The following is a 63,229-nucleotide window of genomic DNA, read 5'->3' as shown; positions in this document are numbered from 1 at the left end:
GTTGTAGTACCTTTACAGTTTCCATTACTGAATTACGGTACTTTTTTAAAATTTATTTAATTGGTTTATTTTGGGGGAAAAAAATGTCTGAGCTTTAGGAATACTGTTAATTTTGGTTACAATATGGTATGTTTCCCTTACAATCCCTGTTTTTATTCTACCTCCTTCTAAATGTATTGTGTAGTATTACTCTTCCTAAACTCAGGGAACAATGTGTATTACATTTGAATTGCCATGGAATTATTATTATTTTTTGTATGTGGCAAACTGACAGGGTATCTTTTTGTAGAACTTATTATTGTAGGATATAGTTACCGGCAATCTAAAGGGATGCAACTGTTTCACTAGAATTATGTGCCAGTAATTGTTCACAACTTTGTGACATGAACCTTAAACCAATTACCTTTCCCTGTCACTTTGACGTAAGACTCCGGCTTTATTATTATTATTATTATTATTATTATTATTATTATTGTGTGTTTTTTTTTTTTTTTTTTTTTTTTTTTTTAGGTCTAAATTAATTATTTTCGATAGGGTAGCTACTAACAATGTATATTTGTGTACTGATGAATTCGGTAAACAATGTTTTTAAAGCTTTAAAACTACCTGTAATGTTAAGAGACTTTAGAATAATTAAATACCAAAAATGTACTTGAATCAAAACAGTAGTTCCTAACCAAACTGAGTTATAGAAATGAACTCTTAACAAAAAGGTAGTGAAATATAAATGAATAAGAATTGCTGAGAACTCCAAAACGAGAGAACGGAACTCGCGTTTTGTCTCCAAAGATCTATTTTTGTCAGCTTCATAGTTCTACTGAGTACTCCCTTGTAGTTTTTGATTCTAAAAGTAATTGTATCCTTCTAGAATAGGATTATCCCATCAGTTTAGCACTTGTCTTTCAGATGAGTGTCATATTTTCTAGAAGAAATCGTTCAATATGTAATGGTGGCAGACGCTATTATCCAAAGAGGAGTTTGCTTTATCGGTTGATTTCATTTTTTGGCTCTTCCATGGAATAATATGATGAGTAATCATCTTGCTAGACCAAAGATCAAATAAACCTGAGGTTCGGCTAAGACACTGCTTTCAGTACAACGTGACCCTGTGGACATAGATATGACCTCATTATTTACCAAATATGTTGGGACTGTAGATGCTTTTATAAATTGAGCAATAATACCTAACCAAATAGTCCTTTTGAAAATGAATTTCCTTTGAGATGTCTGTGGTGATAACAGGATTTATTGTAAGTGACAAATTATATACAGAATTCTATAAATATATATATTTCTCATTCTGCTGTTTGACAGATTTCTAAGGTCTTCTAATACCTAAAGGATATACTTTTGTATAGAAAGTTTCACAATCCAGTTACTTTTCTTTCTTTTAAAAAAGCAAACGATACAAACCAAAGATTCCCTAATGTTACCTTTGCATATTGGATTCAGATTTCTATAGTTTGTGGAATTTTGCATGTATTGTGTCTTTGTTTTTTAAATGATTTATTTTAGTGCTATAATGTGACCTGAATATGGGGGAAATTCCTAGACTGAGAATCGAGATGAAAGTTGGTATCTTTTATATGAAATAATAATAATTTCTAAAAGTTAAGTTTTGACATTCATTTTAGAAACTACTGGTTTTTCAAGGGCTGAGTAAATTAGAAATTGACAGTGAACCGTTGCCATTTCAAGGGTGCCAAATATAGACAGCAAATGCTTACCACTGCTGTCCAGTCACTTACCCACCCAGGAAAGTACCAACTATATCTTTTGATTTTTACACAGACGGGAGGCCCCAGAAAGCAGTGCAAATTGTATATCTGCGAAGAATGTGTCTTTATATGAGCAGTAATCTGGAATTCTGTGTTAAACTGTCTGAATTGCTATTGTATTTGGAAATGTTTTGTGAATTATTATATTATTAGTTGGCTAGTGTGATGTTATGCATATACACAACCAGCGTTTATTGTAAACCGCCTTGTGGTGAGATGGTAGTTGTGATACTTTGTCCTGCCAGTTTCAGTTTGTACACCATTTCACACTGCTGGAATGAGGAAACTTCATTCAAGATGTTCTTCGGGTCTTTTCTTGTAAGTTTAATTGTGCTTACATCCAAGGCTCCCCTGTTTTGTTATATAGCTGGTTCATTTCCCAGTATTTGTTAATCGTTTACAACTGCCTGCAACAGTGTCTTCCATTTTAAAACTGAAAGTGGTAGTAAAAGTTTGTGTCTCAAGAGTCCTCAAGCGTTTAAAACACTGTTTAGGTTTAATTACACTGTTGTGAAATGACACTTTTGATTACATAGCGATGTATAGTCATGTCTGTAAACTGAGCAGTGTTTGTCATGTTCTTCTGAAGCCCACCGGCACATGAATAAGATTTGGTTGGGCATTCCCATCATCGCATGAACGGTGTCACCTGGATGCGATGTGGCCTATAAAAATTGTATTTTCTGTTTTAATGAATAGATTGAACTATCCTCATTCCAGCTGAAGTTTGTAAAAAGAAAATTGGCAGGTGATGTATCATTGAATGCAGACATTACATACAGCCAGTGTTAAGCGGGGGAGAGAGAGAATTTAATCCCGCTCCTTTTGGGTTTGTTTTCAACATTAAAATGTGTTACTGTTACTTAAGATGTGAATTTAAAAAAAAGGGGTGGGGGGGGGGGATGAAGTGGAGGGGCCAGTTTGGCATTAAGATAATCTCAGGTGTTCTGGCTTCTCTTGACTTCAGCTGCCATGTTCTTGGTACAGGCCGTGTTGACTTCCTCAACAGTGGAAGGTGGAGCTGCATTATTTTATTATTCAATTTCACTCAGGGGATCAGCTCTGTCCTTCCCATTGCTGAGTAAAAATGCATGGCACATGTTGGATTTCATGTACCTTTTTTTTTTGTAAAGTATTGATGTTTTTTTAAGCTTTTTATATATATATATATATATATATATATATATAATATATATATATATATATATATATATATATATATATATATATATATATATATATCTCTACAAAAATGTTTACAGTCTAGTTGTCTTCAGGTGAATGTTGACTGTAATACTCCGAAGCTCATGCCAAAAAAATGTAATATTAAAAAGCCAAAATGTTCTAAAACTGTTATTAAATGTCCAAATACGAATTAATTGCACAGTTTAAAATAAAAAAAAAATGTTTATTACAAACTGCACAAGTGTCTTTGTTATTAAGGCATAGTGTTGTAAATCTTGGGTGCATGTGTTAATGTAATGGATTCTGCCATTTTGTGTGTTTTGGGGGTGGGGGGGGGGGGTGGGGGGGGGGGGTCGGTGTTCACCGAGTTAAATCAATAAGATGACAGACTGAATAGATAGGCCGCATCCATATAAAATAATTATGTAGAAAATACACAATTTATTTTATGGCTCTATATACTGTATGTGTGTGTATATGCATTTACACACAGCAGCTTCCTCCAAATTACAGAACATCACAAGTTTGTCTAGAATTGTATATATTTAGGGCTTCTGTTCAGTGTTTAGAAACACTGCATATTTGTTCATGTTTTATTACTTTAAGATTTATAGCAGATCTGTGTGTAGTCATACGTTCCTTTACACCGTGCCATGCACCTTTTGAAACCCAATGAGTGCACAGGGTAATTGGTATTGATGGAAGCATAAAGAGGGGCTCTAGTTAAGAAAGCAGACCACCAACTGCATCGTGTCCAGTTGCTGATTTAAAAAGCTTTGATTTATGTTAGTTTCATGCATGTAATGAGTTTTTGAAAAAGTAAACATTTTCCCTTGCTTTTTTAATGAAGTCTTTGCACCATACAAAACTTGTGAGTCAAATTATGGCGCTTGTCTGCCTCTGCTTGCTTGGGTTCCTGGTGTGCTAGTACAGTATACATCGGAGCCAACATTGTGATGAAATCAGAAAGATATATTCTGTAGTAGCAGGTGCTTTGGCATTCTATTCCACTGAGCTAGAACATCATGAAATTACATCAGAAGATTTTAAATCTTGTGTTTGTATACAGTACATGTGACACCACAATAACAAAAATGACATTCATTAACATGATACAGGGCAATGTCTATTCACTGTAGAATGCAAGTGCGCTTCCTTTTTATAGCAATACTCGTCTAGATTGTGACCACTTTGGAGGATCACAGAAGACAATTAACATCAGTCTGATTCCATTTAACAGATGCTTCCTGCATGCTGGTCAATAGCATTGATCCCACAGTGGGACTTGATCACTGTATTCTGTCCAGAGAAAATGAAGTTGTGTGGCGACCTAAATAATTTAAAATGTGAATATGATCCTCCTCTCCATGGAGTTCACTGCTAGGGGCTCCGAGGACTGGAATTTTACTCCATGGTTTTTATTTCTCTATTTCTATGTTGCATTCTGCCATTCTGAACATTACACTTAGACGACCACGTTGTGGGTGGTTAACAGAAAAACCATTATCCAATGTTCTTAAAATAGTGGATATGGGAGGTCATCTCCTTATGTGATGAAGCTGCCTCTTCAGGACACACAAATGGAATAGTAGATGAGCCGATACAATGGACCTCTTTTTAAGGTGCTGCAGTTACAATATTAACCCACCATTAGCACTGTGTGTTTGTAATAAGTTGTTTTAATGCCTCGTGTACACAATTGTGTTTTTTTTTTTTTATTCTTGTTTTTTCAGCACTGAAGATAGCAACTCTTCCTACTGAAACGTTTACATTGCACTTGTACTTTTTTGACTTCATCTTGTCATGTGAGTTCTGATTAAATAAACTGATGTCTGCTATCTATTTGTGAGCACATTCCCAGTACCACGACTTACTCACCTGTAGCACACTGCAAGGAGACTGGCTTGTTAAGCTCATCCGTGCTGCTTTCTTAAACTATCGGCAACGAATCCTACAAAATACCTTTTGTACACTGAGGTATCAAATGAACTTCCCCTGACTCTCTCTGGTAGACTCAAGGTGAGTTTTTATGTGTTATTACATGTTAAATCTGCTAACTTGTTTATTTTAAGGATCAGAGACTTTATTCAACTCTACGTCTTGTCATTAGAGTTTGAGAGGCAAAAACAGTTTTCAAATATGATCACGTTAGCAAGTTAAACACACATTCCCATGCAGCGCTACGTAGGTTGCATTAATGTGTTGCCATGGTAATCTATGCCCAGCAACACCATTTATTTTTACAGGGCCTGTCTTTGTGTAAAATCAATTGCTGTTGATAATTGTTTCTTTTAAAACAGAGTCAATAAATATCTTCATGTCAAGGCTAATGGCACTGATTCCATTGCTCCAATCTCATTCAAATGAAACTCTTCACATGAAAATGGCTTGGGAAGTAAGGTACCTTACAGTAATTTAATTTTCTAAATGTGCTTTCATTCAACACCTCAGATTAACGCTGGGGCTTCATTACAATGCTGTAAAGGAAGTTGGACAGAAGACTGTTTAAGAGGAATCTATTGTCAGCCTTTTCGCTGTAGTAATGATACTGGTTAATTATTACAATACTTACTATGCTGGGACTTGAATGTTTCTTCTGTACTAGTTAAATAATGAGGCTATTTGTAAATTAACATTTTAAATATTAAAATTCACTTGAACCCTAATGTAAATGACGTTGGTGAACAGTACAGATGAATAATTAAATGAATAATAATAAAAAAAAAATGATTATACAGCTATGGCCAAAAGTTTAGCATCTCCTAGAATTTTAGGACTGAGACGAAATTAAAAAAAAAAAAAAAACTACATTAACATAATTTAGCTATTTCATTTAACGTCATGTAATCAAAGAAACTACAAAATGATATTGCAAAAGTCTGCCGGAAGCCATAATGTGTCACATTTTTTAATTTGTCAGTTTTTCTTTAAGTATATGGAAAACTACAGAGCGGTATGTATTTCAATGTGTTAACGTAACATTATTCAGCAAGTTTCATTCAACTTGATGAAGGAAAATGAGTTCATTCTATAGGGTGATGCCAAACTTGTGGCCATAGCTGCTTATAAAGAGAACAGCATCATCTGGTGGCATTGTTTATAAATGCACTTGTCTCAAAAGTAGTGTTATGGACTGGTTAAATAATCATGAACTATTTAACACGCCTTCTAATAGTGACATAGATTGTACATTCCAGAAAGTATTAGGACAGTCTAAAGACTGAGTGTGTCACAATGCTTGGCATAATCCCTGAATGAAAATAGTTTAAATCTTTCTGTGAGCATTGAAGAGACAACTCAGTAGTTTGTTCACAAGAAGAAATCTCCTGATGTTATCACTGTAGTCGTTTTGTGGAGCTAACCAAACGAATTTCAAAAGACATATCACACTAAAACAAACAACATGGGGCACTGGATCTTTAAAAGGGTGAACTAGAAGATTAAAAAGGGGGTTCTTCTGATTAGCCTCAAGCTCTGCTGTCCAGTTCAAGCCAATGGCAAGCAAGCTCAAGATCATCATCATCATCAGGTTAATGGCTTGCTGAGAAGACCACCTGTGATCAATAACTAGGAACCCCAGGCATCTGCAAGATTTCAAACCCGACCTTCTCATGCCCACCTTACAATTTTTTAACACCACAGGTTTTGATACAAATAACACAAATTAAACTGCCCCTAATTTCACACACACTGATTCGATTTTGGAGTGCCATGTTTATGTTCATGTTTTAAGGGTTTTAATTTTTTAGTGGAAAATAGGTCGATGAATAAATGAACAAGGAAAACATGCTTTTCTGACCAATGACAGAAAACGTCAGTTTTAAAACACTATGCAAATATCACATATAATCCAATATAGTGCATCTAACGTCCAGAGCTGCAAGACAGACTCATCTGAAAAGCACAATCATTTTAATTAACCTGCAAATGCCTCAGAGGAATAACATGCTCAGTGTCAGCAAGGCTGTGTGTTACAAGGTTGTAGTGTTTATTACTGTATAAATCACATTTCTGACCCTGGTTTGGAAATTTCAGCTACTAGTTAGAACCTTTTGGGTCTGTAAATAAAAACTGTAAGGACTATCACACAAATAGCAATGCGAACAATACATTAATCTCTATTGGTAATTCTGCATCATTTGTAATAAAGTAACTTCCCAGTCCTAACGCTACTGCAAATAAAATAGCAAATGACAGGTATGCAATACTAGTTGACCAAAAATACTGCACTTTTGTGCTGCATATTTTTGTAAATAAAAAATGTTTCCATCTGCTTTGGTGCACTGGGTGAAGTTTTAACCACAGAAATAATTGACCCCTGCTAATAACATAAGTATGATTTCTTATTTGCAAAGTACAGATTAATATAACCTTTCACATATCTTAAACATGAGAAAAATACAATAAAATAAGTTTTAAAATAATAACAATTGGGAAGAATAACACAACGTGTATTGTGAATCTGCAGGCCAATGTCTGAGTGCGCCAGTGTAATGAATGCTTCTTGCAATGTTTCATCCGCGGTTTGGTCTGCCTGACAGCAACACCACATCAAACAGCATAGCGCAGACATCCTCACATGGTAATGTGGAGGGGGTTTCTTTATCGTGTCATTCACATTCAAATATAATAAACCAACAGATACACGGACATTACTCGCTTCGACTTTACACCCGGGAGATACGATGTTTACAATCACTCCAGCTTTTCTCTATTTTCAGCGCGTACAACTAAATCACGAAGTTGAACGAGTCCGCGCCTCCCGAACTTCGCAAACCCTTGCGGTTTTCTTGCACAGACTGATAGCTCAGCTGTGAGTATTGCAAAGAGAGAAGACGAGTGCATGTACCTTTAGCTTTTGAAATTATTATATTATTTTGTTGCAGAGTCATGTATTTTTTCCTGTAATGTCAGCAGACCAGGATAAAGACACCCTGTCTCTTAAAAGAAACAGAGGTAATGTGTTCTTTTTTGTTGTTGCTATTTTTGACGCTTGTCAATTGTATGTTAGCGTCTGTAGGGGCATGATATGCTGCGTACAAGTCTCTCCGCTAATTATGACTGTGAAGGAGCTGGTCGGCCTACCTCAATTAAGGCCTTTTAAGAATTGAATGGAACTCTCAGAATAGCCTGCGCTTACTGCATTGGCATTTGAAAGAACGAACTAAACGCGTCAGCAGCCACATTTACTTAAAAATACCTTCAAAAGGAGCACGCATTCTGACTCAACACTATGGCTTGTACGTACTTTAAATTTAAACTAGTAGAAACTATTCAGCAACCAGCTGATGTTTTATATAGAAAAGGAAGTACATGCGTGCAGGACAAACAAGAAAGTTATGCTTTTCTTCAAGTAATTCTTATTGACTGACGGTTTTCCACTTGGAAGCAGAATAAAATGTATTATTATTATTATTATTATTATTATTATTATTATTACTGTTTACAGATAACATGTGTTTATTTGCAAAATTACCTTTTGAAAATGCTTAAACTTACCAAAGCTGTTACGGGTATTTCTACTATTGTGAAACTTTAAATATCGGCCAAAGTCAACAAACCAAGAAAGCTGTACAATCTTTGCAAACAAGTACCACATATGACTGATTACTATGTAGAAGACGTGCTGTCTGTTCTGGAGCTCGCCAAACGCAACATAGAATGTGGACACACACATTGCTACACACATATATACACAAACAGCAAATAGTTCACATTTTTAGTATCAATAGAAGTAACAATAAAATTAGACAAGTGGCGAGTTTGAGAACTGTCTATTGCATTGCAGACAAATGAATTAAGCTACAGATATTTGTGTCCTGATTAAGATTTCCCCCAGGGTTAGGGATCCCCTAATTTGTGTACTGTTCCAGTTTATATACTACCCAATCATGCCTGATTAATGAAGATTGAAACCTAACTAAATTATGATTTTAACAGCTTTATTTTCAGTTCTACTACAGTTAAACTGTGCATCTCCTGTGCACCATTCCTGAAAGACTAAATTATGTCTTAAATGTTGTTTCCTAATACCCATCAATCAGATGTTGATATAAAGTAATACATTGAAATTTTGAAGTGTAGTAGCACACAGTAATAGCCCAGTCGGAAATATGTAAACACAAATCTGTCACCCAGTCAACCACATCAACTTTTACTGGTCAAGATGGGACACTATTTCTAATTTCTGTCATATACTGACATTTTAATACTTATTTTTCACACAAAGCCACGACATTTATTTTTATTGGATTTTTCCAAAACTATTGAAGTTAACTATTTAATTAGGGAAGATATTAATTCAAATTTTCAGGTGGAGATGGTGGGTTGGATGGCTTAGGAGGGCCAGGCGTACTGGGAAGCCCTGATAAGAAAAAGCGCAAGTCAAGTACACAGGTAGCTGTCTTTCTGTTTTGCTGCTGTATAGGTTGTTTGATGGTTGTAAACCAATGAGATTGTAATCCAATGAAGTACTGTTTTGAAAGGCACTCCTAACTGCCACTATGCACCCCCCACCCCCATTTTATTTTGCAGACATTTTTCCACTGACCTCCATGGTTGTGACAATGCCTCTTTGATTTTTTATGTGCCACATCCAGGCACACTTTGGTTAAACTATAAAATAAAAAGATAATATAAAACCTGAAATATAAATTGTGTGAATACCAGCAGTTCCGTTCTGAAAGTGTTATGCTTTTGTAGGCATGTATGTATTTATTTATGCACGTATGTATTTATTTATTCATGTATGTATTTATTTATTCATGTATGTATTTATTGATTCATGTATGTATTTATTGATTCGTGTATGTATTTATTTATTTATTCATGTATGTATTTATTTATTTCTAGGTCTCTTCTTTTCCTCCTCTTTCTGAGTATGCTCCACCACCAAACCCCGGCTCTGATCACCTTGTAGCTGCCAACCCTTTTGATGACAGCTATAACCCTGTATCCTACAAACCTCTGCCTTCTGGAAATCCTTATTTTGGCAATCCTAACTATTCCGGTTTTGGTTGGTACAACTCTCACAGAATGCCACTGCACATGCAACCCAGAATGCCTTCTCCTTATGGAGGTCCTTACCCCATGCAAAACCGACCCCATCCATTTCCACAGATTCAAATGGGCAGAGGTTTTAATCGCACTCAAGGCTTTAACTTTGGTCCCCATGATAATCCAAATTTCAGAAACCAACCAATGTTTACTTATCATATGAACTCAAATGTGAGCTTACCACCTCATCCACCGTTTAGACCAGGCCCAGGAGAAAACTTCATCCAAATAATGCCACTACAGACTATGAACCAAAACACAAACTCAGACACGGGCCCCAACTTTGGGCCAGAGAGCAACACAAACATGAATCCGCCAATGGGCCCTAACATGGATGGCAACCATGGTTTTATGCAGCCACAGAGTAATAACCACCACCAGGTAAATGCTGCCACGCCAAAACAATACAACAGTCAAGGCCCAAATAAAAACCTCAGTCAAAGCCCATATCAAAACTCTGCTTCTCGTCGGCCTTCCCAGAGTCCAGAAGAAAGTGTAAACCAGGACCTTTCAAACCCGAAAGTTATCAATAAACGCGGTTCCCCCAATCAAGAAAGCAGTCATTCCAACACTCCTGAAAACATTAATGGCAGCCATGGTAACAATGGCGTTCAGAACAAGTCTCACACAGCCATTGAAGGTGTTGCAGCTGAGAGGAGCAGTAGTAAAACAGCCGCACACCCGATTCGGCCAAGCCAGTCTTCTGCAAATCCTGTTTATCCTTGCGGAATTTGCATGAATGAAGTCAATGATGACCAGGAGGCCATTTTGTGCGAGGCTTCTTGTCAGAAATGGTTTCACAGGGTTTGCACTGGCATGACAGAGACGGCCTACAACCTTCTAACAGCTGAAGCAGCAGCGGTGTGGGGCTGCGATACCTGCATGGAGAACAAGGATGTCCAGCTCACAAAACCTAGTCAAACAAGCTAGAAACAATGATGGATAACAATAATGGCTTTAAAAAAAAAAAAATCTTTCACAGTTTGTATTTTTTTTTACTTTGTTTACTTCAGAAGCTAATGAATGTCTTCAGATAATATCCATCAGTGTGCTTGTTTATTAGATTAGATTGTTTAATTTTATAAGACCTCAAAAGTCTCATATGATTAACAATGATATAATCCTCCACCCATCCACACCTTAAAGTAGTTATTTATTGTGTCCCCCTAATCATGGAGTGGAATGACCCTCCAACAATGTGACTGGACACGGGACAGAATGTTGCAAAAGTGTACAGTCTGTTATTTTTCCTGTTGGAGTGTATTCTCCTTTTTTATTTAAAGCAAAAAATAATTGATTTTAATTGCGGTGATATGGCAGAATGGAAATGGAGTGTACATGGCATTGTGTGTCATAAAGTAACAATGTCTTCTTTCATACTGTTTTCCAGCACATGCCAAATTATTCCAGAGAGAATGATAGCTTTGGCAATGGCTTTTGATTGTAAATGCAGGAAGAAGTAATAAGAATAAGGCAGTTTCATTTGGATGGTGTTCTTTTGACCATCTGTGTTTGTTAATAGTACTGGGTAAAAAGAGTACAGCTTTTTTGGCACCATGCTATTCTAGAATGTAAAGCTTGTGATGTTCCAAAATCTTTTAATTTCTTTTATTATTTGGTAATGAGATATGTTTACTTAATTATGGCTCTAAGCCATGCTTTTTACAATAATTTTATCTAATTGTAATACATTTTACATTTGTGAACAAAATAATACATATACTTTTAACTATATATTGTAACTTGTATGTACATTTATGCATATTTCTACATATTTACTACCTCAAAGCGCCCAACACAATTCAGATGTAATTTGCAAGGTGTCCTCTGTGACTAAAGTCAATTATATCTCCCTAATGTTGTTTTCTAAAATACTAAAAGTTCACAAATGCCCTTTTAGACTTTATCCAGAAGAAAATAGTATATGAAACTAGCTGACAACTGAATGCATAAAATGTCCTTGTCAATGGCCTGGTGCTGTGGAACACCTTAAACAAATGTATTTATGATGTTAAATTAAAGTTGCCATATGTAATTTATAAATAAATATTTCAACTATACAAATTGTAAAGGGATTTATTAACTGCCAGCATACTACCAATATATTTGAAATGGTTTAGGGTAAAGATTTTTAGTTTGGCTTCCATTTCTTGGCAATCAATGTAATTGCACCAGTATTGTATTGGATTGTATTGTATTGCTGCAGCACTGCAGAATGCTTCATGTTTATTAATGTATTTAGTTTTAACTAATTTAATGCAACCAGGTTCTTATTAAAACAAACAAACAAACAAACAAACAAACAAACAAACAAAATACTTGTTGTTGGGTAGTGTATATAAATTAGTTCCATATTGGTGACATTTGTATCTTTTAATAAAAAAAAAATAATAATAATAATAAAATGCTACCTCATGTATGAGTAGAAAGCAGACCTGTAGTTGTATAATGGTAACTGTTATAAGATACTTACCTGAGATCATTTTACACAGTGCACCTAGCCAGCCCCAATGTATAGCTGCAATATGGGGTACAGATTCCAAGTGGAATTGCATTTTTAAGTGGTTATTAAATAGCATTATATAAATCAACAGATAATAGGGCAGGTATATGACAAGTATCATGATAATAAAATTATACAGAATTAAGATACTCAATTATTCTAGTAAATGTGATTAGTTTAATCAAATATGAATGGTGTAACTAGATCATTCAATGTGTTAGGGTTTGTAGCTGTAGCTATATATGGGGTTAGGAATTGACAGAAGTATCCTGTTGGGAAAATCCCTTGTTAATAACTTAATTTGCAACTACATGTCTGCCAGTATCGCATACCTTGGCCTGTTTCATTGAGAAATTGTGTTTTGTAAGTAAAGAGCTACATTTAAGAGTGGAGCTGCTATGTGTTATGCTATGCCAAGGATATCATGTTTAATGTCCATTGATCATATTAGCAGAACTTACATTATCAAGTATTTCTGATTGATGTTTTTTTTTTTTTTGGATCAGTAGTGGGATGAGTTAACAATAAAGCTAATGCTAATAATGACTAAAGTTGTTTAAAGACTATTTTGTTTCTGTGTATTTTAAATAAAAACTTTTTTCCCCTAAATATGTTATTTTCAAATCTAATTATTTTATTAATTTCTATTATTTACAAATATAATAATAATAATAATAATAATAATAATAATAATAATAATAATAATAATAATAATAATAATAATAAAACACACACAAAAAACAAACAAAAAACAATCAGAGGGTTTCACTATGTACATCATATTCCGTTTCTGACAACGTTTGATGCAATGATAGCTACTTATAATAATGACTTCTGAAATCTAAAATGTACCTGTCTGAATAGTTCTGGTATTTATGGCTGATTGCTTGAGAAACATTATGTGCAGAATATGAAATACGTGGGTTCAAAAATGGGTTTCTAATGGTAAGCAAGACCTCAGACAACAGCAGACCACAAACCAGCAGGGGTGTAGCGAACAAATTGTTTTTAACCCACTGACTAGTCTGGCACAATAAGAAAATGCAATTTCACGGCCACCAATGTATAGCATTTATCAAAATAGTAATAGCAGTACTTCTGGCTTTTAAAACTATTTATTATATTTTAGTACAGCTGTTTCTCAGAAAGCTTATGAATGGTATTACAGAAATTAAATTGAACATTTTTATATTTATTAAACCAGTAGGGGTACCAGCAAACTAATCTGTGTTATTTCCAGTTCCCAACAGTCAATTTCCAGTGCTGTGTTCAGGAAAATAATATTCTGATAACGGTACAAGAAGCTTGAACTATTGAAAAGTTTAATTTGACAACTAGTTTGCGGGGCCTTTAACCTGTCAAAACCCCAGCCCCTCACAGACAATTTCCGCCTGGGGGGCTGTGCCCTTAAATAAATCACAATATCTTCCAAAGTATAGACAGCACAGGCATGGTTCAGGGCTTGAATTCAAGGTAACCCTTTGGGCATCAAGACTAAAACCTCAGGTGTGATAAAAGTCTTACTCAGTACCACACTGGAAGGAGATATCCAGAAAAAATACATAAAAAAACAACAAACGCTTTTCATTTTTTTATGTTCTCTAGTCATTTTTACAACTTGTAGCATAGTTTCCAGTGCTTCACCAACATGTCTAATATACTGTGTAAAAATTTGGAACTGTTTGAACAAAGGGATCAAATTCTACAGGAGTTTTTACAAAGCTAAGCCCAAGGGTCCCCAAACCTCTCCAAAAATAAACATTGTGTAAATCTTTATGTCAATTGATATACTAAGTTCTAAAAGGGATGTTATTTTGTGGCACCTCACAGGCTGGCCATTGCCACATGCATTTGCCTTTGAAAGGCTCCCCCCCCCCCCCCCCCCCCCTTATCTCATTCAAGAGGTGGGCGTGGAGCAGTGGAAGGAGAAGCACAACAGAGGCGAGAAATACAAAAGCTTGAACACGAGAAGAAAAAGAAAAAAGATGAGATGAAGACATACTCAAAATCTGTGTCAGAATGTCCTAGAAAGAGAACCACGGCTAAAACAGGTAGTTTATTGAGATGTAAAGCTCATTTTGTTACCATTTGTCTATACATAATTCATACAGGAAATATTTTGATGCTAATATCTTGGTTATATATATATATATATATATATATATATATATATATATATATATATATATATATATATATATATATATAAAAAATAAAACCAGTTTAATACTGTACTGTAAACAGAATTTTAATAAAATCAAATGTTTTTTGTTGATATTAATCAGGAAAGTCAGAAGAGATATCTTTGCCCACTCCACGATCTGCTGGTAGCATCAAAATCCAGTTTACGCCTGTAGCTCTGTGAGAGTCCCGTGTTGCTGAGGAAGAAGCGGTATGCATCTTGTAATGTTTTCCTACAGTTAATTGGTCCAGTAAGAAGAAAATGGCAGCCTTGTGGAAAATATTTTGAACATTTTAAAGTAAGTATGAAAGCAAAGGCACATGCTCTCTGGGGAATTCATATTAGCTATATAAAACTATCAAGTAACAACTTAATTGCAGGAAAGAGCAGTCAAATTATTATTCTTTGTGGTTTCTTGGTAGTTTTCAGCATTCAAATTATTTTATTGCTCTCACAAATTTGCTTTTGACCTTGCATTTTCTTTGTCTGATTTTTTTTTTCTTTGTCATGCCAAAAAACGTAATATTACAATAAAATATGGTCTTGTGGTCTTCTAGTTCTATAGCTAACACATAGTAACTGAAATACATATATTTATTTCTATAGTGGCCGAAAAAGCAGGCAGATGCAAGGTGAGCAGTGAACGCTGATGTGTCTGAGCTAAAGGATCTTAAGGAAGAAGAGAGAAATCCAGACTGGTTAAAGGAGAAGGGAAAGTAAGTGATCCCCAGAATTTCTCATCACATGCTGTATGCAGTGTCTGTTATAGATTTAAGAAAAATATACAGTGTATATATATATATATATATATATATATATATATATATATATATATATTATTGTTTTTTAGAAAATTGTTTGCCACACAGAATTACCTCGCTGCTGTCAATGCCTACAACCTAGCAATTCAGTTGAATCACAAACTCCCAATCTTGTACCTCAACCGTGCTGCCTGTCACCTCAAATTGAGAAATCTACACAAAGCCATTGAAGACTCTTCCAAGGTCAGTTTTACCTTTTAGTTGTAAAAATGAAAGAACAGCAGACTTAAAGAAACACAAACATAATAACACAATGTTACAGAAGTAGTTACAGAATTCTAATGGATTTATTTTTCATTGGGACTTTTTCTGTAGGCACTTGACTTATTAACACCACCTGTTGCTGACAATGCTGATGCCAGAGCAAAAGCTCACATTAGACGAGGCACTGCATTTTGTGAATTGGAATTATATGTTGAAGGTATGTATGTATTTAAACATGGTACTTTTTGCCAGTTTTATTCACCACTGGCCTTTTGTTTCAAGCAGCTTTGTTTCAAAACCTCTCCTGGATCAGTAGTATGTGTTAGTGTAACCAGAGCAAGTTCCAGTTTTCTATCCCCAATGCACCAAGTAAGGCTGTGTGTAAGCCAGTTTTTGGTCTGTGAAATATACTAAATCAGCAGTGATTAACAGTACATATTATTTTAAATTGTGTTTTATAAACCCAGTATTATTAACCAAATCAATTTAGTTTTAATAGTTTAACTAATTGTTTTACTATTATTAAAGTAAGTGTCTTAACGTGACAATGCAATCCTTATTTAGCAGTACTGTGTTACAAATTAGCATAAACTAATTACCATTCAGAAATAAAATATGGTTATTTCTGAAATATAACAATTTCATTGATTTAATTATTTAAATTTAAATCTACTATGACGCGTCAATACATATATTGGCTTAAAGTACAAATGTCTATTTTGCTTTGTATTATGCAAATTATAGATCAATAAATGTTAAAAAAAAAAAAAAAAAACTAACAGCAGTATCATCTGCTTTACTACAGTTGATGTACTTGGCTTGGATAAACAGCAGAATGATAATTCCTTGTATACTGAATGTATACATAATCAACTAGAAGGGTGTTTGCCTAACAGAGCAATGTGCACAATCACTGTGCTCAGTTACTATAGTATTAATATCCATGTTTTTGGGGGTTTGGGGGATTGGTTTGTTTTGCATATGCATTTAGGTTGCACAAGGTTTAAACTGAAACAAAGAAACACCCAATTAAGAGACCATATACAAACTGTATGTGCTTATAGATATACATGTTTTGAATGTTGTAAAATTTGACAGGTCTTCAAGATTACCAGGCAGCCCTGAAGATTGATCCCTGTAATGAAACAGTAAATGCAGATGCAGAAAATATCAGTAAGATCATTCAAGGAACAGTGCCTGATTCTTTATAATAAATACATATTGTTTTCAGACTGAAGGCTGCCCATAACATTGTTAAAAGAAATTGTAATATTTTTTTTCATTTTTATGATTGACAAATCTGCTAGTCAGATCAATAGTTAATGACATTTCTGTGCTAAATAAATATTTTGAAGGTCATTTTACTAGCAATGGAAACATTTCACAGAAAACAGACCAGTTAATTGTTCCCAGTCCTGGGTATGCCCCTATCTCATTTTTATATGAGCTATTTCTGTATAGGACACTGAAACTATTTAATCAGTTATACTAGAGCAGACCTTTTATTAAGTTACCCAAGGATTAAATCATTATAGTGACTACCAAATAATAAAAATGATTATAACTGTTATTTAATGGTAATGCTGCATAAAATGACAAACCGTCAGTTTTCTTCATCACAGCATTGTTTGTTTTATTATTTGGTAAGTTTTAAAAGTGCCATAATTAAAAAGTGAAAAGACTGAAAGACTTATCATTTTAAACCCATAGGTGCCCTTTCTGATTATTATTTGAAACTTAAAGGGTTTAAATAATTCAAGCCTCCTTACATAAATTAAAGGTTTAACAATTGTGATTCATAATAAAGAACACTGCATAAATGTGAAATAGATGAATGTTATGTTCCCATTAGGAATCATTCTTAAACACATGTGATGAACCAATAAAGGCAATAAACATGTGTGTGAGCAATTGTTATTTTTTTTAAATATAATACTTGTTTTTTGTTAGTTGATTTTAAAACATGTAAGGTTACATATTACAAAACCATTATTGTAACAATAATAACTATTTTTAATGCATCTTAAAACAATAGTCTTTGTGGGACAGCTCTGAAACATATGATGTGCATGCTTTGGAATGTATTATTAAAACTGTAAATATTTAAAATCACTAAGCCCATAACTTTAACTCCTACTATGTCATAGATAACATTCATGAGATCTCATCACCACATTAATATAAAAAAGTGTATACAGCAAAAATAAACTCTAAAAAATGACCACACTTTGTCATAAAGAACCCACTTGAAATTGTTAAGAGAAAACACATACAATATATATATATATATATATATATATATATATATATATAGATATATATATATATCTATATCTATATATATATATATATATATATATATTTTTTTTTTTAATTGTTTCCAAAGCAAAGTATTTGCATATAAATTGTACATGAAAAGTGGCATATTAACAGTTACATATCAATTAAACAATTTTTACAATCCACATATGAATCGTACATATATTAATATAAGTTATTCACTTGTGTTACTTCAGCAAAAAAACATGTCTGTTACCATGCTGTAAAATATAGCAGCAGAAATCATTTGAATCCCAATATTAGTGTTTCAGAACATGAAACATTTTTTTTTTTATTATTATTAATGTACTCCTTTAAAGTAAAACACTGAATTAGAAAGACAAATAAAAGAAGCACAAGAGAAACGATGTTATTACAGTTTGGAACAAATCAAAGAGTGTTCTGCAGGTATGGGCAGTCATAAACTCTGCTTTTGTCTACGACTGTATTCAAAGATTGATTGCGATACATCCCACAATTTCTAAGATGCTCAGAAAATGTCTGTGACATTGGATGGTAAGCACAAGGCGCTGTTTCAAATGCTGGAGCCATGTATCCATAATTACTTGATGTAGTTTTATAAAGTGGATTTTGTGGTCTAGGACAGCACCCAGAATTGTTTGGAAGCGTAGCAGGTTTTATCATACATGAAAACACAGGGTTACCAGGATTTGTACAGGTACTTAAGTCTTTAGGTCCAGCGCTAGCTGCTGATCTCACAGTGTTGGACATTTTGTTGTCTGAATCAGAAAATGCTCCTGGGTTCAAATTCCTTTCTTCCTTGCTTCAAATGTCGCTGTTAATAAGCACTTCTTCCAGCTGAAAAAATAAATAAATAAATAAATAAAAATTCATATTGACAACACAGAATAACATGGGACAGTACAGTTTCTCAGTTTGATTCGTCAAAATGAAGTGGTTTACGTTGTGTATGATATGAAATGTCCAACTAACCTGTAGATGCCGTATTTGTGCACAATTTGTTCCACCCTTTATTTAGCTCCTGTGTGTCAGGCCGCCATGTTATGCACGCTTAATTTCCTTGTATCATTGTAACGTTATTGTGTCACAGTTTGTCATACTGAAATTAGCTTGCCTCACAGTACCTTAATATCGCTAAAGCTTGTGGCAGCTGAACAGGACATTTCCAAGACATTATTTGCCACAGTTCAAGCTTTGAGCAGATATAGGTTCAATCAACTACTTAAAATGCGTACATGAAATGCTGTGGTTTCTGCGGATTGCTTCGTTTTTCTCGCAGAGACAGCCAGAATCCAAATATTTCAGTTCTCAGCAAAACTATACGTTATCGTTAAAATGATTAAAAATTACTTCTAAAATGTAATATACACATCACTGTACCTGATTTATCTTCTTGTATTGTTGCTCCAATTTTATTAATAAGATTAATGTGTACGATCACGAATCTCACTAACTTTAAATCGACATTGAAATTGTTTTGTTGTGGTGTCTTCGCCATAGCAACGATCACGTGGACAGTATGCTTTTACGTGCCGTTCAGTACAGCGCTCTATATATTCCACAACCCTTTGCGCGCAGCGTGAGACAGGGGGGCGTTGTGTTGATGATGATGTAAGGCGTATTGCGACCAAAACAACACGAAGCTGCAAAGCTGGCTGAGGCGGGGAGCTAACTCTGTGTTTACATATTTATCAGCTATTTAATTTTTCATTTGTATTTTCAAGAACGTCACAGGTAAAAACACCAACAGTATATTACATATTGCAATGTACTTTTATTTTATGCTGTTATGGTTCTTTGTTTTGTTATGATGATGATGCAATATATATTCTGCCTTTTTTTAAAAAAGGTTTGCACAACAGTCTAGTTTCGTTTTTGGAATTTTTTTCAGATTTTTTTTAGATTGGTGAAGCGCTAATACGAGTTTGTCAGTTCAGTCAGTATTATGTTTTAATTTAGCTGTTTGAATTACAGGCCAAAAGGATAGTGACGTTCAGACTATTGGAACCGATTATCTCACTGCATCTACAGTAGCAGTGCAAGAATTGAGTCTATTTCTGTTTTTGTTTTTTTAAATGTTCGTTTGTTTGCAAATTAATGCAAATGGCCTCAGCGGCACATGACTACTTGGACGCTGACTAACTCAAGTCCTGACGGTGGTAATAATGGCCGTTTGCAATATGTGAAATTTTCACGTTCAAAATCATTATCCGATTCTATGTTGAGCGTTTCTGGGCTCTGCCAGTTTCGAAATGAAAACGAGAGTGCAGGAAGTCGGAAAATTCTGGTGTTATGTAGTCACAAACGACATAGTGGAAACTAGAAATAGACTAGCTAGTACTGTATTTTTAAAATAACCACTTTTTTTAAATCCCTTTTTGGCCACATATATTCGTATATTGAGTTTTGCAGTTTGTATGTAAATATCTTAATTATAATTTGTTTCTCTGCTCACTGAGCAAGCATACAGTGTAATGTGGGAAATGTAAAACAGCAGTAGAGAAACATGTGTCTTGTCCATGTCAGTAAGTTACACGGTTTATATAGGTCACCAGAAGTACATGATTTGATAAGTGGGCACTGTATTTTAGGCCTATATCCACCTATAGCCAGTAGTGTGGTCTACATATCGTATCATGCCACTGCTGTGCTAAATATATAGTCGTAGTTTAATTTGCTCAATTTAACTGAAGTGACCTTGAGATTTTACACTCCCACGTTATCTTAAAATGCGCATTACTCAAATGATAACTCCCTAGGGGGACCGCAGACTAGTCATTGTGCGGAATTAATAATTACGTGCAACTATAACCTGTTGGGAATATTCTTCCATTCAGTATAGTCAGCCATTTGCCATCACTGTTACAAAAACCCAAAGAAAAAATCTGCAGGGTTTATGAAATAAAACCACACGACTCGTGTGCTTGGAGTATTTCAGTTGAATCTTATGCACTGAAAGTCCAGATGACTATATACAATTAAACGAATCATGCTAGTTTAACAATTGAATAAAGAACATACTGTATGCAGGATTAGGGTAACATCAATGATGTAGTTATGGAAAGTAAAAAACAACAACAAAAAAACAGTTTCATTATGCTGTTAAGGTCCACTTAATTCATTGACCCCCTGTTTACCACAACTTGGTTACAGTATTTACTATAGCTACAGAAACAACAGCTTAGATAAAGAGTCCATTGTTCATATTGGTCTTGAGTGTCATGAGTGGCCTTAGGCTGGTACCTAGGCTGTTTCCTCAGCTTGCATCATGTTGGTGCATATCTATCTATACTTTTTTTTTTTTTATATGGATGATGTGCAAGTATGCTATTGGTCTATCGATGGGCTTTCCTTTTGTTTCATCAGGCATTCTTAGCTTGACTTGGAATATGTCATTCAATGAGAATGAGTCATTCCACCAGTAAATCCGTGTTCAGAAAGGTCTGGTTATGGTTTTGAAGTTTACACAAGTCAAGTTAATAATATTTTGATTAAGTGCATCTTTATTTTATTTATAGCTGTATGAAATATGTCTGCAAATTCAAGCGACACCGAGTCATCTTGTGGATGGACCATCATAAGCAATGAGGTATTTCTATAGAAATCTATTGCAAGCAGCTATGTCAATGTTTGAATTATTAGCCAGAAGTTGTTTAAGGATTCTGATTTCTGAGTTCTAGGCTTTATTACCTGAATGTAAAAGTAGATGGTGAAAGCTGTTTTTATAAAGTTTTTATTAGTCAAATGATCCACGATTCTTTTTCTGCTAATGTGCAACAGGCACTTTAATAGCATTCACTTCTCTCTTTCCTGTTTCCACAGTTCACTTCTAAAACAAAAGTTACATTCTGCAGAATGTGATATGCTGGTAGTTTTACTTATTGTATCTATTTAAGGTGCAGTAGGATATATGTACAGTACACCCTCGCTATAATGCCCTTCGTTATAACGAACCTGGCACCTGGACCCCAAATAAAAAAATAAATAAAAAATAAAAAATCCTGTAAACACACACTGTCAATATCATGGTCTGTACGCAGGGGATGTCAATTCTTTTGTTTAATAAAAAGCGCGTGCTGTATAACTGTGCCTATCATTTTATGTTGCAACAAAGCTGGAAACTATTGATTGTTTGAAAAAAGGAGTAACACAGGCATATCTCTGTCATGAATATAGGTTGTTCAAAAGCACATTTGGCTTGTTAAACAACTGTGTGGCAAAGCAAAATTGATTAAAGAGAAAACATCAACAAAAAACTTGAGAATCAGATCATTTTCATGTCAAACCTTTCATGTCGGGTTGATTTGGAATAAAAGATCAGTTTGGGATTCTTGCATGTTGGATTAAGATTCGGTGCACTTTGAAACGATTCATATCAGATTGATTTTGAATTTGGGATTTTTGCTATTTGTACAGCGTTTTAATTCTTTAACGAATAGGATAAAGCAAAGGCAGAATACTGCGTACATGAAACGAACAGGTACATGTAATTCTACTTTTATTCACAATCTCATTAACTTACTCCAACAGTTTGTTCATTTTGATTGTCCTTTCGATGTAACAACCCCCTCAATATAATGAACAAAAGGCTTGGACCCCAACAGGTTTGTCATAGCGAGGATGTACTGTATTTATTTTACAGTTTAAAATAAATACATACAATAAGTAAAACCTTGTGCTTAAGTGGCCATGATGATGCATTTGACTTAACACCTGACGTAGCAAACATAACTGCCTTGCTGATTGATTAACTGGCCTGCCAGCCGAGTTTGTTTGCTCTTATTATCTAAATGCAGCGAGACATCTATTTTTACCTTTAGTTTTAATAATGCTGCATTCTATCATTGCTGGATGAGAAGGTGTGTGATCTTGTCAAACAGCTATTGAACACTCTATTTCTATTGGAGGGGATTGCTGAGGTGGTTTGAACACACTGGAAAACGAGTTTTATGGCTTAAGGTCAGATTAGTAAAGATATATATGAAGTAGCTTTCAACATTTGCATCAGTAGCTTGATTCAAATATCCTGGCTGCCATTTATTTACATGCTATTTCTGGATCAGTTCCTTATTCATTCATTGCAGGGTACAAATCAGTTTTGTTTCAACTTTTATAAAGTAATACATTTTTAAAAGTTTAGCAACAGATTTTAGTAGGTTACAATGTTATTTAAGTGTTAAACAAATATGTAAAAAAAAAAATCTGTGTGTGCTAATTATCCAGATCTGTATTCATTAGTTATTTTTGATTAAACTGTACTGTGTGTTTTTATGAGATGAGCAGGCAGTAACATCATATTCCTATCCATAGTTTACATTGTGTATTCTATGCTTGCAGGAGAAATGTTTTAGACCTAAAAATTGACCATCCAGCGCATTTGTTTTTTTCAGATTAATTTTAGACTGAATAAAAATTTGAATTCAATTTGACATCTGTTCTTTTTTATTCTTGAGGGCTCTGATATTGAAACTCTTGGTCCTGAAAATGGTGGAGCTGACAGTATTCCTGATCCCACAGAGGTGCCCATGATTCTGGAAGATGACCAGCTTGCATTGGAACAAGGAGGTAGGTACGGTACTATGATCTATCAGTTGTAACTTTTCTAGTTGTCGTCCTTAAATATGCAATAACAACACTGAATATTGCACCCGCTTACATTCAATGGACTGTGTTTAATGCAATTCTTCCAGATGTAATTACCATTGTAGATCATTCAGGAAATGATTGCAGCTTTAATAAAGTAAATGTATATGGGTCACTGCGCAACACATTCTTGCTCTCGTGCTGTACCAGTCAACGGTGAAACCACAAACTATACCTCGGATATATTTTGTAAGTTTAAATTGGTGCATCACTTATCAGTGGATAGCAGTACTTTATAAGCTCAGTTCCCTTTAACATGTTTACCATGGTATTTTTGCAGTTTTACCGTGCTTTTCCCATGGTTATACTATGGATTTACCATAATGAGGGGGAACATTCTTTACTATACACCTCTTCCTTACAATGCTTAACTATGCTTTACCATGCTTTCACTGTGCTTTATTACACTTACGCTGGGCTTTTACTGTGGGAAACTTTTAGAAGGGTTCTTCCCAAGAATAGTGTCTTTTGGGTACAGTTTTGAGCCGGTCCACTTAATACTTCAAATATGTTAGGATAAAGCTTCATATTAAACTTAATTGTTTTGTAGCAGAGTGCAGTGGAGAGTCCACTCTTGAAGCCACCCAAACAGAAGAGACTTTAGAAGAGCAGCCTGATGTAAGCAGTTTTATTAAAGCCTTAATGTAGGTTTCATTCTGTTCAGCTGTCCAAATATTTAAATGAAACAAATGATTTGTGTTTATCTAGTTACTTAAATTACATCTCTGTTTCTCAGTGGAGATTAACTGTATGGGTTGTTTATATATGTTCAACCCTTTTCTCCCTGCCTTCCCAGATAGCAGAAGAGAAGGTACTGGATGAGCAGGTTGTGTTCGGGTCTTCAAGTGACCATTCTGACATTGTGACTCTCGAGCCTCCGCAGGTAGAGGAGCTTGGTGTCTGGGAGGAAAGGGAGAGTGCTGTGCAGGAGCCTGAGAGCAACGAAGACCTCGGCTCCTCTTCCAGCAGTCAATACACGTTCAGTGCTCCTGAACCTCGTAAGTATCAAGCATGCATCATACATCCGTTTTATATCCCAGCTTATAACTTTTAAAAAATCTTTTGGATTTTAAGTTTTTTTTATTATTTAGATAAAATCAAGACTTTATTTACAGTTTAATTTTTGAATCATGAACGCAGTGTGTGTGTTAAGTTAGTGAGCCGTTCAGTGAAAGAACCCACTTAACGGCATGCTTAGTCCCGCGCCCCCTGAGCAGCTCAGAGCACTCAGGGCAGGTTTTGTCGGAGATCTCGGTGAGGGGGAAAATTCTCACTCTGAGCCTCTCAGTTACTTAACTCACCTGATATGTCTATTACCCTGTTTTATATTGCAGCAGACTAAAATGTTACAGCTAGAAGGCATATGACCCACAAACACTTTTCTGAGGTAGTTGCGGTTTCCTACTTAAATCTCTTGAACACAAAACAGAAACAATTGAAACCAAAAGTAGCATTGCTTTACATTTTGTGTGTGTATAGTCTGTTAAACTATGGACTAACATAAATTGAAAGAATGTCATGAGGAGCAGGAAGTTACATGGGTTACTACTTTGGTTCAATTCATGAGATCTAACATGTTTTTTGGCTTATAGTATTTTGTAATGTATGTGTTAGCTATTTGTGTATTCATTTTAAGTAAATTGTTCGTATAGTATTAATATATACTCAGTTATTTTAAATTTAATATAAACAACCTAATATTTTGCAAGCCTCAAAATACAAAAGAATCCAGTTTTATGTTATGGCTGTACTTGTTATCTTTTTATTCAGCCGAGGCCGCCTTAATGGTTTTCTAAATTGGGTGAAGGGTAAAGTACTTTGGATTGAGATATGCATTGCCCCTGATCTATTTGTTCTCTTGGGAAAACAATGAGTGATTAATTAATTAACGGTGTGTATGTAAATATAATGCCATTTATTTATTAATGTATCCCCCTCCCTCTCCTCCTTCCTAGTCCTTCCTTCCGAGTCTAAGGCATTTGATTCTAGCAGTGATGAGGCAAGTGAACACTCCAGTCCTGCTGTGCGAAAACGGCGCATGAGAAAAGCAACCGCTTCAACTTCTGAGGCTGAGGAGGTTCCAGCTGTGGAGCGGCCGGGAGAGCCGGAGCAGCAGGCACCCCGGAGACGGGGCCAAGTCAGCAGCACCCTCAACAAGTGCGTCTTACTGGCACTGGTTATTGCCATTAGCATGGGATTGGGGCATTTCTATGGTAAGTTATTTAGGGGCTGGATTCTGACGTTCACAAGTTTCACTTTTATGTCTAAACCATTTTGCTTTTTTTAGGAGCGTCGTCTTTGTTCACTTTTTTTTTTTTTGTTAGTTGACTTCTACTATGGTTTTACATACTGTACTGTACCACAGTGCACAAGTAAGCAGGATCAAATCCATGGAGTAGTTAATAAGAAACCAAAACAATTATTGTTTGGTAGGCTGCATATTCTATTGGGTACATTTCTTTTAGTCATACATTTTTAGTTTTTAGCTTAGTATTCTTTTGCTTTTACAGGTAGATTTGAAGGTATGGATCTGTGAGTACAACGTATTCATCATAAGGGTGCTTTGATGGTTAATGAGTATGCTAATAATCCACATCTAACATTAAACTGTAGGCCAATTTATTTCTGCGTGAACATAAAGATTTTGACACCATGTATTTTGATGCAGTTAGAGTGAAGATATTAGTGGCTTTTGTGCTCCAGATTATATATTGTATGCTGATCTAATGCTTCTAGTAGTATTTTAAAGCTGTGTGTGTGATGGGAGTGAATAAACAATATTTTGAGTTTGTGATATCCATTTTACTATGCTCTCTTTACAAGCTGAAAGGCTGAGAATCTGAACACATTATTTCAGCTGTGAGACGACCCTTTTGCTATTTTAACGAGCAGACCTTGCATGATATTTGGCAGGCACGATTCAACCAGTATGAATTTAACAATGGCATTATCTGTAACTGCATGGTACTTCACCAGTTGCTTTCATGCTAAACATTCTTTTGGGTGGATTTGAGGAATTTAGTGTGTTTGCATGGTGGATGTTAGTATTCCAGTTTTTACACACAACCTTATGTGATCAGTGCTACTGAGTGTCAACTGAACCCCCCCACCCCTCACCATAACGAAATGTATGTCTTTTGGTTCTTACAGAATTTTAAACTTGCAGTACCCCTGGCTTTCAGTAAAGGTCAACGGATATGTTTGGAGTCACTGCAGTTTTTTTCTATACATGCCCTTTCTATATGTGTCTCCTGTTTTGAAATAAACTTCTTGAGATTTCAGATGCAATAAGTGTTAATGTTATGTAAAGGCAGAAAAATCAATGGCATGATCTTATACTTGCTAATATGTAAAAGTGTGTTGGACATTAAACTTTAAATAACATGCATCAGTCAGTTAAAAGCTGTGGGTGCATGTATATACATTTTACATTATTACATTGAATATTATAATAATGACATTTTTGCTTTAAGGTACAGTGCAGATTCAAGAAAGGCACAAGATAGTTGAGAAAATCCGTGAACATGAATTGAACGATGTGAAGGGTGATCTGAATCAGTGCCAGAAAGAGCAGGATGCCATTGCAGAAAGCAAGGTAGGTACTTCAGCAATAAAGGGAAGGTGGAATTACATTGGAGACAGCTTTAAAGAGTTTTTAGTTTTAACTAATTTGTCTAATAGTGCATTATTATAGTCCACTGTTTGTTCCATTTTGCATTACTGTGTGTTATGTCATCCTGGGTGAACTTTGTTTCAGCTTGTTTCTAAAAATGCATTTTTCTGTAATTTTGGTAATTACTGTAAATAACAAGGTTTTAATGAATGGGATTGGATTGGTACAGCTTGGTTGTTAAAATAATCCTTTGTCAGCTAAACTGTCTAATTGGTAGATTAGTGCTAAAGATTAATTGTAGAATGAAACTTAATTGAAAGACCATGCACTGTATTGCAGAATACATTTGCAAAAGTATTTTCTTACTATGGTGATAGCAAAAGCATTATAATTAGTTCCAGGAATTTATTAAACATGTATTTTACTATAAACTAAACCATGGATTTTGTCTCCATGAACATGAGTATACATTTAAATGAAAATTTTCTTATCAAAAAAAAAGGAAAAAAATAATTCTGAGGCAAAATATAACCCCTTTTTTGGTTTTGAATTGCAAGCAACCAAGCTGTTTGTAATGCACCTTGTTAACTACTTGGTTTAATATATAATTTCCATGTGCAATATAATACATGGTAGTTGGGGAATGTATTGAGGCAATATTTTGCTCACTTAGTGCTGCTGTTTCCACATATCTAGGAAATTGTTAAGCAGCTGTCAGAAGACCTAGATGAAAAACGAGACCTGGTGCTGTCCCTGACAGGGATAATGGATAAAATAACAAAAGAGAACCAGAAGCTCAGAATGAAACAAGCTGAGCTACAGGTAAAACTTCATAGAAGTTCTATCCTGAAGCGTTTGAGTTTTCATGGGTTGGTGGCTCTCTGGAAGACATCAGCTAAATAAATGATAAATAGTATGACCATGTTTATAGAACGTATTACAATTGGAAGTAAACAGATTCAGGGAAAAAAAATCTAGTACTCAAACATTTGATTCTTTTTACTGTGAAAACCATTTATAATGCATATAAGGCTGCAACAAAATTCCCCATAGCATGGATCCATAATTGTGAATTTGTTTGTTTGTTTCTTTGTGAAGTCATAACCAGGGCAAACTAAGCAACATTTTTCAAATACGTTAAGAATAGTAAGGCTTTAGTAGCGGTTAATTAAAAAGTACAGAAATTGCTTATCTAGAGCATGCTCCATGTGTCTAATTAGTTTTGTATATATTTATTACTCCCCTTGCCAATTTTAACTAGTCCCAGAAAGAATATCTTGCAGAAGAATTAAAACAAACCATGGAAGAAAGGAGTTCCATTGACTCTCAGCAGAAAACCCTTTTCTTGGAGAACCAGAATTTGAAAAATTCTCTGGAACGGGAAGAAGAGTCTCTGTCCTCATTGCAGGAAGAACTGAGAAACCTCAGGGCACAGATGAGGAGTTTAGAGGAGAAGGGGGCCGGCACTGAGTCCATCATTACAGAGAATCAAAAACTCAAGGATCATCTGGAGGAGGAGACTCAGCGGATCCGCAGCTTCCTGATCCAGAAGGAAACCCTGATGGCAGAAGCTCAGATGCTCAGGAGAGAGCTGGACAAGGAACGAAGAGTGACCGACAAGCTTAAAGAGCACCTAGACCAACTGAGCCAGACTTCAGAAAATACAGGGGAAACTGACCCAGAGACAGAGGAGTTGCAGACAAGGTTGGCAGAGCTGGAAAAGAAACTGAGTTTTGAGCAGCAGCGCTCTGATCTGTGGGAAAGGTTGTATGTCGAAACCAAGGAAGAAAAAGGTAAAGAGGAAATGCCTAAATCGAAGAAATCCAAGGATGGTGTGTTTGCTTCTGTTAAGGACAAGTTTGATGCTGTGAAAAACTCCACAAAGGAGTTTGTGCATCACCATAAAGAGCAGATAAAAAAAGCAAAAGAAGCTGTTAAAGAGAATTTGAAAAAATTCTCTGATTCGGTGAAATCCACGTTCAGGCACTTCAAGGACTCGGCCACACGCATGTTTAACAAAAACCGTGACAGGAAGATGCACGAAAGGAGATATCAGGAAAGAAAAGATGCAAAGTCTGCCCAACATGACCAGCAGCAGCGCATAGGTGATCCTAGAGACCACGATGCTGACAAAATCAAAACATCCTGGCAGTTCAAACAACAAAGACCAATTCATACACACCCAAGAACATCCACAACAGACAACTATCAGGAGAATGATGAAGAACAACAATATTCACAATACAGGAGTCCAAAGGGATGCTCCAGTGTATTTGATTGTGCAAACCAGGAGTCCATGAGTTTATTCAACAAAGCTCTGAATCCCATTAAAGCAGAGGAATTCAATCAACTAATGCAGAGCTACTTGAAGCAGGAGGTAGACCATTTCCACCACTGGAGAGAGTTACAGAATTTTATGAATAGGTTCTTCCACAATGGTGTCTTTATACATGACCAGATGCTATTCACTGACTTTGTCAGTGGTGTTGAGGATTATCTAGAGGACATGGAAGAGTACCAAGAAGGTAATGATGAAGTGTTTGATGATCTGGATGAATATGTATACAAACACTTCTTTGGAGAGACCTATTCAAAGCCGTATGGCCCAAGGTGAGTATTTAAAGATGTTTCAGTTAAGCTAATCTACTAATTGAATATGGTAGTACAGTACATGTTTAATTTTGTCCTGCTACATTCACATACAGTAGTTCTAAATCTGTACTAACGAATACATTGTATAATAATACAAACAGATTTGTTAAAGTTTTAATTCAATGTATAAAAACATTTATATTAATTCTTAGGATCCTACTATTTGAATCTAATTTTAATGTTATGTTTCAAATAACACTGGTAACGATTCAGATGTAGTGTTTTAAGTTGGGCTGGGTTGTGATTTTTTTTTTTTTTACAAGCTAAAGCTAAAATGGTCTACAATCAGAAATCAGCCTTTAAAAACACAGGGGTTTGAAAAGAATCATTATGAAAATTAAGTAATGGTAATTTAATTCTATCCTCGGTTAAAACCCCATTCATTATTAGTATGATATCTTATTCAGCAATTGCATTTTACAATACTTGGTGTACAATATTCTTCTCTTGTGTTTTTAACAATAGGTCAGAAAGTCAGTAGAGCCTGCACATTGAATGAATGAATGCTCTGCACAAAACATTATGAAGATAAATGGATTCTTTAAAAGAGATGAAAATTTACTTTCAATTTCTGTTTACCAATTTCAGTAAACCCTTTGAAGGGCCATGTTTCATAAATGCAGAATACAGACCTCCCAAACATGACCAGCGGCCTCCTTCTCGCCTGCAGAAAGAAAGGAAATGGAACAAGCCAGGGCGTACCACTGGAAGACATGTAGCAAATGTTAAAATAGAGCTGGGTCCACTGCCTTTCGATCCAAAATATTGAGAAGCATGGGTTATAGTAAATGGTGTATAAATACATGTTGAGTGATTTTTATTTAAGTTGTAATTCATATTAAAAATGAAATGGATGTCATGCATGTTGTCACCAAATATTAGTTCTTGTGATTTTTTGGACAATATTTAATTCTAATGCAGAAAAAAAAAAAAAAAAGCGCAGAAAATGTTGATTTTAAAACTAATTAACATTACCTGATTCTTGTGCAGTATGAATTGCTAAATGTACTTGGCAATAGAATAAAGGCTTTGAATTAGATTTGTTTCCCCTGTGTAAGCAGTTGTGTGCATAACATGCATTTTCTAAAATAAGTTTCTATACTGGTGTAATTGATCTGTTTGTATTAATGTAACGTGTTCATCTGCTTTGTTTGTTTGTGTGTGTGTGGGGGGTTTATTTGATTGATCTAGTTTTTTGGGGAGAAATTATAGTTGGCTTGTTGCTGCTAGGTTTTGTTTATGGAGTTAAAAAGATACAGTGCAAGCCTCACCTGTTTACTATCTGCTAACAGGTGTGTTGGTTAATGTGATCAAATTAGAAGCCTCCCCTTTTACTATGTAAAAGAATGTTGGTAGGAGCATATTTTCACTTGAATAGGAACATAAAGTTGGGAATGAGAAACGGTTGTTCAGCCCATCATGTCTCTCTTTTGCTAGCACAGCTGGCTCCCAAGCTGTATGGAATTGTTTCTTCAATGATCCCAGTGTTTTAGCTGTTGCAGTTTCTTCTGATAAACTATTCCACTCGTCCATTTATTCTGTGTAAAACGTGCATCCTACATGTACAAAGTTATTTTTACTTAACTTCCATGATTGGCATTGAGTATCTCTCTTTCTCTCCTGAATGTGTTTGGTTAATATAACTTACTCCAAAACCAACCAGATTCAAATAGAATCTGGTCAAGTATGGCTGGTTCCACAGAACCTGATTTAGCAATAACTTTAGACTGTCTAAGGTAACAGTAGGTAGTCCAAGCCTAGTGTAATCGCTGTCTGTGAAACCAGCCAAAATTGACTTGTCAAAATCTTTGCAATTTCCCATGAGAACATACAGTAAAAATCATCTTAAGTGGCTTGCACTATAATTATGTTAAACTTGTGAAACTTGGGATTCATGCTTTGGCACTGAGTGTACTTTGCTGCTGTATGTTAAAATGAATGATGTTGCATATATTGAACTGTAATGACAGCTAGTTTGTCAAGTGATTTTTTTTTTTTTTTTTTTTTTTTTTTTTTTTAAATTAGCATTAACATGGATATTATAAATGTAGCATTCCAACCGTATAGCCACAATTTACTGACGCTCATTCATGTCCTTTTACCATGTAGTCATATGCTTATGAAAATGTGTGCAGAGATACCTAATAAAAATTGAGGTGAAGGGGTTTTGTACTGTATTTGTTCTGCTGCAGTAATGGAGACTCTGAAGTTGCCCTTTACAGAAAAAAGTAGGTTTACTGGGTTACCTGGGTAGCACTGTCTTTACTATTGATTAAGTCCACATAACTCTACAGTGTACAAGAACATACTTTGTTCATTACTGAAAGTAGAGCAAGTTTCTTTAATTAATTGTAATGGTGGAGTAAGCCTTCTGCTAAAATAGCAACCCATTTACAGCCATATAAAGTTTGGCTTTCACGCCATACTCAGATTCACTACTTGTGTTGCAGAGAATAGGGCCCCACTGAATGAGCCTAAGTATCCAGGGGTGACCTATTGCCTGTAACACAGAGGATGTGAACCTGTAGTGCTGTTGCAGGAAAAAGGGCCTCAGCCTATTAACAAAACTCTGAAAAGTTCAAAAGCAAAACATAATACTAATAAATTATGGTTTATTTACATGATAAAATCCACTTCAAAACATTGAAATATAACTTGAAATATATATCCTGTCAGGCGTGTCCACAAAAGCCTTCACAGATCACTGTATGTACCATTAAATAGCTTGTTAAACTCCCCACCTTTCAAAAGAAGTATTTTTATTAAGTTTGTCTCTCATATAGGAATATGTTTCTTCCAACACGGCCTTCAGGGACGTGAGTGTGAAAAAACTCTGAGGTTTTCACGTAGCTGTTCCTTTCCAGGAAGGGGCTTATTTCCTATAATGGAAAATGATAAAATGGTTCAAACAAATCAAAATGTTATTGCTGCAAAAGAAAAATAAGTAACACAACATTAAAGGGTGGGAACTGAGATGTAATTTCATATGACCCTAAATAAAAATTCTATTGAAATCCATATTATTTTTAAGCATTACGAATTAACAAGATCGGCATACAAATGACCTTTACAGGAAATATTCCCTACGTTCTATATGAGTGTTTTTTGTTTTGACTGAAGTCAAATAAAACCACAATCAAACAAGAAACAGAATGTAGACCTTAATGAGGAAACTTTATGCTGTGTTAAGTTTGATTCAAAACACTAATGATGCCAACAAACAAACTATTTCACGGTCTGGTAAATAACTGGTATAATATGTTGTAAACATGCTATTTCATCACATGTTTCTTTTATTAACTACCCCATCCCTAGTGCCATGGAAACTTTACAGACACAACAACAAATACAGAAAATGATCCCAAGGATACACTTATTTGAGAGCTGAAAATTTTGCACATTACAGTATGCAGAAGTTACCTTCTCTAAAACCTCAAAAAACACCAGATGAGTGGACAATACAGTCTGATTGGGGAAATGTGCCTCAAGCCACCTCACTGGGTCTGAGAAGAAAATCTCGGCCTCATCAATGTAACTTTTATTACCAGTCAGATCTGGTGGGCACTGTAGAAACTGCATTGTGATTGGACAATGAACATGGCTGAAACAGAAAATCACAAACAGATTAATTTCAGGGAAATAATTTCACATTTGAGTAACAGAAAAACAAAGAGTAGATGCACACCCAAGCAGCATAGCTGAGGTGCCAGACACCGGAGCAAAGCTTAAATCAAAAGGGAAGCCGCATACTCAAATGTACTCCTAAAAGTTTTCAAAATGCATTGAGAAAGAAACCAACGTTTCAGCTGTAAAGCCTTCATCAGGGTCTACATAGTTTGTTGGGGCAATTTCTCACACTTTATACAAACACTATTGTCCCCAGTAGTATTATGATTTGAAAAGTGGTGTGTAAATAAAACTGAATACTAGAGATAGATTTAATCATATTTGTATCTCCTTGCTAAGTGTCAAGTTTCAAAGGTATTGAATGAGCCCTTATACAATTTTACTGCAATATAGTATGTTAGTGGTGTAAAATACACTAAAATAATACCACATGCAAGCATGGTAAATCATTTTAAAAACACGTGTAAGTTTAACCACAGTAAACTTAGCATTTATAAGTATTAAGCTGTAGAGTTGAGCACATAGGGATGTCAGTAGACAAATAAAAACTGTCAAGTAACGTAACCGATTCAGGCAAATCTTAATGAATGAACTCAATTTGGAATGAGAACAGTGTGGCATGTTGCTGGGTTAAAAATAGTTACCTGTAAAATGGAGTGGAATGACAAGGCATTAAGAAGAACACAGATACCTCTGTGTTGGTAGGGGAATTACTTTCCTTACAGAGCTGTTGAATATGATTCATTACATCCAGGGTACCTCGCTGGTGAATAAGTCCTGTATATAGAGCTGGTAGAAGGTTTGATAAAACCAAGAAACACACAGCTGGCTTCTTCCAGGTTTTCAGGCTTGCCAAAGAGTAACCTTGGTTAAAATAAAAGATGCATTTTTAAACTGGCTTGCCACATAATTCATACTACAAATACTTTAATCAATCTGGGAACTTGGATCACAGTGCAGATTTTCTTAACCAAGAATAATAGTCAGCGCTCTCAGGGGAATGGGTAAAAGAATTATGTGTGTAACTTGGGAATCCCAAAAAATATAGATCAATTGACTCCTTGATTTAATCATTAGAACCAGCTGATAACAGGTTCTAATTTACAGCTAGTTTTATTAGAAAGGGGAGGTTGTTTTGCAGTCTGGCAGTTAATCCAAAATGACTTGTGCTTGCATAACCTTTCTATAGACCTTGATGTACAGTGCTGGCCTGTGGAGCAGGGGGCGGAACTCTGCAGGGGACCTGTATTTGAGGACACCGGGATGTAGAATTATTAATGTTCACAATTGAGCAGACAGGGCCTTATTTTGATTTGTTATGCCAGAAACCTCGTTCTGTCTCAGATAAGTTAACAAAGTATTACACTCACCACAAAAGACCATGCAGAAAGACAGGACTGGATAAATGAACCGGAACTCTTTATGGGACAACAAGCTGAAGGAACATTTTAAAGTAAAATCTCTTGGAAATACATTTAGCATATGCAACTTGAATCATAATATCACCAGTTGGCATTTCCAAGTTAAATAACCAGTGCATGCACATACAGAGGGTCCTCATAATTGCATAGTACTTGAAGGACCCTACATTACTATTAGTACTAGTTAGCCTACATTAACAACTTTATTTTCCTTTTGCATAAAGTGGCAAAAATTGTGTTTTGGACCCTGATAAATCTCTCCCAAAATGCTGAGTGAATTTGGCCTAGTTCTATCACAATTCAATAGTATGTTTACTGATAGAAATCATTAGGTTGTTTTTAATGAATATAAATATACTTCTAACCCTAACCCAAAACTTAAAATGTTTGGTGTTGGTCAGTAAAATGTTTTAATACATACCTATACACCAAGACTGTCCAAATGACTGCTGCAAGTAATATCCTGTATCTTTTCGGTGCTAACATGCTGCCATGAATGAAAAACGGTAGGTGTGTCCCAAGAACAACAGGGAAGCCCTGAGTCAGGTACCAGTGCCATGGGTGCGATCCATACAACACTGCCACGTTCTGAAGAACATTTATCTTTAGGAAGTTCAGCTGAACCAGGATCCACTAAGAAGAGAACAGACAAACAAAAAAACAACTACATTGATTTAAGAAAGTCTATGTACTATGCAGAAGGGAAGATAAAAAGCATTATAGTTATGCCGACCTTGACAAATGGATATTTACCTTGCCAGAAAATACACGGTCAACTAATGTAGAAATCCCTAGAGTCAATAACCTGGAAAAGAATAACACAACAGAACTGTTCATATTAGGAGCCCATGGAAGGAATCGCTCCTATATGTATTTATATAAAAATCAAAGCCCTGTGCTGGTTTGTGGTGTTGGACAGTGAGGCATTGGTTATGAGACTGGCTGCATGTTTACTTTGGTATCCGAATATATAATTGTCTTTCCACAATGATGGACTGGAACAACATCGAGTGTGAAATCAGTCTTGGCAGTCACAATTGCAGAAGCACATTTTTAGTAAAATTAAGAAATACAATCCTACCCTGTTTCTTTTCAGGTGTGTTTAACTCCTGTGGAATACTGTTCTATAGAGAACAGATAAATAATTATGTTCCACCCTGTTGATTATTACTATACTAGACTAGACTACTTGTGTATTATGTTTCGAAATGCATGAGTTGTATGATCGCTGTACGCTTGTGATCCCCTTTGAATGGAAGCTATGAAACAATAAGTGAGTCTGTACTGTAAGCAGATCTGTTTGTGAGTATCAAGCATGCTTGAGTGAATACATACCCGACAGGCATGGCATGATGCAGTACGAGATTCAGCTTTGTATCTTCTTGCCAGAAGTGATAGCTCACCAGAGGGAGCCACACGATAACAGCAGTTGGCCGCATAACAACTGCCAGAGCAACCAGAGCCAGGTATTTGGAGCTAAAGATCAATTGTTATATTGTTAATTTTTCAAAAATAAAGGACTTTAATCAAATGACACGTTTATTTTCATTAAAATGGATTACTGTACACTTCAGAATTGTAGGACTGCATATATATATATTTTTATAGAGTATTAAATAGAATATAGTACAGTTGTTTGACCTGTTTTGTGCCTTCGAACCTTGAAACGGGTAATAGTAGAGGGCAACTGTTGTCAGAATTGTCTCCATGGTATTTACTAAGGTCCTTGTACAACAGTACCACGTGAACCAAGAACATAGCTGACTGAAGTACTGCAGAGAGAAGAGAGAGAAAAACAAACAAACAAAAAAACATTTAACATAGAATAAGACTGCTATGGGGCTTTGGCTATTATGCCGCCTTCTCCTGAAACTGACAGAAATAATACAAGTGAAATGTTACCCAATTGATAATGGGCCCTGTTGTGAGCAATGCTCCAGGAATGAGCCACAATCCTGCAGGACACCGTTGCGCATCTTGCGGGATCTGTGGTATGTTGACTCTGCACCATCATTGGGGTGAGAAACCCAATATTAGATTGGGGGTCCTAATAAAATGACCGTTGAGTGTATGTTCCACTTTTGTTCCTGGTATTAATGAATTCCCTTCAATAAAGTGCACTGTATTTGAAAAAGAAAAGCTTAGATTCATTCTCACCACCAGCTTGGCAATATTTTCATTTTCCAGTTGTTTCACCAAGGAGTACAGCTTTATATCGGACAATGCTGCAAGAAGTGCTTGGGCAAGTCGAGGGCCCCAAATCTATTTCCACCAAAATACAAAGAAAAGCAAACAAATATGTATTTTCTCTAAGCACAGTCAGTGTCTTCAGTTAAAAGAAAGTCAGAATTTACATCTTAAATTAACTTTAGCTTTTAGTGGTTTGGAGTAAAAAATAAATCTTACCAGAAGCTCAACAGTGTCTTTGTTTAGAAGATGCAATATTTTATAAATACTTGCAAAGAAGAGAGGATAAGAGTAACTCCTTATACCTTCTGTCCACTCCCAGGTTAAGTACCCATATTTGAAACCATTAAGGAATTGAAACAGGAATGAATTCACCTGGGTTATGTCCTTGCCATTGATGTTTACAGTATTCATATAAAACAACTAAGATTATAATTTTCAAGATGTACTTTCATTTAGTTCAGAACAACTTGTGGACTTCTAAGTTAGTTATTTTCACAAACACGGTGATAACATCTTGATATATATATTTCATAAACTTTTAGAAGTGGTAAAAACAGGTTGCTGATTTCTTGCACTTGCTTTTACCAACAGGCCAATTGATTGGCACAAAGCAAACTCCATCGGTCATGTCAGCAAGGACTTGCATGTGAAAGGATATTTAAAAACCATGTTATGGGCAACTTCCAGAGACTGCCAGTATTCATCTGGAACGAAGCTTGTTTTGACCAGAAAGCAGTTAACAAGACGAAACGTGACAGTGAACAGGACAAAACTGAGATTTACTCCCAGAAAACCTAAGAAAGAAAACGAGACCTTCAATTAAATACACAGTGCACTTCTCATCTATTTATATGTGTGATTCTGATCAGCACCAGTAAATTATAGTTTGATTTACCCCTGTATTACTTCTACATGTAGTGTTCTAACCATGTGACTGGCTACTCTGTAAAGTTCCAAAGAAGACAAACACTGGGTTTCAAGAAACTAAGTTATACCGGCTTAAGAAAAGGGCTTTACTTTAAAATGCTCAAGTTGACTCTGAGTGTTGTCTGCACTCTTAAATTAATAAATTAATCTGTGCTTGGATGGTATCTACTTAGCTGTTATCAGTCTGTAACAATCTGACTGGCAACAACGATTTCCACACCAGGTTGTTCCAATGACATCACCCCCACCCCAGGCGTGCAGATAGTGGATGATAGTTGAACACCCTGTCCTGTTACTGCTTTCAAACCAATCATTGTGCTTTGGGTAATTGCAGCACAAGAGGCGATTGTGGTACTTCTGGAAACAACATGTTCACTTTGATTTACATCATTGTGAGCTAGAAAAATAATGGTAAAGATCAGGCAAGCATGGTGGCGTATGGTAACAGGGGTATTCCATGGTAAAGCGTTGAAAATGCGTGAGCACAGTCTAAGCACGCTAACTCGGCATGTTAACTGTAAAAAATGGCCATGCAAATTTGGAGTGTAAACTCTGTGAAGGAATATAAACCCAGTGTGTGTTCTTTCATTCCAAGTTATTCTGGCTTGATACATTATTTACAGGCGCACCTTTATGTAATATTATTTAAATACTGTCATTTTAAATAATGCGCTGTGTTGGTAGCACGGCACTGACATCTTACAATAAAAAATGCAATGTGCGCACACTGTGTTACCTTTCTCATACTTTGAATTTTCATCCTCTTGGCTGTATAGTTTAGATTTTCTTTTCCGCAGTTTGACAGGCTCGGCAAATGCAGATTTTCTGTTAAAAGGCCATCGTTTTTTTGTCCTCTCCATGACGCTGTATGTGCAACAGATTCATACACTACATACTGTGCTTACATAGCTTTAGCAAAACCTGTCCTTTTATTCAGATTATTGCGCTTTTGGTTTTTCGTTTCCGTGTTTGGAAAGACATGTGTGGTGACGACACGATAAAGTTCCCGCCTCCCTAGCACGATATTACTGTAGATGTGTAAATCGACTGACGAATTGTATAGTAGTATAGAAAAACAAGATCTATTATGAGGTTACATTTAATCAGACAGGTAATTGTTCGTGTGCATGTGTTATTTTTGAGTTTTTAACAGCTGTTTTTGGTTGAAAAATAAAGCGTTGTAGAAATGACATTGCATACTGTTAGTTTGTCCACTCCCGTATACCGTGCTTGTTGTTTTGCATCATGACCTTTCTTAACTTTTATGCAGCCTGGAGAGCGCTAGTCTTATTCAAGTTATGACATTGTAGACTTGGTAAGAGACTGCTGTGGGCATTTTGTGGTAAAGCACTGCAGGTACTGTACTTTGTAATTTAGACTTATTGCTTGGTAAATATGACACGAGACAAGTGAACTTGACTAAGGACGCAGCGCTGCGTGTTCCAACACCGCCATTGATTGTGATATATTTATTCTAAGAGTCGTGTTTGGACATATGTTTATGTTAGAATTTGAATATATGAAGTTCTAATCACAGTACAATATGTCACTGTACTATTAGACTCAGTAACGTCCTCGTTTGTTTGTCATACGCCTACCTTTTGTTTAAGCATGCATACACTTAATGGAATTGGTTAATATTCGGCAGTGAAAAATTATTTCTTTGATGTAAAACCATCAACTTTTTTCTTTTTCTTTCAACCTTTCTTTTAATCATCACGGGGTGAAGTGGGCGTGTCACCCTGAGAGGCTACGTGAGGATTTTGAAAGAAGATTGCAGATTCACCAGCAAAAATGATATTTGGAAGACTATCCTTTTCTCAAATTGCACTGGTGACTCTCATCGGAGTTGCTGGGGGAGTGTATGTGTACAAACCAATCTATGAGCAGTATAACAAAGAGCAGAGGTTACTTAAAGAAAAGAAAGAGCCACAACAGCTGGGAGAGCAGAAGGAAAACTCGAACAGTAAAACAGACTGTGGGTGCCATCATTAAACAGCGCTGTGCCTTTGCTTTTGATGATGATGAATGCAAAGTATTGTTGGTCAGAAATGGAACTGTAATAAATCATTGCAACTCTAGAACTTGTCGGGTTAATTTATAGGATTATAATACATTATTTTTGAAATCTTACTGCTTTTTTCATCTGAAATACATAATTTAAATGCTTTTTCTGTAGCTTTATTGCATTTCATGAAAAATATCATGTGCATCATAGGCTGTTCTCCACAGTGGCTTCCAGAGTACATTTTTAAGTCTGTTCCTCATGAATTTCTGCAGCCTGTCAGATCTGCTGTTTTGTCTGTTATGACAGAAGTAGAGAAATGGTCCACACCTACATTACCTGGAATGGCTAGCAGCCCTGGAGTTATTTGCTAGCAGTTGCTGAAATTTGTTGCAAGGAGTAGGCTGAGTTCTAATCTTGTGCAATCATCTCAAGTAACTCGCCCTGTTCCTGATTAGCAGTTTTTAGGTTCTCTGTTGTTTTTTATTGCCTAACACATGTAATGACACTGTGGTTGTTAGCTACTTGGTTGTGCAACTTTTAGAGCAGCTAGTTGCACAGTACATTTGCTGAAGTAGCTGTCTTGTTCCAGGAGCCCCAAGACTGATGCACACAAGCATATCAGACCACACTGGCAGTACCAAATAAAACAGTCTGCTTTTATATGTGTACAGTAGATCGTGTAATATCAAAGACTGTCATTGTTAAGAGTAAACCCCTGTGCATTGTGGTTAATGACCTTTTCTAAAATACACTTAGAAAGGAAACATTTCAGGGGCTTGTAGCTCTGAAACTCTGGTTTTAAAACTCAAATCTGGTGTGGATGAAAGGGAAGTCAATTATTGGTTTAATTCACATGGCATGGCCCTTACTATAAATAACAGTGGGTGGGTGTAACTATTTGGCTTCAGTAGGAGCCACATGCCTGGACAGCATGAGCCTCTGAGTTACAGTTCATTAGCAATGATATGTAGAACTAATAAATAACCTCGAGACTCTGGCTTGCCCAAAGATTCCTTTGGTGTAACACCAGCTTCCAAGGAGCGAGCGCCACAATCTAATTCAAGATTAATCAGACCGTGTACTCATGATCAGCGAGAAGTGTCTCTGTCATGGGCAATTTAGTCAAATCTATATATTATTTGAATATTAAATCTTCATTAGGTTTAAAAACAAACAAACAACAGCGATGCAAAACAATGCTTAATTGACTGCATTTGCAACAAATTGCACCTACTTCATAATATAATTACTACATAATGCTGAAAATTCCCAATAAAAAAGCAATGTATGCAGCTGTAATGAAGCACTCCGAAGAACCCTTAATATATCCATGTTTTGTTGCTGGTAAAAATTTTTTAAAAAGTACAGCATATCATTTGCCGCGCCATACTGTAATTGTAAACGATTGTTAAGCGTGATCAGGTGTTAAAGCTGCCAAGATGGTTCTAGAAAAGACATTCCACGGTGCAATTTATAAAATACTAACCAAAATAACATCCGCTTACATATATCAATTCTAAAAAATCCAAATGTAAAACTAAACTGTGAATGTATTTCATTCAATATAATTATATTGTATTATTCAAAGATATTTTACACATCACAACATTATATATGTGTGTTTTTTTTATTTATTTAAGGTTAAAACAGTTATTATCTCACCTTACTATTTTTATTAACTCCCTCTTAAAATCTAAAAGAAGCCCACGCTACACACGGTGCAAAGCCTCTGGGGCTGCACTGCAGCATCGCCCAGTGGACAGAGCGGTGTAGAAGCGAAGGGCGAAGGAGAGGGAAGTGCATTTTTCTCACAGATTCCACTTGCTTCAGCGAGGTAGCATCAGTTTGGTTGTGATACAGAAGGAGGAGTCGATATTACGGGAAGTGATGTTACATTTACGGAAAAGGGCAGGTTTACATTGGTTACAAGCCAAAAAGGACGCACAATTGGTTAAAAAGAAAGTGTCAGAAGAAGTGGTCAGAAAGCTGAACTGCGTTTTTCCTGCTAGTAATAAGTAAAGAAGGACTATCATTTTCCGGTGTCGGTAAGTAAAATAGTACCATCCTTATATATACTAAAACTTAGATTAACAATTAAGTAATTGTTGTTTTTTATCTGTTCATGTAATAAATGTGCCTAGTTTAGCTGCACCTATTTGCGAAGTATTGAAACAGTAAACTACGGAGTTTTACACAAGTTGTGATGCACATCTTTTTTCACTACAGCTACATACTGAAATTGCGTGCATAGAAGTTAGAACTCTAGTGATCAAAAGCAAAACGAAGATCTTAACTGCCACCACCAGTTCAACATTTAAAGCACATACTGAACACTTAAAAGAATGTTAGTTCCTTTCAACACATCGTCCTGATAAGCTATTTTGCGACTGTCCTTATATAGAGATAGGTTGGTACTGTATTTATGAACTTCAGTAAACAACATACAGGATACAGTATCCTGTACAGATTTTGGCATGCGTTATGTATGTGTGAGTGACATTGCCAGTAATTATTTTAGCATGTCACTGCATTCATTATTGATGGAAGGTACTGTTCTTCCATATACAAAGTTTATGTATCCTGTTACTTACTATATATTAGTGCCCCTTTGAAAAAAAGAAGCTCACTGTAGGTTCTTTGACTTTGAAGACTCTTAATCTAGACACTAGGTTATATATATATATATATATATATATATATATATATATATATATATATATATATATATATATATATATATATATATATATATATATATATATACATACACCCAAATGTTCGTGTCCAGGGGTTACAGGGCATAAAATATAATAAATATATTACATACTGGAAACTGTCAGGCCCATGGTCTGTTACAGAGATATTTATAATGCATTTGCTGTATGATAACCTAAAAATATTTCACCAGAACACCCACTAGGGGTTTTTTATGTTTGAATCCGTGGTAAAAAACAGAACAGCTCTTCTGTTTTATGTTATCATTTGTTGTTGTAACTAATAAAGAAACAAACAGATGCATTCTTTTGCCTAGAACACTCAATTGAGCACACTTGTGGATATTAATACCACCTAAGTTGGCCTAACCTCATTCTGCTGGATTTGTTATTTTGATGTTTGTAGTCATTTTAATAAGTGAACAATAAATGAACAATATTGATGTACAGTTAAAGGGTGTCTGTATTGAGTGCTGCCTTTATTTAGATAATTAAAATAATGCGGCTACAAATGTTCTGGGTGTAGCTCGTGTTGGCACATATTTTCTGGCACTGAGCTTCTTGTCCGGATGTTTTATTTATATACTTGATAAGGGTGCTGTATTAACAAACTTGCGGATATGTATTGCAGATGCCATTGGTATACCTCTGTAAAATATGTAATGCTAATACTGAGAGAATGAATACCTAGACTTTAGAACTGTTTAACATCAGCATAGATGAAGGATGGTGTTTATCCGGAAACAAGTTACTGTCTAATCTCAGTAGATTTCTATCTGTAAGTGGCTAACATGTTCGCATTTAAAGTTGCTTTATATGCATACAGTGTAGATATTAGACAGATTTGATCTTAAAATTGATACATGGGAAATTAAGCCACCTGGGTTTCCGTTGCTGTAACATGCCTTCTCATTTGGCTTGGTTTCAGATGAGACATAAAGTAAGCGAAAGCGTGGGCTTAAATCTCTCCATTTCTCTGTGAATGGCCTAGGTAAACATATAGAGGTGTGTTATGGCACGCCTCTGGGCTCTTCCTAAAAAAAGTAGGACGGAGGGGAGTTTAATTGAGAACCATGAACTGTAGTGGCATGAAAAAGTTTATAGTTTGGAAAGCCATTTGATATTTTATAAAATGATTTGTTTGTAAAACCTTTCAAAGAGGATTCAACTCAAAACGTTCTTACTCCAAAGACAGGGCTCTCCTACAAATGTAATGCAACATTTTGATAATGTATGTTGTTAGTGTAACCAAAGTTACGAGTTATTTACCCTGCATTGGTATATGACTATAATAATATTTGGATCTGTACAAGCAAAACTACAGATAGGCTAATACTTTAGTGCTGCTGAAGTATGCAAGCATCCTGGAAAGGCTTCATATTTTCATAGTTATAGTCTAATTATACAGTTTTTTACCTAATATAGCTGACAGTTTCATCATGATCAAATTGATATGATCCTTACATTTTGTATGTATATCTGTATTCTATGATTCTCCCATCTACATTTTCTAGTAACCTCCATTCATATATCAGAAGCCTAGCGTCAGTGACCTTAACATAACACCTGCCCTAATATATTGCTTTCATGTTACCGTTATTCTTGATAAACTGACAATTCAAAATATTTATTGTATAGGGTTTAATACTGTTAGCTGGTGTGTGTAACATTCTACCAAAAGAGGTGGTTAATGGGAAATTGATTGTGACATTTTCTGCAAGTTGTACAGGCGGTATTTCTGTTAGCAAGAAAACTGATGTGAATGCAGAAGTTAACTTTTTTTGAACAGCCTGCGTCAATCTGATAATGTAACTTTACTATTTCGAGCACAAAGGCAAAATTGAATAATTTCTGAAAGGAATAAAACTATTCTAACCATTTAAAATTAGCCAGAAGGTGCTCACTGCAATAAGTGACCTGGAAGAATAAAGGCATATTTTCTTAGAGGGATTCAAAACACAGTTGTAACCATATAGAAGATTTATCTTCATATCCCCAGAGAAACCAAACTGCCACTATCTTCACACTTTACCCTGCAAGTCTTGTTACAATATGTAGGCTAGGTCTTCAGTACATAGTGATTGGTGGTGGATTTTGTGTGTCCCATGCTACCTCATTGTGAAGCTTAGGATTGCTACAGACCCTAATGGCTGTAAGGAGTCTTATTCTTTTGCCACGTCCCCTGTGGGTGTGAAGGTGTTGATTTATGTGGGTTTGGAAACACCCAAATGTTGAGATGCTAACATTGGCCAACTCCTATTTTAATTCCACATTAAAATTGTTTGGCATAGTAGAGAGATTTTTTTTATCCTGTAATCTTCTAAGATAAACATTTCTACCATGAGCAGTAATTTAAACAAATATGGAAAAAAAGTGCTAAAACCATCCAATATTTTCCCAACCAATGCCAGGCCATGGTCTTAAAAAATAGAATTTCCCCTGAACATGATTTTAATGACAGAATATTCCTGTTGAAAATAACTGAATAAAAATGTTGCGTACAATAGATGAATAATTAGATATAAATGATTGAAGTTGCACCTACTTTACACAATCCAGGAATCCACGTAAAATGAGTCATTCTGGCCCTTTTAAGTAGAGTGGAAAATGTGCCTCTGTGGTTATGCTGGAATGTGTGGGGAGTGGGATACCCAGCTCACTAATCCAATACACAATCAAAGACAACAAGACTCAACAAGAAACGTGTACTTCTGTACTGCTTTTATTTATCATTGCAGTGTAATTCATTTCTACCAAATCAACATGTGTTTGGCATACCAAAGTAAATTGACATAATTGAGTCTCATTCATTTTAATAACTTTTTGGCCTCAATTTGTGTAAGCTGTAGTTACTAGCTATAATTAGCGCAGAAATATCCTCAACTCCTAAATCAAAGTACACATCCAGTGGATTGCAAAATGTCAGAAAGGACTTCAGCTGTCTTAGAACTCTACAGCTAGAGTGAGGATAATGCAGTTGAGTGTTTAATTCAACTTGTCTGAAAGTTTTCTGCACATTTTTGAGTAAACAGGGATTAAGCAACACTTAGCGGTTGTCAGAATATGTGAAATGTTAAATAGCGTCCATTGCCATCTCTTTCTGTAACTTATTTATGTGTCAAGCCTGGGTCATTTAAACTGTAAAATCAAGACTTTGAAAAACCTTGTACGTGAAAAGAAAGTTTCAACGCTGTTTATCTGATTTAAACTTGCATTTCATTGTGATAAAATCCTAAAGATGAAGAACCAATTGACATAAAAGTACATTGAGGATAGTGTGAAAAAACAATCAGTTAATAACCTGTAGTTTCTGACTTGCAGTCATTTTATGTTAACGATAATGCAGTGAACAGAATCTGCTTTAGTTTAACGGAACTAGACACTGTCATTCTACAGACTCCTTGCTCAAGGCTTGTTCCACTGATAAGGGTAAGAAATGAGAATGTACATTCACAAGAATGTACAGCATTTTCTTATGAGATATAGTGGCTTGGTAAAATAAAATACACAAAATGCTGTAAAGAAAAAAAAAACAAAAAACTTGAAGTGTAGATATTGTGATTATATCATAGGAGACATGGTTGTTTAATTGGATACTTGGCTTTGTAAAATGTTACAGTCACCTGACCGGTCAACGCTGCCACATGACGAACTGCTGATACTTATTAGATAAGGATATTGTGCGTTTTGAGTTAAGTCCATGTGTGAGTGTTGCCTGGGAAAGAAGTAGTTTGGGTTGCTTTCCGTGATACTTCAGTGAAATACAAGTTTCTCAAAAGGTCAGACTGCTGCAAATTTATCCCACTCTGTTTCTTGAAGACGAGATGAAGAGCTGTTCTGTGGATGGATTAAAGGCTGAAGTTCACTTTGATGCATGACGGATCAAAATTTCTACACGGAATCAAAATCTGTTTTTCCTTGAAGCGTTAAGGTATGTTATTAATAAAAGGTATCTAGTGTCTTCATATCAACACAGATATTTATAGGTTCTGTTCAGGCTTAATTATAGCATTCCCTGCTCAAAGGAACCTGATAATAATGATATACAATTTATTTTTTATATAAATCTAATAAAAACTAAATTATACTGCGACAAAATTTATATAAGACTTTGAATTAATATTCAGTTTGTGTAGCTTATCGCTCCATGATTTGATCAGACTTTTTATTGGCTTTTATTGGCCTTGTGGTATAAATATGCAGCGATGGACAGTGTCTGTGAACATGTCCAGTCGTAATCATCGGGATGCAGCTGTTCTGAATAAGAATGGAAAAGACAGTGTCCTCTTCCTAGCTGCGTGCAAACTGTTGAGAGAAAGTGCATGCATTATGGCTTCAGCTGTTCAGCACTCCATTTCCTTAATCACTAGACATTACAAGTGCATGTTTGTTCACTGCAATGTAGTTTTAGATGCTTTAAAAACCTTCCTATCATAAGCAAGGTCAGCAGTGGTTCAGAATGCAGTGAGAGCCACTCCTTTGTGACATGTAGGCTCGGAACGCTGTGTGCTTACTACAGTCAGTGGTGTTGCAAAGAGCTTCTGCAGATCGCACTAGTTTGGCTTTAATCCTGGGGATTTCTTTCTGGTAAGACTGTTCAGACATTTGTATCGGAATAGTTCTAGGGATCAGTGTTCCAGATGTTGTTTTCCCATGATGTGTGCACGAGCAAGGTGTTCAGAAAGTTTAATTGAATAGTAGTACCAAGAAAGAAATATTAGCAAACAAGTCTGATTTCTTGTGAGAGCCTGCATTTTCCAAGTGCTCTTGAAGTTTTAGGCAAGCATTTAAAAATCAGATATTGAAAGAAAAGCAGATTTGATACAAAGCCTCTCAATATATGAGCAGCTAGTGAAGGGCTACATCTAACGGCAGATATATTCTTGCTCAGCATATTACATCGTGTTTTTTCTGCTGCTACTGTTGAAGATCCACAATTATTACTGGAAAGCAACTTAACTGTATTGTTATTTGCTAATGGATGCACTGAGTGAATAGCTGGGATTCTTTTTATATTCAGTTCTAGAGTACATCAGCTGTGGTTACAGTCAACAGCTGTCAACATTGATCATTAAGGATACGATTTTGGCACAGTGATTTTTTTTTTTTTTTGTACATTTCACAGGCAAGTTGTGGAAAAAAAAAACAAGAATTCACACCTTCCAGATAACAGTGGACTGATAACCTACAGCAGTTGCTTGTTCACTTTATTCACTGGGTGGAGGTACGTTACTAAATATTTAGACAGGGAGGAAGTTAAACCTGGTGTGCAGTGTCATGAAGCTCTGTAATGAAAATATTAACATTTAAGGTTTGGTCAGAAAAGTGTGTGTGTGTGTGTGTGTATATATAATGAAAATCAGTGATTGGAAATCCTGGCCTGTGTTTGGTTAAAACCTCATCATACCGGAGGAAAAACAGATTGAACTATTGCCATAACATCCTTACACCAGAGTCCTGCACGTGGCCGATTTTTATGACCCGCTTCTGACTCAGACCCGACCCAAACCTGCAACCTGCTGCAGCACCGTCTTCTTACCTGCGACCTGACCCAACCCACTTTAATAGCCCTCCTCTCCAGCCCATATTTACTATATATATATATATATAAACATAATTTATTTTGTTATCTGAACACTATTGAATAATGATCACACATTACTGTAGCCTTTTTCTGTCAGGCAAATTCTGTTTATTAATGGCTGGGAGGCACAGGTTAAATCATGTACAAATCCTAAACTATATGATATGATTTCCTTGGTGTCGACTTTCTACATTTTTTTAATCAGAAACAGGAGAATTCCCTTGACACGTGCTCGCCAGTGTCACCAAATAAGTATGGGTCTGCTTCTGCTTGCAGCAGCGGGAGGTTACATTTACATCTTCAAGCTGCTAAATAAACAAATAAAAGCTCTGTTATAGTCTTGATTATTTGACTTCATTCACAGGTGGAGGTTTATTACCAAGTATTTCTAAAGGGGGGATGTTTTAACATATCAACTTTGTATATCATTGGTGTTTAAATGAAAATATCACAATTCAAGGTTTGGTCTTTATTAAGTGAACATTATTGAGTTATAATGTACTTTAAAGACTATTATTTACTCTCTCTCTCTCTCTCTCTCTCTCTCTCTCTCTTGTTTCAAAATTAGCATGTTATAACTGGCCATAATGCTTATGTAAATGTTGGGCTAATGAGGGCCTATACCTTCCTAAACACGCAATCAAGATTTGAAACTTTGCATTGACATTTTAGTCCAAGATATTCTTCCCTCATAGTCTGAATGTAACTCAGAGTGCACTGTGTTGTTCAGAGTAATGGAAACTGAAAGTTATTGAAAGGCTACATTTTGATTAAACTTTGCATGGGTATGTGTTAGCGTTTGACTTTATGGTCATGACAGTGACATTAGTTTTCATTATACTGACAGGTATAATGTGTTATATCACTGGTTAGACCAACAGCTACAATAGAATAAGCAAAATACACAGAAAACTATACATCAATCAAAGTGGTAAAAACACTGTAGATGTGGTGATGTTTTTAATGTGACCCCTGAAATGTGTACATCTCTGGCTGGAGTGCTTTAGCAAGGTTGAGGATTACACGTTTAGGTAGAAGGCTTTTTTTTTTTTTTTGGCAGATAAAATGGCAGTCTTTGTGGGCTCTGAGCGTTTGCTGAATTAGATACTACCACAGCTACGGCTGAACAGATTTATCTCGAATTCGATTTTCTTCCAGTTGTTAAGCTGCTTATGCTTGTGATGAGAGTTCAAAGAAGTGAAAAGAATGTTGATCTTTGTCTGGATATTTTCTCATGGGGCAGTCATATGATGTGAAAGACATTTTCTTGTACAGTATGTTACATAGTCTTTCACAAGGATAAGTTGAATTTGTATCCTGTAGGTTGTGGTTACTTTTGAAGCTAGGATTTTTTTATATGTAGAATACACTGCTATTTTGTAACATACCATTATTCTGTTAGACAGGGAGTTCATGCAGCATCAACAAGGGTGTGAATTTACCATAAAATAATGAGGACTGGATATTCTTTTGATTTTAACACCAACATTTATGCCCTTTGGATAGCTTGTAAAGTCTAAATACAGCACTAGAGTGCTTCTCCTGGGGTTCAATATGCTTGTTCTTATAGACATTTTAAAGAATCCAACATCCCTACTATGTTTTGCTTTGTGCTATGAGTTTCCAGTACTGTATTAATGTACATAGTCTAGCATTAACTAATTTGTGGATAGATAGTCTTAGCAGTAACATGTTAGCCCTACTCTCAAAAAAGTATTGCTATATTTTTTGTGTGGCAAAAAAGAAAAATGAGATGCACATACCATAAAACTACCTCCCCTGCTAAGTTTGAAATTCTATATTATTTCACAAACATAATAGATAGCTATCAGTTGGTACCTGAATGCAACTTGAAATCAGAGGTGGGCGTATCCACATTGACCAATGGACATGCTCATTATAATTAACAGTGATGTGTTTGCTTGTGTTGCAGGTCAGAGCGAAGTTCTCACTATGTCTGATGGGGACTATGATTACCTCATCAAATTCTTAGCTCTGGGAGACTCAGGAGTGGGAAAGACCAGCTTCTTGTACCAGTACACAGATGGAAAGTTCAACTCCAAGTTTATCACAACTGTGGGCATAGACTTCAGAGAAAAAAGGGTGGTAAGTAAGCAGTTGTAATTTACAACACTGTCCTGTTTTAGTAGAGTTGGCCTGCTTGGGAATTGCTGCCATTTGATTAGGTTTGTCCCATGATGGGAGTGCTCCAGGGGGACGTGGCTTGGGTCAGTTGAGGAGCTGCTCCTGTGTCCGGCGCGGCTAGCTGAAGGGACCCTGTACTGGAAATAGTCACACACTATTGAACTTGAAAATCCCAAGCTGGATCAGGTGTTTTTGAATTCTGTATGAAAGATGAGCAGGAACATCAGTACCAGAAATTGACCTCCGGAGGTTTGGAACACAGATCACAGGGTTTTAGTGCTTTTCTATTTTCTTAAATATCCTTCAGCCTGTTAATAATTTCTGTTGGTAGTTTTTGAGCAAGCAGACCTCGCAACAACAAACTTTGTCTCCCCAACCTGTCAAGTTGTTTAGAAAACTTAAAATCTACTGTGTCACTCACTTCCTTGCATTCTCCACTTCAGTGAATAAGGATGTTTTAAGTCCCAGTGGAAACATTTGCTGATTTGAAGAGCTAAAAACAGCAAGAAGAGATTAGATGACAATGTAATTGACCTTCTTGAGTTTCTAAACTAGAATGGTTCCCTCTGTGCATTTTTCTGTCATGCTCCCACAAGAAGATTTTTAAGGTCGCTAAATGAAATGGCTTCACCAATTTAAACAATCTCATTTTACTGCACTGAATTTTAACGCTGAGTCTACCACTCAGAAGCATAGAATGAAAGACACAAACCATAGAATAAATGACAAAAAGATCACAATCAGTCTCACACCAAACACCGGAGAAACCTTAAACTGCGCCTGATCCAGTAATACATGTGTAACGTGCTTTTGAATTCAAACCTGCTGCTTTGGTGGCATAAAACAAAGGCAACGTAAGCTTAATAGACTTCCACAGGGTTGTGAAAAAAAAATGTTGGAATTTAGAATTTAAGAGAAATCTTTTACTTCAATAGATATATAAATCTTGTGGCCCAGAGGGGAATTCTGTCAGAGGGCAAAGAATACACATTCAGCTGTGGGACACGGCAGGACAGGAAAGGTGGGTTATTATTATTATTATTATTATTATTATTATTATTATTATTATTATTATTATTATTATTATTATTATTAACTAGCTGCCCCTAAGGCTGTGTCAGCCCCTTGGCCTTTGTCTTTCACCTTTGTTTGGCTCAGTAAATGAAGGGTTCTGCATTGCAATTTTCTGCACTTTAGTTTGCTTCTGTGGGGAGTTTGATTTAAGTTTCTTTCAATATTCACCCTTTGAATACGAGTCTCCTCTGGTACATAGCGTCCCATTATTATTTGAAGATGCAAACTAGTTTCCACTGTCTGATTTAAGTGTGTTTTTTGTATGTACTGCATACCGTATTAATGTTTTCTTCGTTCTCCTAGGTTTCGAAGTTTAACAACAGCGTTCTTCAGGGATTCCATGGGCTTTCTTTTGCTATTTGATCTCACAAATGAGCAAAGTTTCCTTAACGTCAGAAGCTGGATGAGTACGTTTTAGCATTCTTTTAAGTTCTTCAAAGTTTGTACTATAATAGTTATATGTCCTTAAACCTAAATACCTGGAGTCACTGTCTGTATACTAATGTAAATGGGGGTCTATATTAACGGTCTGAACAGCAGCCGATCAAAATAGTTTAAACTCTTAAAGATTCGTTCTTTTGCAGCACTTTTTCCATTGAATTTGAATTGTTTTCAATTATGTTATTAAGGAGGCCATTAACCCCCCCTTGAGGGGAAGCCCCAGAAAGATATATGAACCAGTGACATTATTTGGATCTGCCACAGTTTAGATTATAAAAACAGACCCAAATAAATCTCAACTGAATGTATTTTGTGAAAAATCTTGTTTCATTAAATGTACAACTTTAAGAAATGGCAATACAGCCTGGATGGTAAGCAGGAGTCTATTTTACAATTAACACAGCAAATATTTATTACATTAATGCCTTTCTGTCTAGGTCAGTTACAGATGCATGCATATTGTGAAAACCCAGACATTGTTTTATGTGGCAACAAATGTGATCTGGACGACCAGAGAGCAGTGAAGGAAGAGGAAGCCAGGGAGCTTGCTGATAAATATGGGTATGCAGCCTCATGTTGTATCTCTTGCCAAACTGTGTTCTAGTTTACTAAGAGGGAAGTTGCAAATGCCAGCAGACGCAGTGTTTGCATAAGCTCAAATGTTTGCAGCACGTAACAATGCAAATAATCTGTCTATTTAAATGGTAGTTATAGACCTTCAGAAAGGGTGGAGTAACTGTTTCTTTTTCTCTTACCTTTTGTACAGTTTCATTCTTTTACAATACTAGTTTGATTAAGAGCTCTTGTTTGATTAAGAGCTCTAAATGAAAATAACTTTTGTCATACAGTGATAAACCCATTGTTAAAGTGACATTGGGTGATTTCTGTGGTTCCCTGTTTGAATAGTTCTTTGTATTCGGCCATAAGAAACATAACTCGTCAATCCATATAGAGAAAATTGAGACTACAAAGAGGGTTGCTTCATTTTCAAACGTTGTTTTTTTTTTTTTAATAAAATGCTTGGTAGTGGATCCAGGGTAACTCCAGACGGTGATGGGAGCGGTTTCTGTGCTATGCATGTACTGTTCTGTAAAGGCCACTCGAAAGATCGATCATTTTGGTTGATTAAGAGTGACTCATGTCAAAGTCAAGTACTTTGTTCCTCATCCTAAAATCTTAACGGTACCAGTCGATCAGAGCTCTTACTCAAACAGAGAACTAAACAAACATTGATGGTTTTGGTATCTCTGTTTGTACTTGATTTGGCTTCTTAGAATTTCTATAAATTAGTATATTGACATTTTTTGATGACAACATTTTATCCTAATTGACATGATCGGATCTTGGGGGGGAAACCATTATGAGTACTGACTTCTAAATTATACAGGAAATGACACTCAAATTGCCAAGATAGAAATGACAGGATAGAGAATCCAGCTAATTTGTAACCTTTTTTTTTTTAGGATTCCTTACTTTGAAACGAGTGCAGCGAACGGGCACAATGTGAGCAAAGCAGTGGACTCTCTGCTGGATCTCATCATGAAGCGAATGGAGCGGTGCGTGGACAAATCGTGGATACCTGACGGGGTGGTGCGCTCCAACGGCCACGGCTCTACAGAGCAGCTCAGTGACAGCAAGGACAAAGACCAGGGCAAGTGCAGCTGTTAATCTGCGCCAGGAGGAGCACCCCAGGTTTCTGAGTAGTACAGCTGCAGTTGCCTTGACAAGGGGCATGACCTTTCTGTGTTATTGTAACAAAGCCCTCCATCAGAAGAGATGGAGGTGAATGCTGAAGGAAAGACTAAATGGTTTGTCCAGACAGTTACATCTTTTGTAAGAGTATTTTGCCCCTTTAAACTCAGTTGTACTACCAGTAACCAGTAATAAAGTAACCAGACACATGCTATGTACTGTATGGGTCAGGAGAGGTGGCACTTACATGCGGATGCCATGATATTTAAAATATAAACTTTCTTGTATTCCAACAGGAAAACAGGGCAGAGTTAGTGCTAGCAAAGTTTCTTCAGTGCCCTGATACTGCCAGATGTTCTTTTGGGACCGTTTCACTTCTTAATTGGATATAAAGTGCTGTATACAGAACCTGTTGGTCCTGTTTCGGTGAGATGCAATTGTCCTAAATCTGATAATCATTACAGGAAATTAAATTGGTGATAGAATTATTTGCACATAAAATCATTGATTCCAGTTAACCTGTGGGTGTACATTATGTTTATATATTTCTTTAGTATTCTTATTATGGTGGCGTTTTGGTGGATAGTTTTTTGTGTATGATTCTTCTTTCTATGTTCGTAAAAAACAATCAATGTTATATATATATATATATATATATATATATATATATATATATATATATATATATATATATAAAAAAAGCTTGATTTCAATCTGTGTCTAAATCAATTGTATTGTATTTCTTTAGAACACTGGATTGTTCCCAAACACTCAATATAATGCCAAATATGTAAACCACATTCTATGTAATGAAGAGATTCCTCGTAATATTTTATTATTTATTAAAAATCATGTAGTAAACATTAAAATTATATTTGCATCTTTATTATCCACAGAAAAAGTATGAACGTGTTGCTTGATTTTCATGTGCAATATGAGAGCAAACAACCCACAGGCTTCTGTTTTAAAATGGTATGGTGGCAGTCAGTTTAGTCTTCAGTAGCATTTGATGCAAGTTAATATTTCATTTTTAAATTATTTTAATTCACTGGTGTAATAAGTGAACAACATATAGCATATTTGATTTACATATAGATATACAATTGTAGTAACAAAGATTCAATTACAATTTTTAAAATGCAGTATGTTTAAATGCTTAATATTTTCTGATCTGGATTTCTGATTTATTTCTAACCCCAAATTTACAAAGACATGTCTGACTGCTTCTTCATTTAGTGGCCGTGATTAAAACAGTGAAAGATCCACTTTGCTATGATAAGAATAGGAATTATTAGGGTCAGCATTGTGCTAAAAGTTCAGTGGATGTATGTATGTATATAAATATATTTCACTATTTTGATTATTTCACGGTTAGGCCATGCTGATAGTAAAATGTACATTACTATACTGTATAATGACCCTTCACTTATTCACTGCCCTCAATATTTTTTCTGCAAGTCTGATATAACGAGGGTTGGAAGATTTTACTATATACTGGGTTGGAAGATTCTGTGCAGATTTAAGCACTTTTATTTTATTAATATTGTTAAAGGTAAGAGTTTTTAATTATTGATAAAAAATAATACTGTTATCGATTAACATTATGTACTAAAACACTGAGAATTTCTGTTTCCGTTTTAAAGCATGTTCCAATTGTAAAATCATTTAGATTTGATACTGAAAAATAAAAGAAATATGTATCTCTTCAGTATTGTTTGAATGTGTTTACAAGGCTGTCAAATTAAATATGGCTTCACCTAACAGAAAAAAGAACCTTTATAATTAAAGAAAGTGTACATTTTATACTTGTGAGTTTCTTGTCTTGTACGTTATTGGAAGAATTCTTCAACCTGGTTGATTTTTAACACTTTTCAATAGAGCTGTTGTGTTAGTGTCTGTTTCCCTTGCACCGTGATTTTAAACTGGACTGGTGCTTGAAGCTGTGAGATGCTTATGCAGCACATCAGAAGGGTTTACTACAAAGGTTGCTTTTGGTATAGAATATAATACAAAGTGAGAATATATTACAACACAGCAACTTTAGTGCATCCGACTCTTACTATGCTTAACACATAAGAAAGCATCAGCATTAAAATAAGCCTGGGATGAAAGATGTTTAGAGGTTAGGAACAGATACCAAATCATTAAAAGATTCACAAGACACTTCTGGGTTATTTAGGCAAAAATTGTATTGGGGGAAATGGGAGCCAAGTATTGGTGTGAGTATGCTGAGATCGAACGAGCCCTTGAAGAGCTGTGGCAAGAGAAGTATTATGACAAAGTAAAAAGGACCTGCAATAAAGGCTTTTGAACCCAGGCTGCTAGAACCTTTTAGCCCATTCTAATTGCTTCATCAAACATCCATTAGAAGCACCTTAATGGTCTGGTAACTACTGCAACTTCATTCTCTTTAAAAGACAATAACGCACATGGTGCTAATTACCCCATAGCACTTCTCTCAGAATTCTAACAGAAGAATAATTACACTTTAAAACTCATGCATTAGGACTAAAACAAGTATCAGTACATTATAAGTATACTAACTCACTAACTATACTGGATGCTGGGACAAGATGTTGACAATATAGCTACTACTACTGCCCTGGGGATGTAGTGGAGGAGGGCATGCAAATAATACATACTCTCTGTCTGTCTGTCACACTTGCATGTTATCTAGAGGACCACTTGTCCAATTGTGATACAATTTACAAAGGACATTATTCAGCACAAGTTATTGAGGGTATATGGAGGCTGCCTGTCTGACCTACATCTGAGTGTGACACAGGTTCACATATGTCTTGAGAGCCACTTACTCAGTTAGGATGAAACTTCTGTTTTTATGTGTGCATAGAGTGGCTGCAGATCACGTGATCTACTTTTTCATGTTCCTGATCGCTGGTGAGGGGTGAATCTCAAGGACAAGCTTGTTACTGAAGTAATGTGCAGCAAGGGTATATGGTTCACTTGGGCCTTCTCCACTGTTTTCATTTCACATCTTGTAGGTTTAAGCTGAGCTTAAGGCAAGGGTTGTATAATTTAACACCCCAGAGCTCAACACCCCAAGCTACAGGTATGTTAGTAACACACAGCACTTTTCACAATAACATCACAGGGGTTTGTAGCAAGAATCAGATGGTAACCATTTACAGGACCTACAGCAACAGCACTCAAGGTGTAGTTTACAATAGCTTAGTCAAAGAGATGTTAGTACCTTGATAAGGATGTCATCGGAACCAATTCTCACAGTATGTGGAATAATTAGTGCATTCCTGGAATAACATATAATAACAAATAATACCCCTGAAATATTGATGACAAATAAAACTGAATATTCCCACAACTTTAACTTCAAAGATAGTTTAAAGCAACATCCAGTCATTCAGTCAGTTCTGTAAAATATTTTATAATATGGGGCATACAATATGAACATGTATTGTCTATAACATATTTGGGGCTTAATTCGCATTTTACATTAAATATATAGAAATAGTTAAATAAATATATGGACTGTATTTTAGACGGTGTTATTAAAAGCCAAAAATCAACCACGCACGTACTTCTGCTTCTGAGCGGTATGCAGCAGGTCCAGCAGGGGGCAGTGTCACAAAACAAACTACTGTACAGCACCCTTCTTCTCCGGAAGCCGAGCATTTCCACTTCCTTTAGTCAATCCTCCCAGCGAGGCTGTGGAGTTCAGTGTTTCAGATGGTGGTTTAGAGTCTCATATTTATGAAATATGCGTATTGAAAAATGTTATTTTTGCTCTGGGCCGGTCTACCCAGGGCATGGGATGATGTTTGTTCGAAATGACTGCAAGGTAAGAGGTCTTTTGAAGAGTTTTCTGTGTTCTTAGATTCAGGCCTTCACTAACAAAAATACGCCATGTGTTTGTTATGTAGAGCAGAGAGGTTATTACACAGGGTACGGTCCTGTAAGCGTTTTTAACATTATACGTGTCGTTTTGTAGGATATTTTTTAAAATGTTTGTATTAAATATGTATTCTATACCATTTGATGCTGTAAGTGTTGAATGTACCATGGTACTATTTTGTTATATCATTTAGGTTTACATTCTATTCAGAATCGTATTGTAAAATAAATGTTTGCGAAAATAATTACGTAATTTTACTCGTTCTAACTTAAACTTAGAGTAGTCTAGGCTACGTTTTCAAGTGTCTCTGTATTACGAGCTGAACTGTCAGTGAAAATTGGTTTAGTAGCACGAGAGTAGTTTAAGTAAACTGGTGTATTGTAGTAAAAAGACAACAGTGAATTATATTTACCTGAAAGTAAAGCTTTATTAACAAGACCCGTTTTTGTATATCTGTGCTAAAAATGCTTGTTGGTGATAACTGTTTCAGCAACTCCAATAACGAAAGTACAGACTGATGCTTTTGCAGCGTCATTTGATCTGTAGCAGTGCTGCCTGCAAGAACATCCGTAGATATTCAGAATGTATGTGCTGTTTTGCTTTGCAGAGATTTTACTTTAGTCTTTCTCTTGTTTAAGGTATTCAGGTTTTGCAAATCAAAATGCCACAAAAACTTCAAGAAGAAGCGCAATCCAAGGAAGGTCAGATGGACCAAGGCTTTCCGCAAATCTGCAGGCAAAGAATTGACTGTAGTAAGTCGGGTTCTGTTCATTACCTGCTGTCATTTACATGTTTGTAATAGACTGGGAGGTTGATGTGTGTGTGTGTGTTTTTATTTCTTACAGGACAATTCATTTGAGTTTGAGAAGCGCAGAAACGAGCCATTCAAGTACCAGAGGGAGTTGTGGAACAAGACGGGTAAGGCATATTAAATGCATTCATCTTTATAGTGTATATTATAGCACTTGAAAGAACTGAATAAGGCTGTCAAGCGCTATACATTGAACTGCTGTCTGTTTTCATGACAAGAACGCACACATTTTTTTCTGTGTCTGTGGAATCCATTTCAAATCCTAAAGTTGTTTCTCTTAACTTATTTTAGTGGAGTCTATTAAGAGAGTTGAAGAAATCAAACGGAAACGGCAAGCAAGGTTCATCATGAACAGGTGAGATATTGGCTTTTGTGTAATTGTATATGCTGCTTGTGGACAAAACACACACACACACACACACACAAACACATACACATACAAACACACAGTTTATAAAAATCCAAAATGGTACTTTTGTTATTCTCATGTATCTTACAATGGTTACAATAAATGTTTATTTAAAAAAAAAAAAGTAAAAAAATTCTCCATCAGATCCCCTCAGGTTTACAGAGTTAATACACAACATGACATTGCTATATTATACTGAGGGTAAACACATATAAAAGGCCACCTGTGGAGTGCAATATTGTTTTTGTGCTATAGGTTACCATTTTGAACATATTTTGTGTTCTTTATTTTGTGATAACTGTTTGTGTGAAAGTAAACCTGTATGTTCTTGGTGTAATGTATTCCTGTTTTACTGTATTCATTTTGGATTTTACCCTTAAAGGCTAAAGAAGGGCAAGCAGCTGGAGAAGGAGGAAGCGATCAGCGAGGTCAAAAAGAATATCCACCTTATCCGGGCTCCTCATGCAGGTAAGAATCTGATTTATTCTGCTGGCTTGTTTAACCAAGGGGAAACTCACTTTCATATTAATCCACATCCCTGGTTGTTTTTAAAATGCTGTTGTACTAATCATGAAGTAATTGGGTTAACATTTTCCTTTTGCTAATTAACGTACTTTGTCAGTGCTGCAAATTAGCTATCTAAAATGTGTTATTGATGTGCTCTTATTTATTCATGTGATTTCTAAATACAGGCAAAGCAAAGATGATGGAGGACAAGATGGTTCAAAAATTACAAGAAGACGTGGAAATGGGAGGCGATCAGTAATACGGCACGTCCTACAGTGTTCCCTACAGGATATTTTCAGTTCTTCAGGACTTTGTTTTTTGGGCGGAGAGGATCATCTCCTGTACAAAAAATGTTGGCATACAAACTGCATCTAGAGAAATGTATGTCAAGCATTGCCAACACCCACATTTTTCATTAAATACAATATGAAGAGAGAAAAAATGTCATTGTTTGTTACATAAAATACAAATGGAAAGCATGTTCTAATAACAAACTTTAAAACATCCGTCTGAATATGTACCATCACTGATAATAAAAAACGCTTTTACTATAGAATACCATGTTTTTCTTTTATTGCATTTACAGTGTCATTTTTTTATTTAAAGCAATTTCAAATGTGAATGGCTTATAGGGCTGTGTTGGACTGAATTACAATTTTCCGAATTTGCCCTGATGAACCGTATGTTCTCTTTCCACAGTAAAATGGTCTGAGATCTCCATCATCTGCAAAGTGTCCTCTTCTGCTCGGTTTAGTTAGATTTAATCAGCAATAAGGTAGTGCCTATTCAATCCCCACAATTTAAACGCAACTGCATGTGTACTGTAGGTAGCAATGTGTGTCAACACTACTATGTTTGGTGCTACATATGTAAAATCATTGTTTATTTTAAATCAAATGTGAAGTGATATCTCCTAAATTGACAAATGATCGGTGACAGTACTGCACCAGAGCCATGTGTCCTTGACTGGGTGTGGAAGGAATTCACATAAAACCTGAAAAGATGTACAGTGTGTATGAATAAGTATAAAAAATGTGTTTAATTACAAGCTGTTATCTAGAATTTCAGTGCAATATCAAATGGGAGCATACTGCAGAGCAATTTTAAAAGCAGAACCTTTTATTAGAATTACTAAATCCGGTACATTAAGATTTAAAACATCATTTAAAACCTGTTTTCCATTAGCCTTTTACTGAAGGAAATCAGGCTAATGTATAGGATGCTGCACAAACTACTGAGTTGATTAAAAATAATGATTTAATTAATAGGGTTTTCTCTTTGGCAGTAGTTTAAGTTTTTTTTTTTAAATTTCATTTTAAGCTGAATTGCCTTTGTTCAGAGTTTTGGGATTCTTTTCCAGCATGCTTTTGTTTACACTATTGAAGCAGGCATGCTTTATTATTAAATGTAATGTCTTGCAAAGAAATCAGTCATGAGCCAGAAAATTCAAAGTGAAGGCTGCACTTAAGCATCAAGTAAATTATTCTTTACCAGCAGATCACAATATATTGTATTCCAAAGAAACATTATGGAAATGGCATTAGCTCTTTGCTCATTAATATGGTGGAGAACTTGGATTCCTTATTATGTTAATGTTACAAAAATGCGTACTGCAGAAACAAAACATATTAATCTTGATTTTTGTTTATAGTGCAAGATTTATTTATTCTAATTCTACAAGTCTGAGTGTTATACACTGCCATCGACAATTATAATTTGGAAATTAAAAAAAAGATGCATATGAGGTTGGGTAAGTAAACAAGGGATTGATTCTTGGGAATTATACGGCCTACATGAACAAGCAAGCAGTATACAGTTAAGGAGTTGAATTTTAGGATTTATGTATTTTTTTTTTTAAACAATGTGAACATAATTTAGATAGTTTATTTAACATTTTTTAATCAAAAAAACTACAAAATGATATTGCAAAAGTTTACCGGAGGCCATAATAGTAGTACAGTATTTCATGTTAGATTTCAAAATGCCACATTTTTTGTATTCAATATGTTAACATAACATTATTCAGCAGGTTTCATTCGATGAAGCAAAATTTGTTAATGCTATGGGGTGATGCAAAACTTTTCGCCAAAGCTGTAGAACAAAAAAAAAAAAAAAAAAAAACCTGTGGAAGTCCACTAAGCAATCCAAAATAAAAAGCGGAGTATTGTATGAGACTATCCAGACTGACTTTCATAATGGGAAGTCAAATTGCTTTGTTGTAAGGTTTCGTATCCTATACCTATATATCCAGTAATGGTGGTGGTGGTAAATATTTGATTTACGGATGGCTTATGCTGCTCTCACACGACTTTAAAGGGCCCGCAGATTGCATCAGGAACATGAGAGTTCAGAGCTTCTGCTTTTATTTTGCATCAAGGCTGTTTTACAGGAACCGAAGTTCAAAGAGAAAAAGCTGTTTCAAGGAAACTGCCCCAGGTTTGCTTTATCAAAGTACAATAATGTTGCAGCAACCTGCTGTATGGCAAACGATTGCTATTGTGGAAATCATGTTTTCTGCTGCAGGGGTGAATGTCGAGCGTGTTGTTGTTACTAACAAATTACTGATGCATGTACTGTCAGTGCTGGCCTGCATTCCTTCATGGTACTGCACTGTGAATGTGGCTGTCTGTTGAATATAAAGTGAAACATTCTTGTCTTCAGAATATCAGGATTACATTTCTTATTCATGTAATGTTTTAGTGGCACGTAATGTAATTCACATGACATTTACTTTGACACCAAATATAACCTGCTGATTGTTTTTTATATGGCAAATGGTTGTGTGCATAAAATTGAGAAGGCACTTGAAACTCTGTATTTGTTTTTACTGCATGAATTTAGTCTTTCATCATATTATTTTTATGTAAAACAATGGTACAGAATGTATAATATAGATTTTTTTTTTAAATTAATCATTCAAATGAGACGGGTATATATACACAATGGAAATTGAAGAAAATTTGAGACGGTTGACATGTTTTATTGTTCAATGTTTTAGAAATGGATGATTAAGGGTTACCTATAAAACCTGCTAGACTGTGGCTCTCCAGGACCAGGGTTGACCACTCCCTGCTGTAGAGGGTATGGGTATGGGTGAGGGTATGGATTGGGTTACCTAGTCATGCTGCTAAGACAGAATCGTTTGGATCCTTTAAGAACCAACTTGACAAAGTTTGAGATCAATCTGCTTCTAGGAACCTGACGAGCTTAGATGTGTTAAAGGCCTCCTCTAGTTCGTACATTTTCTTTTGTTCTTATATTCTAAATAGCCACAGCAACATCTACACCTGCATGAGTTGATGTGAAGCAGGCTTTGAGTGAAATTTGTACTATAAAGGAATTAATTTTAATCTAGCCTTCATAAGAACTCCCTTTATATACTTTTAAATCATTTGAGGGTAGTTCTGAGTATCAGATTGGCTTGTTGCTTCCCAATGCATAAAGGCATACATAATAAAACATGTTTCTGTTTTACACAATACGGCACTGACACAGAGAAAGTAATACCCAATTGTGTTATGTGCATGCTTGGGGAGAATGTGTATTTTCAAATATCTTTAACCAACAGTTTGCAAATGATTTTATAGAAAGAGGAAATCGAAAGGTTATTAATCCCCATCACTCACCTTGCATTTTAAAATGTAATGTAGAACTATAGAGCTTTCAAAAACATCCGGGTGAATCAATTCAAAATTGTAAATGAAGATGAATTTGGATTTCAGTGATAACTCATTAAACAGGTTTTGCTCAGCTGGAATGAATCGTTTAATTTGAAAGATAATTGGTACTGCAAGTCTGAATAGCACATATTGATCTATTATTCATGTTGTAAACATTAAAGCAAGAAACCAAATACGTTAATGCATCTTA

The 63,229-nt window shown here is 35.6% G+C and overlaps 5 protein-coding genes, 1 non-coding gene and 1 pseudogene across 15 annotated transcripts; 6 read left to right on the top strand and 1 right to left on the bottom strand.

Annotated features, from left to right (window-relative positions):
- Window positions 1-7,507: 7,507 nt before the first annotated feature.
- Window positions 7,508-13,105, top strand: LOC131699132 (pygopus homolog 1-like). 2 transcript variants are annotated; one of them, XM_058995173.1, is made up of 3 exons: window positions 7,508-7,919; window positions 9,277-9,359; window positions 9,816-13,105. In XM_058995173.1, the coding sequence occupies exons 1-3, from the start codon at window positions 7,871-7,873 to the stop codon at window positions 10,947-10,949; spliced, it is 1,266 nt and encodes a 421-aa protein (XP_058851156.1). In that variant the 5' UTR covers window positions 7,508-7,870; the 3' UTR covers window positions 10,950-13,105. The 2 variants fall into 2 exon arrangements, with proteins under 2 accessions (XP_058851156.1, XP_058851157.1); XM_058995174.1 differs by lacking the exon at window positions 7,508-7,919 and adding an exon at window positions 7,952-8,203.
- A 1,407-nt stretch (window positions 13,106-14,512) lies between these two features.
- LOC131699183 (dynein axonemal assembly factor 4-like) lies at window positions 14,513-17,560 on the top strand (annotated as a pseudogene).
- Window positions 17,561-19,601: 2,041 nt separating this feature from the next.
- On the top strand, window positions 19,602-31,959 carry LOC117428145 (cell cycle progression protein 1). 7 transcript variants are annotated; one of them, XM_058995168.1, is made up of 10 exons: window positions 19,602-19,764; window positions 21,549-21,619; window positions 23,484-23,595; window positions 24,227-24,291; window positions 24,470-24,671; window positions 25,629-25,886; window positions 27,147-27,268; window positions 27,983-28,108; window positions 28,548-29,896; window positions 30,527-31,959. In XM_058995168.1, exons 2-10 carry the CDS (start codon window positions 21,560-21,562, stop codon window positions 30,705-30,707), a joined length of 2,475 nt encoding a protein of 824 aa, XP_058851151.1. In that variant the 5' UTR covers window positions 19,602-19,764; window positions 21,549-21,559; the 3' UTR covers window positions 30,708-31,959. The 7 variants fall into 7 exon arrangements, with proteins under 7 accessions (XP_058851151.1, XP_033902715.3, XP_033902714.3 ...); XM_034046824.3 differs by having other exon boundaries at window positions 24,224-24,291; window positions 27,153-27,268; XM_034046823.3 differs by having other exon boundaries at window positions 24,224-24,291.
- Window positions 31,960-32,533: 574 nt separating this feature from the next.
- LOC117428146 (GPI mannosyltransferase 3) lies at window positions 32,534-39,106 on the bottom strand. The gene is made up of 12 exons (XM_058995172.1): window positions 38,840-39,106; window positions 37,837-37,970; window positions 37,393-37,512; window positions 37,144-37,248; window positions 36,628-36,758; window positions 36,322-36,462; window positions 35,740-35,791; window positions 35,408-35,619; window positions 34,936-35,000; window positions 34,210-34,429; window positions 33,359-33,539; window positions 32,534-32,817 (listed from the first exon to the last, which is right to left on the bottom strand). The coding sequence occupies exons 1-12, from the start codon at window positions 38,961-38,963 to the stop codon at window positions 32,701-32,703; spliced, it is 1,602 nt and encodes a 533-aa protein (XP_058851155.1). The 5' UTR covers window positions 38,964-39,106; the 3' UTR covers window positions 32,534-32,700.
- Window positions 39,107-39,187: 81 nt separating this feature from the next.
- On the top strand, window positions 39,188-40,187 carry LOC117427645 (uncharacterized). Its single transcript, XR_009308047.1, has 2 exons — window positions 39,188-39,459; window positions 39,833-40,187. It is a non-coding gene; the product is annotated as an uncharacterized LOC117427645 (transcript).
- Window positions 40,188-41,867: 1,680 nt separating this feature from the next.
- LOC117427718 (ras-related protein Rab-27A) lies at window positions 41,868-55,564 on the top strand. 3 transcript variants are annotated; one of them, XM_034045947.3, is made up of 8 exons: window positions 41,868-42,156; window positions 46,645-46,756; window positions 47,951-48,049; window positions 50,343-50,515; window positions 51,490-51,575; window positions 51,932-52,035; window positions 52,507-52,630; window positions 53,533-55,564. In XM_034045947.3, the coding sequence occupies exons 4-8, from the start codon at window positions 50,363-50,365 to the stop codon at window positions 53,735-53,737; spliced, it is 672 nt and encodes a 223-aa protein (XP_033901838.1). In that variant the 5' UTR covers window positions 41,868-42,156; window positions 46,645-46,756; window positions 47,951-48,049; window positions 50,343-50,362; the 3' UTR covers window positions 53,738-55,564. The 3 variants fall into 3 exon arrangements, with proteins under 3 accessions (XP_033901838.1, XP_033901836.1, XP_033901837.1); XM_034045945.3 differs by lacking the exon at window positions 47,951-48,049; XM_034045946.3 differs by lacking the exons at window positions 46,645-46,756; window positions 47,951-48,049 and having other exon boundaries at window positions 41,869-42,156.
- A 1,849-nt stretch (window positions 55,565-57,413) lies between these two features.
- Window positions 57,414-59,915, top strand: LOC117427959 (probable ribosome biogenesis protein RLP24). Its single transcript, XM_058995166.1, has 6 exons — window positions 57,414-57,578; window positions 58,271-58,384; window positions 58,478-58,550; window positions 58,735-58,798; window positions 59,235-59,320; window positions 59,545-59,915. Exons 1-6 carry the CDS (start codon window positions 57,498-57,500, stop codon window positions 59,616-59,618), a joined length of 492 nt encoding a protein of 163 aa, XP_058851149.1. The 5' UTR covers window positions 57,414-57,497; the 3' UTR covers window positions 59,619-59,915.
- The last annotated feature ends 3,314 nt before the right edge of the window (window positions 59,916-63,229 follow it).

Source organism: Acipenser ruthenus, chromosome 21 (genome assembly GCF_902713425.1).
Source record: "Acipenser ruthenus chromosome 21, fAciRut3.2 maternal haplotype, whole genome shotgun sequence".
NCBI lineage: Eukaryota > Metazoa > Chordata > Actinopteri > Acipenseriformes > Acipenseridae > Acipenser > Acipenser ruthenus.
Note: the sequence above shows the minus strand (reverse complement) of the source record. Positions and strands in the feature narration are given on the sequence as shown.

Bases quoted from the DNA above. Each gene is read 5' to 3' on its own strand.
- LOC117427718 (XM_034045945.3), top strand. From the start codon at position 50,363: ATGTCTGATGGGGACTATGATTACCTCATCAAATTCTTAGCTCTGGGA. The intron at 51,576-51,931 runs GTGGGTTATTAT...TCGTTCTCCTAG, and splicing joins GACACGGCAGGACAGGAAAG to GTTTCGAAGTTTAACAACAG. The intron at 52,631-53,532 runs GTATGCAGCCTC...TTTTTTTTTTAG, and splicing joins GAGCTTGCTGATAAATATGG to GATTCCTTACTTTGAAACGA.
- LOC117428145 (XM_034046823.3), top strand. From the start codon at position 21,560: ATGTCTGCAAATTCAAGCGACACCGAGTCATCTTGTGGATGGACCATC. The intron at 27,269-27,982 runs GTAGGTACTTCA...CCACATATCTAG, and splicing joins ATGCCATTGCAGAAAGCAAG to GAAATTGTTAAGCAGCTGTC. The intron at 28,109-28,547 runs GTAAAACTTCAT...AATTTTAACTAG, and splicing joins TGAAACAAGCTGAGCTACAG to TCCCAGAAAGAATATCTTGC.
- LOC117428146 (XM_058995172.1), bottom strand. From the start codon at position 38,963: ATGGAGAGGACAAAAAAACGATGGCCTTTTAACAGAAAATCTGCATTT. The intron at 35,620-35,739 runs GTAAATATCCAT...TTCTCTTCTTAG, and splicing joins ACCGTGTATTTTCTGGCAAG to TGGATCCTGGTTCAGCTGAA. The intron at 34,430-34,935 runs GTGAGTGTAATA...ATTTTAACCAAG, and splicing joins TTTCTGCATGGTCTTTTGTG to GTTACTCTTTGGCAAGCCTG.
- LOC131699132 (XM_058995173.1), top strand. From the start codon at position 7,871: ATGTCAGCAGACCAGGATAAAGACACCCTGTCTCTTAAAAGAAACAGA. The intron at 7,920-9,276 runs GTAATGTGTTCT...TCAAATTTTCAG, and splicing joins GTCTCTTAAAAGAAACAGAG to GTGGAGATGGTGGGTTGGAT. The intron at 9,360-9,815 runs GTAGCTGTCTTT...ATTTATTTCTAG, and splicing joins AGCGCAAGTCAAGTACACAG to GTCTCTTCTTTTCCTCCTCT.
- LOC117427959 (XM_058995166.1), top strand. From the start codon at position 57,498: ATGCGTATTGAAAAATGTTATTTTTGCTCTGGGCCGGTCTACCCAGGG. The intron at 58,385-58,477 runs GTAAGTCGGGTT...TATTTCTTACAG, and splicing joins CAGGCAAAGAATTGACTGTA to GACAATTCATTTGAGTTTGA. The intron at 58,799-59,234 runs GTGAGATATTGG...TTACCCTTAAAG, and splicing joins GCAAGGTTCATCATGAACAG to GCTAAAGAAGGGCAAGCAGC.